The sequence below is a fragment of the Lotus japonicus genome, chromosome 3 (assembly GCF_012489685.1).
Source record: "Lotus japonicus ecotype B-129 chromosome 3, LjGifu_v1.2".
Lineage (NCBI taxonomy): Eukaryota > Viridiplantae > Streptophyta > Magnoliopsida > Fabales > Fabaceae > Lotus > Lotus japonicus.
In genome coordinates, this window is record NC_080043.1 from 24,121,115 (window position 1) to 24,186,656 (window position 65,542).

A 65,542-nucleotide genomic window follows, 5' to 3' on the forward strand; every position below is an offset into this window, starting at 1 on the left:
AAATGTTAGTAAATTAATTCTCCTCCGGATATAAATCCGGACCCTTCACCCTTCATCCCATACTACTTGAGCTATCATTCGGAACTATGCATCGCTATATTAAATGATACTTAAAAACTAAAAACAATTCTGGGGGTAATATCAGAATATATAATTTATTGAGATGCCAATTGTTTCTCTGATTATAATATTGAATGCTTCATCAACATGATTCATGTCTCTCTTAACTGCATTCCTTATTAATCACCAAACCCATGGTGAGGATCATGGTTATGAAAGAAAAAAAAAAACAAAGTATGACCAAGTCAAAAACAGTATAACCCCAAGCGAATGAATGATCAAGTGGATCATGATAATGTTAAGATTGTATGTTTGAACTTTCACTTATCCTATTAAATATAAACTTTTTTCATAAACAGTGTTAAAAAGGAAGAGGGTAGGTGGAGGCTAAACTTCTTTCCTAACTTTTTCCTTGTTTTCCATTTTTTTAAGGGTTAAATAAAGTTTTGGCCCTTCTATAATATATTAAGTAAGAAAATAATTCCTCCCCGGAGCAAAGTTTGAACTCAATCCCTACTGTCTGAGAAACTACTTAGTTTTAATCCCTATAAGTGCAAGGGGTAGAAATCTGGTGACCTTTTAATCCCTATAATTGTCACATAGCTTCACCAATCTTGTCGGAGTTATGTTAGTGAGTTAGTGACAAAGGTCACCAGACCGCCACTTCCATAAGGGCCAAAACTAGTAACTTCTCAAATAGTAGGGATTGAGTTCAAACTTTTCAGAAAGGAACAATTTTTAAACCTAAAATATTATACATGAACCAAAATCTTATTTAACCTTTTTTTATTCTAGTACTAACTGGCATAAACAGATTTTAAAAAGCCACACTACTGAAGTTTCTGCCTCAATCTTCCATTCTTTGATTTCTTTCCCTTCTAATATGATGCTTGCAAATTGCAGTTATTAATATTATTAATTATGATGTGTGAGAGAGAAAGGAGAGGATCATGTTAAATGGTAATGGTCCTGTCAGGAAACAAGGTTGTCTTCTCTTTCTCATTGAATTTCCTTTCTTCCTCTGTTTTCCCCTTTCACAAACCCAACAACACTTGAAAATTGAAATGCAGCCATAATCTCCATTGAACAAAACTCACCCATCACCCATCTTCTCCAAAACTTCAGATCTTCACAAAGAAATGAATGTTTCAGGCATGATTTCTTGTTTTAACGAAAACGCAGTGAATGTGTCACATTCTTCATGTTCTAGCTATTCAACTTCAAAAAACTCTTGCATATCTCCAATCCTTTCACCTTCAACTCAAATTTCAGTCTCCTCTGTCTACAGAACAATCCTCTCTAACCAGAAGCAGCTTCTGATCACAGTCACATGGTGCAAGAGCCACTCCAATCAAGGACTCACCATAAGCTTTGGTGAAAACAGAGATCCATTAGCAGCTGTTTTCAGACTCAACACAAATTCACGGTTTTTCAGGAAGAAGAAAGGAAGCAAGTTGATGGAATCTTCTGATGAAGAGTCAAGAGTTGAAGTCTTCTGGGATCTTTCAAATGCAAAATATGACACAGGACCTGAACCTGTTGATGGGTTTTTTATAGCAATTCTTGTAGATTCAGAACTTGGTCTTGTTCTGGGTGAGATTTCTGAAGAAACTGTGACTAAGAAGCTGAAAAATCGAACCATTTTGGGTAAATCTTCACTGTTATCACGGCGAGAGCATTGTTCAGGGAACACTACCCTTTACAATACCAAGGCTCAGTTCTGTGACTCTGGAACATGGCATGAAATTTCAATCAGATGCAGTGGTGAAAGTGAGGGTCTAAAATCCCCTGTTCTCTCTGTTTCTATTGATAAGAAGATGGTGATTCGTGTGAAGAGGTTGCAGTGGAATTTCAGGGGAAATCAAACGATTTTTGTTGATGGGTTGCTGGTGGATTTGCTTTGGGATGTTCATAACTGGTTTTTCAATGCTGATTCTGATGGGTATGCAGTTTTCATGTTCAGGACTAGGAGTGGGTTGGATAGCAGATTGTGGTTAGAGGAGAAATCTGCATTGAAAGATAAAGATGGAGATAAATTCTCCTTGTTGATCTATGCATGTAAGAGCACATAAGATAAGATAACTTGTTCATCTTAGTCTTTTTAACCCTCTTGTTATACTCTTGTTTTTCTTTTCTCATTGTTTTTTTTAATTCTTTATTAACCATAGGAAATGCACAGTAAATAATTTTGGGTTGCAGAAATTTGAGTAATAGCAGAATAGTTGGATGTAGTCTGAGTGTCCTTTTGTTTGTCTGAGTGAGACTGATACTTATTTGAGTTTTCAGTGTTCCTGGAATAAGGTCAAATTCTGGGTTTCTACCAAACATTGCAGTTTGATTAATAGTTGAGTACAATGGAAATTGACTTCAATTTCAATGTAAAGGAAAAGTTTCATTCATTTTTTGTCTTGAAAGTAACATCCATTTCCACTGGTATGATATCCAAACATAGCCATAGTGTGCGTTTGGTTCTGTGTTTAAGAGCTTTTAATCATTTTTTGTTGACAAAAATCACTTTTATGTGATTATATAAATGTTTATCAATCAACTTAAGAAAATTGGTTTTAGTCTAACTTCACTCCTAGGAAAAGCTAGATAGAGTAACTTCTGCGTTGGACATAATCAATTATGAGATTTTATGACTTCATTTTACAACATTATCTTATAAAAATCACTTTTTCTCATAAACCTTATTTCACTCTTAAGTTACTTTTTTGTATATTGGAAAGATAAATTGCATCATCCTGGAATTGATCCCTGACCTCCCTCACCCAACCCACATATTCCATAACTCTTACCACTTAAGCTATCATTCGGGCACACTCTTAAGTTACTTTTACTATAATTAGTTTTGCCAAAATTAATTATAAAAAATTCTGAAAACAATAGTGATTCAAACACTATGTAGTGATTTAATGGAAGAAGAAGAATACAAATGGCTTTAAGTGGTAAATATTTATTTATTTCTCTGTAAGCAATAGAGTGGCCAGAATGATTTGGGATTAAGACATGAATATAAGAGAAGATCTGCTAAAAGGTAAATTGAGATTCTGGTTGGTGTAATTGAATTGCTTTTAGCCTTTTGTAGGAGAATAAAGTTGAGAATCTTGTCAATGAACAATATTTTGACCAAATTATTCTCCTATGCACTTTACACTTTTGTTTGTTGCTGTTAATTGTAACGTTACTCAAAAGATATATGTGAAATAACTGTTAAACATCTACCAGACAAGCACAGATAGCTCACATTCACAATAGTATTGATGGCATGTTTTATCCCTAGCCAATAGCGCCATCTGATTGGTCGAGTGTTATTCTTATCAGATATTTTTATTTGTTTTTTTTTTCAGTTTTCAAAACTTTTAACCATTAAAAATGAAAATGATAAATAATTATAATTATAGAAAAAGTAACACATGTGTGACATGATGTCTACATTAATTTTTATATATTTATATTATAATTTTAGGAATTTATTACATTTTCTTATTTCTTCCCATCTGCTGATGGGTACAAGTACCTGATGAGGCCCCATTTGCCTCTCAAAGTAATTAAATGCCTTAAAGCCTACACAATTCAAAGGGCACTTAGCATGAACAGTTCTAGAAGGATAATAGTTGATGTTGGGTGGGCCATTTTACCATCAAAATCATTCTAAGAGTTAGGTGAGATGAATGGTGAATAGTTTAAAGTTCGAATTTTAATTAGAGATTAAGTTACCAACTAACATTTGCCTATTAAAAAAATCATTCTAACCAAGCTTCACCATTTTAATGGCATGATGGGAGCTTTCATTACCACGTTTGTTATATTCCTCTGTTCATATGTCGACCAATTGAACCGTGAAAGGATTGAGTGATCGGTCCATTTCAAGGAAAAAGATGGTAGGTTTCAGAACCAGTCACAAAGTTTGTGGAGTACTTATGCTAATTATTCTTTCAGATAAATGTAGAGAATTGTAGTTCACATGGGTCAAAAGTAAACCTTCCCACTTATGGGCTTGGCAAAAAAAATACAGAAGATAGCAAGTCTTACTACAAAAGAGACTTCGACACTTAAATGAATGTTGTTGAACTTGGGCCACCTTAGCCCGGACCGTGACTTGGGCTAGGAGTAGCTAAGTGGGTTGAATAGTTTAGAGCAGAGAGTCTGGCCCATAACACATAAAAAAAGGCAACTTCTATGACATTCAGAAAATGGTACTTAAAGACTGTAATGAACATTTTAAATAGGGTCAAAGGATTGTGTTGGTGCCTTGGTGGGGCTGTAATGAGCTTTGCACTTAATGCATGTTCTTGCTCTGTGCCCTGGTAGAGTAGCACTTCTGACTAGTGACTAGGCTTTTCTAGACAATGTAAGTGATGTTATTCTCTCACAAGTTAATGAAGGTCTATTTGTTGTCACTTGTAGCTCAGAACCGTTCACTTCTTTTTTTGTATGGTCAAGGAATTTTTCACTTGATCAATGTAAGATACCAAAAAGGGGAAGAAACACTTTTGAGTTTGATACACATCATTAGAAGGCAAAAGGCAAAAGGACTAGTTCATCTTTATCATTCACTACTCACAAGTCATAGTAGGAATTCAAACTGCATGAGAAGCGGTGGCAAAACAATCCATAACCAAAACTACAAATAGGGGGCACAAGCACATACATGATACATGCATACACCAAACAGATACAACTCTTAAAGTTGGAATCTTTATTGCTTAAAACATCTTCAGAATCATGCAGCTGCTGGCGGCTTGACAAGAGTGGATGGGAAATCCAGCACCACAATCTTCTCAATAGCTGATGAAAATGTTGCAGAGAACTCAACATGATTTGGGTGGCCCTGAAATGCAGCAAAGTCTTCTTTCTTGCTGAATGTCATCAAGAAAGCATGAGTGAAACCTTGCCTCAGGATATCTAGGCTTTCAATGTCCTGTCCCCTGTTCAAGACAAATGTAAGCATATGATATGAAAAATGGTATGATGGTAAGTAAATATGAAATATCCATAAATGAATGGGAATTCCCATGCTTCAAAGAAAGACCCAAGGATCATAAAATCTTTAACTGCTTGTGCTTATATTTAGTTATATTTAGTTTTTAAATTCTTCTACGATTCAATGCATGTTTGGATTAATGTTTGTCACAATTGATTTTGGTAGACTTGATTATACTAAAAGTGAGTTGAAAGTGAAGTAATTTTATGTTTAAAAAAAGTGAAATTTGTTGGGTAATATTGTGAAATTGAGCTATAAAATCTCACAATTTATTTTATAAGATCAATTTTACTTGGTTACAAGTTCAAAAATTCTACTTGGTTAAAATTAATTCTAACTGGTTGACATGATGTTTGGGTATACCAGTAAAGCATAATCAATTATAAAAAATCATTCTACTTGTAACAGTAAATAATTGCTTCTGCGTTTAACATAATCAATTATGAGATTTTATATATGAATTATATAACATTACCATCCAAAGCTCACTTTTTCATATAGGTATCCAAACATAAATTACTTTATTCTAACACACATTTACAATACTGGACTATGTAAGAACCAATTATACCATAACTAATTTCGCAAACCCAAACCTTGATCCAAACATACACTATGTGGAACGTAGAAACTATTATCTCTATCTTCTATCGAAATAGATTTTGAGTCGGAAACTAATTCTCCAAAACTCCTCCCAAACATCAATATTTTAATCTTGTATTGACTTTACTCTGCCATAATAGATTGATTATGAGGTTTCCCAACACGATATGAATTCTAAAGCCAAAATCAATTATAAACTGAAATTTTTATGAACAGCTTCCGCACTGATTATGAGAAAAGAGGTAAATGCAGAAAACGTACCATTCAAAGGACTTAACAGCATCAATTTCTGAGACCAGCTTCTCCATCGCTTTTGTCAGCTCTTCCACAACCACATCTTCCTTGAACTTAACAATTACAAAGTGCTTGAACTCCCCCATAGCCAAGTAGCTGTGAACCAAAGCTTGTAACTAGCAGCCTAATATATACTCACAATTTGCATGTCATACCTCAAGGTCTCATTTCAATCTGTCAAATTGTCAGAACCCCACGATTATTCATTTCACTGCCCTGTTGGCAGCAATCAATTACCAAAAAGTTGTAGGAGACAGCATCTTCAGCTCAACCTTAGGAAAAGGTACAAGTTTCTTTCATAAGTAGACCCACCAATGTTTCAACTTCTTCTTTCCAATTCAACAGTGAAAAATTGTCTGAGTGCCATTGTCCTGGCACATGAATGGGGTCCCCTTGGTGTCATTTCTTTACACAAGTTTTGAGTGAACCTTGGCCTGATTTTGAGAAAACATCATCATCATGATGCTAGGAAGAGGAAGGACCTTTTTTCTTTTGTGCTGTGTGGTGCAGAAAAAGGAGTGGTGGTCGCTGCACTTTTCTCCATGTCCTAACCACGTGCACCACCGCCAGGGTAAATTATTGGACTTGGATGGACATGTTGTGCAGCTATCGACATCGTTAAGGAATCTTTGCTTGAACTACGTACTAGGCTTCCAGGCTCTATCTTAGGGGAGGGAAGAACAACAATGACCTCCAAGTGACTTTCATCTTCTCGTACATACATAGCTCGTCTTGGCTTTCACAAATTCTAACATGATTTTCTGTTTTTCTACATTTGCATCAATAACTTTAACAAACTGAGTTAATTTTTCATGAGATTTGAATATTAAGTTTATATCAAGTCACGTTTTTTCCACTAACTAGACACGTTTAATCTGACTATAGTGAAATGATATCTCATCTATAAATTATTTTGGATGCTTTAACAAGACTAGTAGGTAATCTCTCTAATCACACCAATAATCGAACAAATTGCTTCAATAGTTTGATTTTATTGCATGGGGTCACTTTTATTATCTTGACTTGACGTCTTAAGATTTGCATCATTCCTTGATATTCCACATTTCTCCATATTTACCATTTTTTAGGGTACCATTCTTTTTATAGAATATGACCATCTATCATATTAATTTATATTCCAACCGGATCATGTTCTTATATTTCTTAGTTTGTTGCTCAATAAATATATATATATATATATATATATATGTGTGTGTGTTTGTGTGCGCTTTGCTCATAATTTTTTTTAAAGAATTTTTTTATTTATTAATTATAACATGTTCCGATAAAGGTTTCCAAAGGTATCGGAAGCATAAAAGACTATAAAATGTATGAAGTGTTATTTCAATGTATAGAAGATGATCAACATAGAAGGGGTGGTCTTCCTTTTATAGCAGGTCGACCTCCGAACCCTAATTGACGTATTTATTACAATTGACCAATCATGCCCGTTAATGAGGCGTAATCACTACCGTGTCGGATGACTTATGGATCAATCCCGTCCATCAAGGAAGCCCTTCATCACTTGGTCAGCTGACTTGGTGCCAGACTGTGTTGGTCAACAAGAGTCGTGACCTTTGACCAAGCACGTTATCAACGGTCGGTTTGCTTCCTCGTTGACGGTTGGATGTCCTCGTAGTGGAGTGAGCTTTTACATTAGTCTTCTAGCATGTAAGCCCATACTTCACCTGTCTAGTCCAATCTTCAGATGGCAGCCTAACCTTCTGATAGGGACTTGACCATCCAGTCCAAAGTCCATGACGGTACATAACACATGGACTTGGAGCTTGGTCTTAGGGTGTTTGATTCTCTACCGAGCTCTTGTTCTATGAAATTCTTTTCTGATAGTGCATCAACTATCTATTTTAGAGGCTTGTAGTTTGGGCTATTGAGCCCACCCCAATCATCGAATACATCTGTTTAAATTGTGAACTTAAAATTCAAAACGCGTTTAGTATTTTTAACTACTGAAAATTTGAATATGGTGTTATAAATTGTGCAATGACTTTCGAATTGTTTTTTTTTCGGGAATACCTTTTGGGGGAAAAAGATGAAGGGAAAAGGGAAAGTTGAGAATTTGATAGAGGAAGATGGTGGTGATTAAATGTTATAAATAAGTAAGAGGTATTTTTAGATTTTTGCAAAAAAGGGTGTGGTGTCTTTGGGGTTGTGAATGATGTAGGTAACAATTTTCTAAAATGAATTGCTCATCATCAAGCATTTGGTTGGCTTTCAAGAGTTCTTGGTCTTCCCAAAGATAAGTACTTGGTTTCTACCTCTTGGCTTTTCAAAATTGGTACTCTTTTTCCTTGCTAGGTTTTTTCAAGGGGGTTTTTTCCTAGCAAGGTTTTAATGAGGCCTGTTTTGTTAAGTCTATTTTCTTGGAAGTATTAGGTGGGGTAGTTTCGTCACTTTAGGGTCTTTGTTTTGTACATGTTAGTTCTTAGTCTGTCTCTTTTCTCTTATGTATTGGGTTGAAGTATCCCTTGTACTTCTATTCAATATAATTCATATTGCCTATCAAAAAAAAAAGTACTTGGTTTCTAGTCTAGCTCTGACCAAAAATGTTTGGTCGATCACCAAAGTGTATACTTAGAGAGAGAAAAAGAGAATAAAGAGAAATAAAGAATGTGATATATGTGATGTGATAAGGAGTAAAAAATAGAGAGAAAAAAAAAACTGAACATTAAGGTGCTTAGTGAGTGTTTATAGTGTTGGTGGTTTATGTACCGTAATTGAGCTCTAACTACTATATTTCTCTAGTGGGTTGCTAAATATATGGTGCTTTTGGGTAAACATGATTGCTTATCACATTAGTGCTTATTCATAAGTTAATTTGAGAAACTTATTGATATAAGCTCAAAAATAAGTTAAATGAAAATTAATCTAAACAACTTATGAAAATAAGTCCAAACCAACACAGGTAGGTGGTCATAACTCATAAGTACATAAGCTATGTCAAACATTTATGATATAAATAACATCAATAAGTTCTTTCAACAGCATCGTGCTTTTAGAGTTTTATGGTTATTGGGCCTTGCAGAATATATGTTATGGGATTATGTTTCATGTGACTGGGCTCGGCCCTTATGAGGAACGCATAACAAACAGAGCGAGATGAATCACTTTCTCTTGCCAAGTATTCAAACTTTAATTTCATTATGCATATAGAACTAATAGAACATCCTATGTTTTGTATCCACTTGAAAATTGATCTCAAATTTCTTGTACAGACTCCCAAAAGGATTTAAGTACAGTTTCTTTTCTTCTTCATCATCAAAAAACGGATTGTAGATGAAGATTGAAGACAAAGAGGGAAGAAAACATCAAGAAATATCTCAATAAATTCAAAGGAACTCAAAGAAATAAATCAATGTAAGTCATTGCTTCATTCTTATGATTACAATATGAAAGAATCGCGAAATCCAAGATTTTTTAGTTTTGTATGAAGTGGAACATATATAGTTCAAGACAAAAAGTGAACATAACTCTTTTTATAAATTGAGATGAAAATTCGTTCACGTTACACTCAACTGATATTCAAACGCACTTTAAGTGTTTGCATTAAAGTCAACTCTACATAGATCTTGCTTTCATGTTTTTCACCTTGAAAAGCCAAACCAATACATGAAAATGGAATTTAGAAGATAACCAAACAAATAAATCTACTTATATAAAAACTGAAAGAGAGCTTTTGTTGCAGTAATAATGTCTTATGCACACTTTTGTTGGACATTCTTCCCTAATTTAGTTAGTAAAATACATTGAAATCACAAATTATTCCACATTCAATGATACTGATTCTAGTTAACAACACACAGAACCCACAGGGCAACTTCCATTAGCATCTCAATGCAGGGTATCAATGTTTTTGCTTAGCTCATCCAGCTTCTTCATCCTCAACCTCTCACTTTCAGTCACCAGCTAATCCAAAGTTCAAATAATGAGGAGGGAAAAAGGCATGTTAATAATAAACCAAAATATGAAATTTTAATTTATAAACTTTCAAAACAATAAATAATTACTTACCTCCACTAACTTGGTTACAAGTTGAGCTTTTTCTCTGTTTTTGTCATTGAATGCCTCTAGTGCTTCATGGTATTCTCTCTCCTGTGACCACAAAAAAGTTTTGCAAACGAAGCTTCAGAGAACCATTTTCATCAATCTTGTTTTTTACTTCTTGGCATAATGATGAAAAAGAAAAGCATGCATGAGGAACAAGAATTTGACATCTTCCATTGAACATATTATGTGTTTGTTTGAATGCTAGTTGAATTGAGTGCTAATGTTCATTTGCATTTGTGCAAACGGATAACCAATCATATAATATGTTTTGATTAACTAGTTTTTCCTCACATGAGTAACTTCTCTGACAATTAGAAACTGATTCTCTATAAAATTGATTTTGATTTAATTGTTGTCTCAATCATTTTTCTACATGGAAATTTAAGCACAATTATCATGAATAGAGCTGTCAATATGGGTTCCAACCCGCGGGCCAACTCGACGGGTTGGCTAAATGAGCCGGGTTGGGTTGGTTAAATTCCAGCTCAAAAAGAACTTGTGTTAGTGCAACCCGGCTCGTTTAACCCGCGGGTTAGACAGGCCAACCTGCGGGTCAAGCGAGCCAACTCGTCGGGTCAGAGTTAGTTTTCATTAAAAAAATTATTTTATTTCTCTTTAATTCCTGGTTAGTTTTATGGATTAATTTTAGATAGAAAAATGGAAATTTTAATTTCTTTTAATTTGAGTCAATTTTTTATGTTTTATTTATTGTTATTATATTATTTATCTCATTTTAAATATGACAGTAAAATAAGTGTGTTCTTAAATCCTGTAAACTAAATTCTTTTTCTATATTTCAAATGTGAGATAAAAATAATTGCGTTGATAAAATTTTTTTTATGAGTTGATACCAATTTTTATAAGTATTTTTTTAAAATTATTTTTTATAACATTTTAAACAATTTCTAATCCAATTTCGCAATTTTTTATATTTATTTCACTCAACCCGCGAGTCAGCCCGCCAACCTGCGAGCTCGTAGCGAGCCGAGTTAAGTTCATATTTTCCTGACTCGTTAAGATCCCGGGTTGACACAACCCAACCCGTTTTCAACCCAACCCATACGGGCTGACCCATATGGGCCGGGCTGGCCTGTATTGACAACTCTAATCATGAATGACCACCTTAACAACTGAAATAATCATATCCACTTGCCTCAAGCTGATGAGGAAATATGGGACCAACTAAGCAAATGTGGTCAATTGACTAGATTCTACGCAATACTTAAGTGATTGTATCAAAAGCTGTGCAAGTTAAAAAAAAACACATTGGGATCCCTTTGTCTCCTAGAACAAATCCTATGTCTTGTTTGTAGTAAACATTTTACAAAGAAATGACAAAAGCAAACAAAAGCTAGTAAACAGTTAGAAAACCCTCACCTTTTTCTGGCATGTTTGGCCCAGTGGCTTCAACTCCTTGTTAACCATGTCTATCTTCTTTCGAACTATTCCAACTTCCTTCCTCATTGGATCTGTGAAACCCTCAAGCTCCTATGCAGTTTCTCAAGCAAAGCAAATATTATTAATTACTTATAATGGATGAAAAAATCTTGCATATAAAAATGTGAGTAATTAGCTAAGTACACTGCATACTGCAGAGTGCAGACCACAATTACATTGTCTTTTGTAGTTCTGCTTATCCTTAGTTCTTGCTAAGCATGAAGGCTAGTGAGAAAAACAAAGAAACACAACAGTTTAACAAGATATAACCTTCATGGTCATAAACCTAAGATCCTGTTTGGAAGAGTAATTCATTTGAGCTTATCTTACTTCGTAGAAGTTTATCTTATAGCTTATGATCTATTTATAAGTGACTTTGAGCTTATTTTCATTAATTACTCAGATTAACTTATGAATAAACGTTTATATCTACTTTTAACCTATTTTGAACTTATCTCAATAAGCTTCTTACATCATTTATGATTAAAACTGTTTACCGAAACGCAACGCAAATATAAAACATAGAATGAAAACCAGATAAACTTTGTTGCTGAAAAATCAGTATATATTGTTGGACTTACTTCTCGAATCTCAGCCAAGCGCTTTGTTTCAGTTTCAACTCGACCAAGATGAGCATGAACCTTGTCCCTGACCTCCATTTTTCTCCTCTCAATTTCTTCTTCCTTTGCTCGGAACATTGCTAGAGCTGATCTTGACATCTCCTCTTCCTTATCATCTATTCTTGGGCTCTGGTCGCTGCTAATCATTCCTGAGTTCTTCACTTGCTGCACATTTGGGTGTTGTTGCTGCTGAAGATCATATGAGTATGACCGTTTTGGTGTTGCCATTGCTGCTCCACAAATCCCACAAGACACTTTTCCTCTCCCTTACCAGTTCTCTCTTTTCTTTGGAATGATAACACTCTTTCCCCTTAGGTGCTTATAAAACAAGACTCGCTTTTAAGCCAAGTATCTTATTTTAATGCTCTCAATCAAATGTCTTATTTTATTTAACAAAATATAGAATTAATAAGCAAAAATTACAGAAAACCCTTTTAAAAAATTGAAGATTATATACTTAGAATGAGGGGAAGTCCCAGTGTAACGGTACAATGTAATTGTTATCATGTGGTTTTGCGGTCACATGTTCGACCGTGAAATCAGCCTCTTGTACATAAGGTAATGTTGTTGACATTAGATCCACAAAGGCTCTCCCTAGACCCCGCGCATAGTGAGAGTTTTGTAACACTAGATTTGCCTTTTATATACATAGGAATTAGTTTATCTTAACGCAACAAACATTGCCATTTGGTTTCACGTTTAAGTCTCCTATAATTATTTTTTCCCGTATAAGTTATTCCTATGACGCGTTTGTTTATGGCTTTCTGAGATAAAAAGTTCCATAACAATTGTGGGAAGAAATAGCTTTACAGTTACTGACTTACCGTGACTGGGCTGGGATCCTCTCCGGTGAAATCCTCTCAAGTTTTCTCCACTTGACATTTGTTGGGGTTTAGGACAGCCACAAAATGTTTCCGGCTGCCACAAAGTCTGTCAATTTTTTTCAGCAGCATTTTGTGGCAGCTGAAAAAATTTTGTGGCGGTTCAAAACCGCCACAAATGTCCACTGGAGAAAAATTGAGAGAATTTCACCGGAGAGGATCCGGACCCTACCTTAACTTACCGTGCTTTGAATTGTGTATCACCAATTCAAACATGTTATAAGTAAGTAGCTTCTTTGAGAATCATTTCTTCCCTTAACATGTAAATCAACCGAATTTTCAAACACGCACTATCAATTAAGGTTCTATATTACCTGCCTCTTTTTCTCAAAAGCAAACTTAAGTGTGAGCGTGACACATTTGATATTTTAAAGCATTTGTTTGGATAGTGTTGTAACTAGTGAGTACTATGTTTCTTTCATACACTTTTCCTATTGTTTATTTTCTGAACTTCGTTAAGAATAATGATGGGCCTGCTTTGGTTAGATCGCTATTTTCTTAGGTTGGTATATTGGCAAGTTCAGCTAACTATGGCTTCTCACCAGACCATCAATTGTTTATGAGCAACTTAATGAGCAGCCAAAACTCTTACAAATGACTTGTTCATAGTAATATATTAGCATTCCACTATAATCCACATAATTAGATCCTCCTCCTACAATTTATGAGACATTTCCGTAATTATATTTATAACATATTTGAATGAGTTTTTCTTTCCTAAGAAATTCAGAATCAATTCTGAAACTCAAAAGTTACACACAAATCTGCACCCTAAAATTTATTCTGATTTTAGAATCAATCTTAGAAAATTTACAAAATACACTTAGTTGGAATACTAATACATGTAAACTTGTTTTCAAGCTCCTAAGGAGTATTGGTAATAATTATATATTGTTCTTTATCTTGAAGATGGAAAGGTGCTTGGAGCAGACGTTTTGGTTAAGGGGCGGACAGAAGGGGCTCACCTACATATAGCATGAATGTGGGAGAGCCTTAGGGAACAAGACAGAGTAGGAGAACTGGCAGCAGCTAGGCTAGTTGCCTTTATGACAAATTATTCCCCCATATGGCTGACCATGCCAAAAAAGAAATTCTACAGCATAAAGAAAGTCAGGTACCTTCAGAGTTCAGAGCTTAGCGTTGTAAGAAAGAATTTCCAACTTATGTTCCAAAGTAATTGGTCTCTTGCATCACTTGGCCAAGCCCTATTGAGTTCCGCAAATAAATTAGCATCAAGATCTTCTATGTCCATATGTTATTCATATTTTCAACAAGCATAAATCAATTCAATTATGCAAACTAACTCATCAAGTAAGTCATTGAGCAGTGAACACTAGCCTAAGCCCCATAAAGCAAAGGCATAAGCCTCAAGGTTTAACAATGGTCAAAGCCTCACAAAACATTTGGCACAAGCCTCAGAAACAGTCAACATAAGCAAGTATACAACATGGTAAAGCATGTCAAATTCACAATCAAACTAAACATCTTCATCTCAAGCACAAGCAGTTCAATTAAAGCAGCCATGACTCAAAGACACTTCTATACTGAGTTACCATTACCTTTGAATTCTCCTTCAAAGCTCTATATCATAGTTCGATCCAAAAACAGTTCCTGAACTCAGCAAGTTCCTTGGGGCGTCCTCTTCCGTCGTGAAACCTCACAGCATACTTCAAAACCTCGTTCTTCAACTCAACTCGTTCCATACCTTAAGCAAAATATTATTTCTTAGTCACTAAGAAACAATACAATCTAATAACACTAATCAACACCGGAAAAAGCTTTTGAAGCTTCAGAGTTCAACATCTAGACACGAAAGCGCAGCAGGACTTTTGCTCTCCAAAAGGCGCATAACTCGGGCTACAAAACTCGGAATGACTTGAAACCGACAGGAAAATTTCGACAACTGAAAGAGCTACACTATAGCTCAGGCCATACGAACCTATAAATTATTTCATGCCTGTCTGAAAGCCCAAAAAGTCTCGGCCACAGCCAAAAATAGGGCTTCCCAAACTTTTTCTTCGATCTAATTTAATTCTTATCCATTCTTAGACGATATATAGGTTAAGGAAACACTCGGGACAATTATGGATGCTAAAACTAGAACAAGGGCTTTTTGGTCCACTTTAACAGCTCAAAAACTCAAAGTTGAAATTTTCAAAAAGTAAACCGATAGAGTTGTAAACAAGGCATTTACTAACAACAAATCCTACAGACTCTAATTAAGCAAGATTGAGACTTTAAGTGTCAAAAAACAACGGTTGAGTAGAAATGGGTTTATGACTCAAATTTCAGATCTACGACACCACAGCGAGAATCTAAGCGCATGGATCATGAATATGATGTGTATAGAAGATATTTGAAAGAAAAAATCAAATTAAACAGACCTTTTTACAAAAAGCTCAAAACTTTGAGCATAGAAAGACATGGAAAAATACATGAGAAAGAAGAAAAGGATGCAAGGGTTATGATCCTTACCTCCGTGCCTATCCAACGCAATTGAAATGAAGACGATCGGGCAAGAATTGGAAAAGCTTCTCTCTCTCTCTCTCTCTCTCTCTCTCTCTCTCTCTCTCTCTCTCTCTCTCTCTCTCTCTAATCTCATTTTATTCTCCTTTTATAGGAGAGAGAAAAATGCGAAAAAAAAAGGTTTCGCGGGGTCCGGGCATTTTGGTACTTTCATCTGCTGGTTTTGAGTAAGTATTCAACGACTGAATGCCAAAACTTAATTCGAGGCTCTTTTAATTGAAGAAAACGATTCAAACTCAGTATGGATCAAAATACACCGCAAAACTAGTTTTTGCGTTTGACGTCAGATGAAGAAAATTCCTTGTGAAAAAAGATCACAAACGTCGAAAGAAATGAGGTAACGAGGATGGAAACTTCGTTAGAAGCTCCAATAGAAAAACTCTTTATTCAGGGTCTTATTTAAAGTCCCTAAAGAGATAAAATCTAGCTTTATCGGGCTTCTGGGAAGCGGAACCTATCGTGCGTACAGTCTATAGTTTCAAAATGGAACACAGGTCAAGGTAAAAATACCCTAAGGTTCTTATTCTCTTGTCGATTTGAAATATAACCTAAACAATGCTCTAGAAGCGGAAATAGCCTTTTTCAGACACTTCGAATCATAGTCGGGTGCGAAAACGCCTCGTGCTATCATTCTAACTGACTATAGTGTCATAATCAAACGTATTCTGAAATTAATTATCATTTAAATAGTTTCCATGACTCGCAGTTAAAACCGAGTTAGGAGAATAACATAAAAATAATAGAATATAAACTCTTAATTTATTAATGCAACGAAAATAAATAAATATGCTAGTTATTTATTTCGGGGTCTTACATAGACGATAAGTGATATTTCTTGAAACACAAGTCACATGAAATTTTTTAACTATTACACTTATACCCTTGAAATTATTATCATTCAAAACATGATAAACGATATGAATCTATGTTTGAACTTAACATGGCTTTGTACGTTATGACACATATCTGGAGGCATGGTAGGAAATTTGTATGTTTAATGGACTCAAGTAAGAAGGAGCCTATCTGGAAGTAAAAAAAAAAACAAGTGCCAAATTTCTTGAGGTCATGGGCGGACCTTTCAGCAGGGAAAACTATCGAAGATGAATTTTGTGGTACAAAGGAGACTATGGAGACCAAAGAAGAGCATATGACAGGTTCAGCCAAATTCTCAGGAATGCAAAACTAATGTTATGTATAATATATAGATGCAATGGGAGAAGTTATGGATTCAAATATGTGCGTGTGCTACTATGTACAATGTTCGATTGATTGAAGGTGTGAGGGAATAGTTGCAGTTGCAAGGTTTTAGCTTCTTTAAAGTTAAGCTTATGGGGGCACGAGATATTCTTATGGAGTTTGAATCACCGAAGGAAATGAAGTTTATTCTGTTTGAAGCGGCAAGTGCGTTGGAGAAAGTGCTTGAATGGATCAAACCATGCGCAATGTCCATGGTGGGGAATTTTTTCTGGTATGGATCGGATGCGCGTTTGGAAGGTTCTCATGGGTGCTTACTGCTTAGAACACTTTTTTTTCTCGGTAATAGCTTCAAAATTGGGGAGCTTCGTATGTTTGGATGGGATAACTTCACGGAAGGAACATTTTGATTTTGCTCGAGTGCTAGTTAATGCACCAAATCCTTTGATTGAGCAGCAAGTGATGGATGTTAATGTGGATGGTAAGGTATATCGAGTCATGGTGGAGAATGAGCATTCTATTATCAGGATGGGTCAAGTTTGAAACAAGAGCATGTGGAGAAGCATGCGATTCATGTAGATTCGGAAGAGGAGGATGTCGATGTTTTTGACGATGAAATGAAGAGCTCTCAGATCAGGAGAAGGGGATTGGTGCATTCTCCTCTGGCGACGTGGTCGGAAACGCGAAGAAATAGGGAAACAGGGAGATGGATGGGTTGACTGAAACAACTCAAGATTTGTTAGATATTGGTTACACAATGGATGAGATATATGAGATGGGTGATTTTCAAAAGTTTGAAATGGTTATGCCTGTTTCAAATGCCATTACAGTACTAGCATCAGATGTGTCGAATACATTACAAACAATAGATGCTCATGTTTGAATAACTTTATGTCAAATGTCTTGGTTTGATACTGACTTTTATGGTACTAGTTATATTTGGTTTATGGGAGCCGTTTGCAAACATGGAAGAGCTTTGTTTCCATGAGCTATTTTTTTCAATAAATCAGTTGTTTTGCTGTAAAGAAAAGTATTATATGTTGTTTACATTTAAGAAAATCATTTAAATACGTGAAAGAAACATAAATAAATTATATATATATTATATATTGAGATGAAGGGTTTTTATATGAGAGTCAGAGGGATCAATATTATCCATTAGATCAAAATTAACAGCTGAGATTTAAATGTTGTTAAAAAAAGAATTAACTGACTTGAATTAGAACATATTTATTTTTTTATCTCGTGATCAACTAATTGACTTAAATTTATAAATTATTCTAATTTAAATATTTAATAATTATTTTAGTATTGATAAACGGAAAAAGTATATATTAAACAATGTTCTATCAAGTGACATAATATAGAGTCAACTCATACGATCAACGCTAAGTTAATAAATTGTGTATGTTGAAGCGTTAAGTGTGTACGTAGTGTGGGTAGATAGTCGGCAAAGCACAGCGTCGACCATCCTAATGACGTTAAACAGTTAGCTTCAGCCTTTAACTTGACTCACGAAATTGACAATAAGGTGACGCTAAATTGACTTAATACTCAGCTTCTGTCTTATTGGTGTCGGCTTACAGAAGATGTCAATCAGTCCTTTTCTTGTAGTGCTTTTACTTCATTATGTAATTATATCATCTATTTCCTAAAGGAAGATTTCTAATAAATTAAACAAAAACAAAACGTTATGAAGCAATAATTAAAATATAAATCGAATTGGGTGTTGTTTGTCTTTGGGGGGTTTTGGGAGGTTTTTGTGAGGTTTTTTGGGCTTCTTTTCCTGTAATGGTGAGTTTTTTTATTGGCTTTGGGTTTACCCTCTTTTGGTTGGGTTAGTTGTGTTCTTATTAATTTTTGATCCCTTTTGAGGAGGGTTTGTACATCACTTGACTATTTCCTCATCAATATTATTTTGCTTTCGAAAAAAAAAAATATAAATCGAATTTAGTTTCACTGCTATCAGTTATAGGAATGTCTTAGTTAACACTACAAATTATTAGTTGAATTAACCAAGAAAATAACATTATTATTTTTTATTGATATCATACCATCGCAAACAATAATAATCAAACACAAACCATTTCTAATCACTTGGATTCCATGGATAACAAGATTCGTTCGAATTTGAGATTAGACATGGTCCTGATTGTCGTACAACCCAATAGAGAGTCTTCTGACCATCATCTCTTTTTGCTATGTATGCATCAAAATGTTTTATGATATTTAACCATTGAAAGGAACAATAGAACTCTGTTGTACCCCAAAAGTTGGGTCTGAAACTCCATTGGTAGAATTGACCTTCATGGAGAAACTTCTCCCCTAGATCATCATCCTTAGATTTGCAATGAAGTTTTAAGTCTAAACCCCCATCCAAATGATTTGTGACTGTCACATGTGTTCGGTGCCAAAAAGCACCATAGACTACTGGCAGAAATAAGCAAAGTAAAATGACACTTTTATGAAATAGAGACATTGCACCTTGGATGATGCATTAGTTTATGTGAGTCATTGTTATATATATGCAACTATCTCAGAGTTCGGTTTCTCAAAAGTGAGTGACTTACTTTAGATAGTAAAACAAGCCATTACAACTATTGATTAAGTTACTTTATTGAGTTTTTACGTAATCACTATTAAAATTAATTAAAATATTAATTATCAATTATAAAAATTCCAAATATAAAAAAATAAAAATTATCAAACATAGTAAGTATCAAAAATAAAATGATTAAAAACACAATAAATACGCACTATATTAAGAACTATTTTAAAAAAATTTAATGATATTATATCTCATTCACTTTTAACTAATATTTTAGGTATGTTTTTGACATAAAATAAACATACAATAAATATATCTATATATATTAATTAGTAATATTATATTGAGGTTAATAAAAAATTAATTGACTTAAATTTGGAATTATTTAATGATGTTTTAAATTTTGAAATATTTAATGATGTTTTAACATCAATATCAATCAAGTAATTGATCAAATAATCATCATCATCAATCATCAATATCAATAAATATATATATATATATATTGATTCATAGCATTAAATACACAAAGCAATAATAACTTTTGTATTAAATACATTAAATAAAAATATTTAAAACTAAAAGAAAAACCACATCCACTTTATTATTCTTTATATTAATTATTAATTGCTAAACTTTTAAATTTCTCATATTTAAAATCGAATATTAAAAATTTTAAACTTCTCAATTCCCATATTTAAAATTAAATAGTTTAATTATATTAATTTTAATTACTAATTACAACTTGAGGTTAATTTTTAAATAATAATAATATTTAAATTGACTACCATTACATCAATAAAAATAATATATAGTTAATAATATTTTTTTATATATATTAATAATATTATAAATTTCTAATTTCTTATAGATTAAAATGAAAATTATTTTAAGTTTAATTATTGATCATAAGTTGAGGAGTTTTCAGAAAATATCAAATACAATTTTTTACTTATAAAAATATATTAAGTATTAAAGTTAAATATCATGTTAATAAGTCAAGCGTTATATATTTTTACATATGACATATTTGATTTTAACATTAGTGACAAGATTAATTATGTAGTTATTTATTGTTATTTTAATTATTATTTATACCTCAATTTTAAAACTTCTTATGCATATAACTAATATAAGATATGCATAATTGGAATCCTCTTGCTTGACTAATTGTAATCAAGGCCTATGAGATTTGATACAGGGAAAAGCAGAACAAGCTGAAGATCAATGAAATATTGTGATGCAGTATGCTTTTCTTCCTTGTCATATTTGATTTCTTTTCTTTCAGCAATGATATACTTTTCTGGGTATTCTTCCTCATGAGCTTGTGCATGAGTCCGAGTGCATGGAGAGGAGTTCACATGAGAATATGAGATATGTCTAACTCTCTGTCATTGCATGTTAGTTACATGAGATATGCCTAACTCTGCTCTTGGTTAATTTTATGCAATGTGCTCTCTATCTTTTCTTTTTCAATTTCAAAAAAAAAATAACTAATATAAAATATAAGAAGTAGTTAAGATATCAATTTTATTCATTTTTAAAACATATAAATTGTAAAAAGTATTATCTTTAATATTAAAAAACATGAAATTAGTCCAAACTCATTAAAGATAAAAACCTAGTGAAGGAAAAAGAGTACCCTCAATGTTAAGAGCCCTATTAATCAAAACTCCCCCCAAAATACATAACATATTCCCCCAGGGGTTGACTTACATTGGCTTGAGGGGGTTCAACTGAACCCCCTGAATAAAAAAATTTGCATTTACACCCCTATATAATATTTTTTTTGAACCCCCTGAAAATTTTAAACTATACTAGTAGATCAAGCTTTGCACCTATTTGCACCAAAGACTCACACTCACTTACTCCTCTCACTTTCTTTCACACACGCGCACTCAGCCACTCACCCTCTTTCTCTCGCTACCCTTAGTCTCACTCAACTGAGAAGTGAGAACTGCAATCAGGATCATCGTCTACACAATAGTTCAATCTCAAATTATGCTTCTTCCTTCGTTCAATTTTTCCGTTTCGAGTTAGTTACTTAGTTCTTGAAGACAATCGACTTATTCATTTTTATCTGATCTTTACTAAATTGGAAACGTTCAATGAGAATAGTATATGTTTCTGGTGTTTTCAGTTTAGATTTCTCATCTCTGCTGGTCAATTTAAACTAAGATATTTTACAAAATGCTATTTGGGATATGTGAAGTAATATGTGCTCAAATCACCATCATCACATGTAATCTCCACTGGATTTGTCAAACTTGGTAATTTCATTTGCAGGCAACCAATAGCATAAACAGAACGAAGGAGCATGAATTCAGTATAACACAATAGAATTTCAATTGCAGTCCCTAGAAGTCTAATAAATAATTATTGAATGTCAAAAGTGATACTAAAATGATAGATATTAATGAATCATACATACATATGCATGTGCATATATAGATAAATATCTGCATATAGAAATTCAAGTGACGGATACTTTTTCCTATATTTTTACTTATTTGCCTGCTATTTTTGTTAGCAAGTAAAATGATAAGAGAAAGTCGCTTTTATATTTTTCTGAAAGTTTTATGTAAGATTTAACTTTATTCAGTTTTGCCTCGATTGAGGGGAGAAAATGATCGCTAGTGTTAGTGTAAGTTTTCAACGATTTCAGAATATGAAATCACGTAGAGGAAAACTATGACTTGTATAATTTATGATATATGAACATATTGAAGTTGTTTTAAATTATATTTTTACCAATATGTTCATTTGAAAAATTTGAACCCCCTGACCCCGGGATCCTGGATCCGCCACTGATTCCCCCAACATACATAATTCAAAAAACCATGTTTCTAACAACACTAAAAACTAGTCTATCATATACCAGACATATTATTTGCAACCCAAAAACAGAAACAACAAGGGAGCCTCCACACATAGTCCATGAGCCAAAAGCCACCCAGTTCTGTCATGCCCCAAGATATCAAGATCACGGCCAAGTAGTCTACATGATCTTCCAAATTAATTCTCCAAATAGCTAACAACAAACACAAGGACCATGCCCACTATATAGCTCCACACACACACACACACACACACACACACACATATATATATATATATATATTTATCCCTGCTATCAAAACACACCGAATCCACCAAAGAGAACCAAAACAAAAATAATCATCACAAATCAATCAGAATGTTACATAATAAAAATAACTTCCCTGATCCCCTGCAACCGTAACAAACATTCTCCAGCAACATTCCCTTACCAAACAGCAACCTGATATACCTCCGATGCCCGATGAAAATTGACATAAAACACAAAAACTACCCACACACAGCCATGGTTAAGAATCAGCACCATACCAGCAAACACCAAATGAAATTACCACACAGAAACCACAACGCCAATTCTATTTACCCCAAAATGAATTCAAGGATAGTACTCCCACAACCGATTGTCCTGATCACAACCCGACTTTGCCAAAAAAATCTGCCATAGTATTTGCCTCACGAAAAATATGATTAATCCCCACACAACCCACTGCAATGCACAAGTGATCAATGATAGAATATAATATTAGGATAGAATATTAAAATATTTATTCTTTATTTATTATGATATAATTATGCATGTAATCTCGCTTAGATTTATTCCCTAGTTAACTATTAGCCTAGGACTTTTGTATATAAATACTCAGTTGTTTATCAATGAAAAGCACGGAATACAATTCCTTCATGGTATGAGAAGCTAGTTCTGATCCTATGACCTAACCTTTATTTTTATTTTATTTTTATTGTTATTTTATTTTTTTCTTTGGTCGCCGCCGTCCTCTACTTTAGGAGCGTCGTCGCCGCCGCTGCTCTCACGTGCGATCCTCGCCGTGATTGAGCCCCCCGCCACCGCACTCTACTCTTAGAGCGCAGCCGCCACCGCCGCCCTCTACTCTTAGAGAACCGCGACCTCTCGCTCTCATTTTTAATTCTCGTCGTGATTAAGCCTCTGCCGCCCTCTACTCGTAGAGCGTCGCCGCCTTATTTTTAAATTTTTGATTTTTCAGTTTGCTTTAAAAAAACAATCCTCCTTCCAGTCACGCACCACCGAACATCTCTTGAGTGTCGTCACCGTCGTTCATCTCTACAGTCGCCACGCTCCCCAACACGCTGTCGCACCACCCAACACGTGCTCTGCCGCCGTGTTGCTTGCTTGCCCAGACCCGCCACCGGTGGTTTTCTCTCACAAGCTTCTCCACGCCGTACTTCAGATCTATCGTGCCTGCGCCTTCTCCACTACCGTCTGCGACGCACCACTGTGCACCGCTCCTCCGGCCGCCGCTTCCAACGTCGCCGCCTTGCCCGCGTCGCCACATGCCGGCTGCATCACCGATCCTCCTCTCTCGGATCCAAGTCGCCCAACACACGTGCAAAAGATTCAAATCGCGCCCAGACTCGCCGCTGCTCACCGTTGTACAACCACGCTACTATTGGCCCGTGCGCGCCCACCACCGGCGCCGCGTGTCTGCCTCCTCTCTCCTGCCGCCTTTCCGTCGCTTCCTCTCTCCTGCAGCACCTGGATCCAACAGCTCAGACCCGCCACACAACAAAACCCGCGTGCCTGGCCCGCCTAGATCCGGGTTCTAAGCCTAACAACTTTTTTTTTCTTTCTTTTCTGGTGAACCGGACCGGTTCGCCCAACCAGTTGACCCGCTCCGGCCAGCAATCTAAAAAAAAATTTAACCACTGTTTTCCCTCGCCCAGTCCAAAAAAAACACATCCTACGGCAGATTGCACTCTGATCCCGGCTCTCCGACGTCAACGGTGGTTCTTACGCCAACCGTGGTTCCTCATATTCAGGTCACCAAGTTTTCCTCCGGCCGCTCCCGAGTTTGAAGGGTATTTTCTTCACTTGAAAGGCCTATCATGAGCTCCTTTTTAATGCTTTTTGTTCCAGTCTCAACATCGGTGAACCTCCAGCTTAGAATATTATATTAGAATAGAATATTAGAATATTTATTATTTATTTATTATGATGTAATTATGCATGTAATCTCACTTAGATGTATTCCCTAGTTAACTATTAGCCTATGACCTTTGTATATAAATACTCGGTTGTTTCTCAATGAAAAGCACGAAATACAAATTCCTTCAATTAATGACATGTAAATCAGGCAGAAGTTTCCAATGACAATGATCTGTTAACGATGCTCACCCCACCGCCAACGCCGAATCGCTCTCAATCAACACCTGTGTCACCCCAAACTCCAAACAGAACTCCAAAGCCATCCTAATCGCCTTAACCTCTGCCTGAAAATCTCACAACCCCCCAAAGCTACCGAAAAGAGTCCATAATATCCCCCTTATAATCCCGCAACACCCCCTAATACAACTCACCCCCGGAGCACATATTAGAAATTGGGAGGCCTAACTTAACTCAAAAGCTAGCTCAAGAGCTGAGGTTTGCACTACCATTTATAAGCACTTGATTGGCCACATCTCTAGCCAATGTGGAAATCTAACACCCCTTAACTGACCCATCAACATTGAATTTCACCACTCCTTCCATAGGACAGACCCAACTCACTAGCCTCGCCTTTTTCCCCTTCTTACGCAAACGAACCAGCTCAAATTTGTTCAAAAAATCATAAGCTGCAAAATCAACATCACCCCTAGCTGCCTTAATCTAGAAATAAATCCTTGACAGATGCATGTCCCAAACATTTTGAACAAATAACTCAATCCCTCGAAAAATTACAGAGTTACGTTCAAGCCATAATGACCAACTCAGCGAAAACGGGATGAGACTTCGTACTTCATAGCTCTCGATCAGTGGTGACTCTAAACGCATCCCATTCTCTTACCAACTCCGCAAAGCTCCCCGACATACACCAACTGACATGTTCCCGCTGCATAATCTTGTCCCAGAAATTAAACGCAACATCACAGTGGCATAACAAGTGTGCAACCGACTCCGTATCCAACCCACATAACACACAAACAACATTTGCCTCCACCATAACCCCTTGTCGTTGATAATTCTGAATCACAACAATCTTCTCTCCATATGCCTGACATAGGAACAACACAACCTTAGGCGGCGCCACCCTCCTTTTCCACCGTGGTACCAACCGGCCAGGCACACCATATAAATTTTGCTCTACCTCAAAACAAAAGCCTTTTATAGTAAACATGCCATTAGTATCACCAAGCCACAACAATTTATCCCCTCTTTTTTCGGCACCACCTTCGCCAATCTTGCTTCCAAAACGCTATGCACTTCCTTCTCCCACTCAAAAAATCGTCTTTTGTATTGCAAATTCCAAGACAATTTTTTGTCCTGGAAAACTCCAACTTCTGCCATTGTGCCCTCATTAGACGTAACCAACCCATATAGCCTAGGAATCAAGGCATACAAAGGCTTCACAGAAACCCAAGGATCTTTCAAAAATGCACCCTTTTGCCATCTCCCGCACAACAACAACACTAAGTCCTGAAATACTTTCCTTTCACTGAATCTTCCAGCACAACCCTTAAAATATCAGCAACATATATTGAGCAATGGGTGAGACGTCCACAAAGCCTGTGCAGCACCAGATAACTGGAATCAATATCATACTTCTCACAAAAAACATTCCTCCGCAATGCACCCGGCTCCACCCCAAAGCGCCACGCCCATTTAAACAGCATCGCCTTATTCCGCAAACCCAAAAATTTGACCCTCAACCCTCCTATTTGCACACTCTTGCACACCTGCATTCAAGTCACCCATGATATTCATCGACCTCCCCCCACCATACCCTATAAAAAGCCCTCATCATCTTCTCCATCTCCTTTCTCACCCACACCAGCGCCTTAAAAATAGCCATATGGTAAATCAGAATAGAACTAATAACTTCCCTTAGCATCACCACCCTACCACTCATAGAAAGAAATTTTGACCCCTAAGAAGCAAGCTTAACTCTCATATTTTCCAACACTGGCATCCAATAAGAATTATGCCTAGGATTATCCCCAAGCATAGAGCCCAAATAAGGTAAAGGTAACACTCCCACCTGCACCCCCGTTCGCAAAGCCAGACGATCAATCACATCCCTCTCCACATTACACCTTATAAGGACTGATTTTTCAAAATTAACCTTCAACCCCGAACCCCACAAAGAAGCCAACAAAACATCATACATCTCTTCCAGTTGTGCGGGATCCTCTTCACAAAAAACCAATGTATCATCCGCAAACTGCAAATGATTAGGGCAGACCTCAGGTCCAGACCGAAACCCACACGATTCTTCAACCCTAGCCAATCGATTCCACATAACCGACAAACCATGAACACATAGATTAAAAAGCAAAGGTGACAATGGGTATCCTTGCCTCAAACCCTTTTCTATCGCAAAGAACTCTGTAGGAGAACCATTAACAAGTACTATCAAAGTAGCCGTAGAAACATAGTTGGAAAACCACAACCTCCATCTTGACCCAAACCCAAGTTCTTGAAAGTCTGGTTCATGCTCAGGACATATGTCGAACACAATGTCCAGGACAACGCGTACAACATATGGCACACAGAAAGTTCAGTTCAGTAATAAAAACAACAAAACTATAAAGATTAACACAGAGAATTGGTAACCCAGTTCGGTGCAACATCACCTACATCTGGGGGTTTTCACCCGAGAAAGCAAATCCACTATTAGTAATATTGGTACACCCGATCTTAGATGTACTGTAAGACCCAAAATTTTAGAATTAAATAGATAAATGATTTCCAGCTCACGCATAGGATTCTGTGTAAGCGTGAGAGGAACTTGACTCGTGTTTAATGTTTGGATTAATATTAAGAAGAGGAAAGTTCAGGAAATGACTAAGAATAGTAACATAGTCGTTATAGGCTACGGCACGAGTTTCATTCATTTCTGCCTTAGGGCAAAACCGTTAGTAAACGACTAATTTGCACTTAAAGACACGATGGGAAACTAATTCCAAAAATCTTCAGAGAAATGTTAGAACTTCTCTTAATCCTTCCATAATAAGCGTTTCGATACGAAACCCTGGAATTTACGAACACTCATTTCCGATACCGGGAGGTTTGCCGAAACTGAATCCCTGGTTTTTCTAGAGCTATTAAATTAACCTACGATGAAGACTTTTTCTATTCGGAGCTTCAAACGAAGATTCCACACGCGTACGCCCACTCTAATCGACGTTCCAAATCTTTCTTCAGAAGGAAGTTTCTGCATCCGAGGTCAAAATCAAAAAATGCATAAAGTGCATTTTAAGCCGGTAAACATTAAAAAACAAGCCTCGAAAACCAAAAATCATACTGATATTTCTTTGAAGAATTAGAAGATTCAGCGGGAAGAATATCGTGTCTAAAATACGTTGGAATCAGTAGGAAAAATCGGAATCGCGAAATAATCATTTTCTCACGTTTTCAATTTCCTATAAATAGGACTTCAAAAAATGAAAAAAATCAAAAAAAAATCACACAACACACACACACACGGCCGTGAACTTCTTGGAGGAAAGGAAGAGATTTGATTTTTTCCGGTTCTTGCCTGATCGTCGCTCTGTTCGTTGCTACGCGTAGGCCTCAAGGTACTGATGTTATTTCTTTCTTCTGATCTTAAATTTTGTCGCTTTTCTCTATGTCTTTCTGTGCTCAAAGTTTTGAGCTTTTTGTAAAACTGTCCAAATAACTTGATTTTAGTGTCTAAACTTATTCCCTGCGTGCCCCTGAGCATGTTTAGCGGATTACATTTTGTCGAATGTCGCCGAAATGCCGCCGGAATTCATTTCTGTAGGAAATACCCATTTTTGGCTAAAGTTCCGTCCTTTGGGCTTAAAACTCTCGACTGAGCTTAGCGTTAGTAGGATTAGTCGTCATAATCGTCGTTGGTGTCGACCCCATCTAATTTGTTTTTCGAAATTTCAGTTTTGAATTTCTGAGCTAAAAATATTGACCAAAATACCCCTGCGACAGTTTTCGACCCGATAATTTTTCTGAGAGTTTCCCTGGCCTAGATATCGCCTAGGAATACCTAGGAATCGATTTAGACCGAAGAAAAAGTTCGGAAACCCTATTTTACATAGTGGCCGAAACCTATTGCTTAGGGTACCGTGTCCAAAAATAATTTTTGAGTCTCTATGACCTGAGCCATTGCGTAGCTCTTTTGATTGTCGAAATTTTGGCGCTGGTTTCATGTCATTCCGAGTTCTGTAGCTCGAGTGATGCTCGTTTTAGCGAACGAAGTTCCGTTGTCAATTCGTGCCTTAAGAGGAACTCTGAAGCTTTAAAAGCTTTCTTTCCGGTTTCGATTAGCGTTATTAGATAGTGTTACTTCTAGTAGGGCTTGTGTTGATGATTGTGTTTCCTTGTTCTAGGTTCACAACTTCCATGCCCAACTTCTACTCACGAAGGTAAGGGTAACTCGGTTTTAGAGTGTCTTTGAGTCTTGCCTGCTTTTATCGCACTGCCTGCGTTTGAGATGAAGATGTTTATATTGATTGGCATTGGATTATGATTATTATGCTTGCAATGTTGTATGCTTGCTTATATTGACTGTTTCTGAGGCTTGTGCCAAATGTTTTCTGAAGGCTTCGGCCGAGTAAACTTATTGAGACGTGTGTCTCCGTTTTCTGAGAGGCTTCGGCCGTTTACTGGTTTCTGTCATTGAACTGAGTTGGTATGCAATTGAATTGAGTTATGTTCGTTGATAATAGGAATAACATGTGGTTACTCCGAATTAATCATTGGTTTGGGGATTGTTGTTGACTGACTTGGCATATAGGCTTTGGTTCTTAAGTGGCGATGAGGTGGGTGTGGTCCCACGTGATTGTCCCGTCTTTCGAGGCGTTATAAAGTGGCAATGAGGTGGGTGTGGTCCCGCGGGATTGTCCCATCTTTCGAGATGTTCTAAAGTGGCGATGAGGTGGGTGTGGTCCCACGCGATTGTCCCGTCCGGAGTGGCGTAAAGTGGCAATGAGGTGGGTGTGGTCCCGCGTGATTGTCCCGTCTTGAGAGACGTTGCTGATCGATCCATTTTGGTAGAAGCATATAGTTGCATTATAGGGAACTAACACCTGACCCTATGTTGTTGGATTTTAGTTATTGGTTTATTGATATCTGAATTGATATTATACTGTTGAAGTTTTTGATATTTGAATTGATGTTATATGTTAGGTTGTCGATATCCGAATTGATGTTATATGATTAGGTTGTTGATATATGAGTTTAGTTATGTTGCTGGTTTATTTACCATGATAGGTAGTTAAATTTGAATAGCATGATTTTCTCTTTCATACATGATAATTGTATGGAGTTAACCCTTTTCTATTTGCTATTTGTTGTTTGGGCGCTTAACGCTATTAGGCGATGGTGAGCCTTCCGCTGAAGCTTAGCTGTTCGAGTCGGAGACCGTGATCGTGGGCGGTCGAGTAGAGGTGGATGAAGCAGTTGCTTCTCCCTTTTTGGTGGACTATGTTTGAGTTTCTTTTTCCTTATGAAAACTCTGTTGTTTAAACCTTATTTCGCCACTGTTAAAGTGTGCGTACTTATTTTGGAAACTTGTTCATGATGATGTAAGACACTATTATTATTATGTCGGGAACGGGTTGTTGAATAAAGTCTATGTTATATATTCAATTATGTTCAGTTGTTTCGAAAAGGGAAAAAATATATTGTGTTTTCTTAGGATTACGAAATAGTCCTTAGATTTTGTTAGGTAACTAATGTGACTCCTCAGTTGAGAAACCGGGGTGTTACATGTACAACCCCCTTGTTCAATGTTTTCCTACCTAATACTACCCAGTGATTTATACTTAGTCCCTCTACCTTAAGTATAAGACCCCTCTCACTTTCTCATTATCACTCTCACAATGATTGAGCTTACAAAAACAATACAGGTTTGAAAAGAGATTACAACTCAACTAAACAAACCAACTCTAAGCCTTATAATGATCAATGATGGCAGTAGAGTGGTGTAAAAATAACAACAAGGACTCACAAAAACACAACCCTAAAAACACCATAATTCGGTGCCCAACGCACACCCATCAACTAGGGTTAACACTCCTTAAATAGTCGTTCTTCTGCAAGCCTTGATCTTCAATGGGCTTGAAAAATTGTAGAGTCCAAACACACAAATATGGAAACATATTCTCTCCACAAAAACAAAAGCAACAACAAATCTCTCTGCAGAAGATTTGTTCACATAATAAAACAATCACCTCATACTGAATCTGGAACAAATCTTTTAAACTAGTAACAAATCTTATCACATAAGATTTGAACACAAAAAGATATAATCTTCTACACTTTAAACCAAATTAAATCTTCTTCAGCGTATTTGATTACACTTGATTTATTTTGCAGATATACACGCGGAAGCTTCTTCAACAACCCTAACTTGTTGATCACGCCAATCAATCCAAAGCTTCTAGAATAAATACGCAACACACAGCAGCCATGCAGGGGCAAATGTTGCACCAGATGCTCCAACATTTGGTCGCACATCTTGACAGATAAAACATCTTAGCTAAAGTGTAGACAACTAAAAAAACTGGAACAACAATTCTGATATCGGAAAAAATAACACAAGAAAAAAAGGGTTTGAATTGTGTTCCCTAAAAACCTTAGCTTTTTAAAAGATTATAAGTTTAGAAAGAGTTTTCACAATCGTTTGATGCATCGGATGAATAGAAAGATAGTAAAGATAAATGACAATAAGTACATTGCAATATATCCTGGTTCACCCACAAACGTTGGGGCTACGTCCAGTCCTTGAAAGCACCAAAATTTCCACTAACAAGTATCAAGGACTTCTCCTATAACAAGTATTCTACAGGACTTCTCCCAACAAGTATTCTCCAGGATTTCTCCCAACAAGTATTCTGAGGACTTCTCCGAACAAGTATTCTAAGGACTTCTCCTAACAAGTATTCCGAGTACTTCTCCTAACAAGTATTCTACAAGACTTCTCCCAACAACAAGTATTATGCAGGACTTCTCCTAAGATCTTTTTCAAGATCGTTTCGTTCTACGGATTTCTCTTCTTACAAGAGTGATTTCAGACTTTTACAGTGTTGAAGAACTACAAAGTGTTTGAGAAGGATTTGACTCTTAAGTATACTTTGAGTTCTAGGTCTAGAGAGATTGGATAGAGGATTTGACTCTTTAGTGTTTCTCTCAAACAATAAGGATTTGACGCTTGAGCTTGTTGAAGAAAATAATCCAGATGAAAAGTTTTTGATTATTTTCTTGAGTCTGAACATCTTCAATTTGTCCTTTTATACTTCAAGTGCTGCTTGGATAGGTTGAGAGCCGTTGGAGCGTGTAGAGCATCTTGATAACTAGTCGTTGGATCAAACGATCTTCTTGTCAGGTGCATTTAATCTCTTGTACTTCTTCGATGGAGACTTGTTGCTACAATGTGTATATGTGTCAGCGATTGGTAGCGTCTTGAGTCTTTTTCCATTCCTTGTATGAGAGAAAGATGACTCTATTTAGCTGTCAAACAACCTAGAAATTACTGTGATTTAGTTTATAAACTGGCTAAATTAACTGTGACATGGTACTTTGCTAGCGGATTAGCTAGCATGTTAACTGCAAATCTAGTTATATATTAGTTGTGAAATTGGATGCGAGTTAGCTGCCGAGTTAATTTATGAGTTAGCTACAAATTTGATGTGGATCTAGCTTTGGAATAGATGAATTTACTATCAAATTACTGCGCGTTTGGCTATCAATCAGCTATCAATTGGATGTCATTTTGCTGCTAACTAGTTGGGGTCCTAGAAAATTGGTTGTGAAATTGTTTCACCTGCAACCGCCGCAACGATTTCATATTTTCAGATGCAGTTTTCACCTCGCATCATAACAAGTTGGCTGCGACAACATTATCGGTGCCTGTGATAGCATTTTTCGGTTCCAGTAGACTAGCTCATTGCTCTCTGCGTTCAATCCTTGCATGTCGATTTCGTTCGCGAACCGTCACACAACAACAATCTTTGCATATATATATATATTATCTTATGGGTTGTGATTTATTCACATATTCTCACATAATATCATCTTTCTCATGAGAAACACCCCACATATATATTTAACAATAATTTCAAATTCAAAAAAGAAAACAATAATTTCAAATAAGTTATGTATGCACTTTTATTATGATTAAAATGCAGAACTTATATGTTGATATTTTTAATTTTTTTGTGATGTTTTGTTGTTGTAAAATCTTTTTTGTTGATTGCTTAATTAGATATTTGTGTGACGGTAATGAATTTTTTTTTATAATTGTGACGACAATGATTTTTAAGATAAAGTATGAAGCTCATTTTTTAAAAAAAAAAATTAAAGTATGAAGCTAATAATTAATGCTATCTAGTATTATAAATTTTTAAACTTTTGTAACACTAGTATTCAAACCTGTGCGTTGCACGGATGAATAATATGGAAAAAGAAAATAAAGTTAAGAGCAATAAATAAATTTTTTTATATGGTTTTTTGTTTTAACTGAATCGAGTTACATTCAGGTATGTTATGGTTATGTTTCATATTTAATTTGATTTTAGAGAGGACACTGTCATAGAATCATGTGCAGATTATATTCATAAAAATTACAGTTCTTCCACCAGTTGATCACCATGAGTTAAAAATAAATTAATAAAATATAAGATAAATTTTATCCAAATTGACATACCGTAGAAAACTGAAATGACCTATATCTAAATAGTGTTTTAATTAGAGATACAATGAACCAAATTACATAACAAATAGATTTGGAAAGATCTTAAAAATGTGAAAACAACTTGAATTGGGAAATTTATTACAAATTAAATAATAGCAAAGTAAAAATGCCTTTGATGAAGTGACATTTTGTCCTTTAATTTCTTTTTCATAAGTAAAGTTTCTATCTGCAAAGAATGAGACACCATAAAAATTGCATCACTTACTGGTTAGGACTAAAACTATTTATTCAAGAGCAAAAAATATACATTACTAAAGTAATAACATATTTCTGCGTTAGACGATAAATAAGTGCATATTTAAATAGCTTAAGATTTCATGTATGTAGTGATAGACCAATTATTCCCAGCACGTAATTGCTTAAGCATCATATGAACCTATATTATCATAACATTTGATGATTAATATGCTTCCAAAATAAGATGAATACAATGCACTTCAAACAATTTACCACAATCAATAGTAGAAATCATCTAACAGTTTTTAAGTAAAATTATTATTACCAACACAGTTATCAGCCAAGGCTGAAAGACTCCAAGGTTATTTTGCAACACAATATCTCTTGCAACCTTCAATCACAATATTCAACAAAAAAAATGGAATCACGCAATTGAATTGAAAGCTCATCATTCAAGTACCAAATAGAAATAGCAACATATTATAAGATATATGGAAAATACAAAGTGATTTCAATTAACTAAAAATATTAGACAAAGAACAAATCTCAAATATTTTCAAAGACCTCTCTGTAGGATAACATTTGTTTTTTAAGTGGTAACTTTTTCTTCATCATCCAGTCTTAGGATTCTTAATCCTTTTCTACTTTTGACTCTTGATACTGCTACGTAGAACTGACCAGGAGTGAATACCGGTCTAGGAAGGTATAATCCAACATGGCTCAAAGATTGCCCTTGACTCTTGTTTATGGTCATAGCCAAACAAACAGTCATGGAAACTGTCGTCTTTCAAATTTGAATGGAAGACCAGAGTCTTGGGGAATCAAACTCATCCTACTAATGTAAACTTTTTTTCCGGAATTTGTTCCAGTCACAACAGTCGCACCGATCACATTTGTGCACAAATCACCTATTTAAAGTCTAGTTCCATTATATAATCCAGATGATTGATCTAAGTTTCTTAGAAGCATGACAGACACCCCTTTCTTCAACACCAATTTGTGATTTGGAATTCCAGATCATTTTACTTCAGGTAGAAACTCTGGTGTTAACCATGCAGCTTCAACATTGTTGTCCTCATCAGACTTGCAAGCAGAATCACGACTCAAAATCTTTTTTTCTTCCCTTTCAATGCAAGATAAAATATATTGATTGACTTTTTCAACTGATTCTAATGTAGGGACTAATATAGCTCTTTCTTGATAAAAGGTTGGATCTGTAAGATGAGAAACCATATCTGGATAAACAAACTATATAAGTTGGAGCAACGGTTCAGATGGATCAGTAATTAACTTGTGTTTGGTTTGAGACACAAGGAGGAGAAATGAAGGAAAACACACAAAATAAAATCCTTCCATTATCTACTTCTATAATTGAACGTGTTGGAAAGAAACAACTTCATAGAACCCACTTGAAAAAATGTTCCTCTCTCCACTGGAGATAAAATAGAGGGATATGCTGCATTTTGAGCTAAAAGGACTATGACACCCAGTTGTCAAATTTACATTCAGACGTAAATCAACTAAAATTAATACCGATGATATGTGGGTTTAATCGATGTACACATAAACAAATTATGACACATAAGACTTAACGATTACATTCCTTTTTATTATTAATTAAATAAATATAAATTTTTGACGTGGCAGAAATTAATTGAACGTCAGTGTGAAAAAAACTTTACATTAACAGTACATCAACCATTTGTCTTGATATAATGTTGCTTCATTTGCTTTCATGTTGATTTCATTTGGCTTATTTTACTTGTAATAATAATAATAACTAATTTTTGAATAACCAAAAAATAACTATTTGTTGAAAGATATATACAATATCTATTAAAATGAAAAATTTAAATATCATATGACCATTTTAATTTTAGTGTAATATATGGTAATTACAAATTAAAATAATGCAGATATTTTGTTAACCAAACAACCTAAAAAAATTATTACAGTTTTCTTTTTTCTTTATTTCCTTTCTCTATCTTTCACTCTTCATTTATTTCCCCTCACTTTATCTTCCATCCAAACATACCCTAACAAACTGATTTAAAAATCTGCATACAACCTGCAAAATTTGAAAACTAATAGAAGGTTAGTTCTAAACGGATTTAAACATAATCTGACTAACATCCTAACAAATTTCATAAGTATATCTTAATAAGACTCATTCAAATTTAAATAAAAAAGGCTTATTAGCACTTTTGGTCCCCCACGTTTCCAAAATGTGTAAAAAGAGTCCCCCACGTTTAAAAATAGCATAATGGTACCTCGACGTTAATCTCCGTTAGCAGTTTTAGTCCCCCGTCAATTTTCCATCCAAAAACTAAAATTAACAATTTAAATTTGAAATTGATCAATTAACTATTAAGAAAAAAATCTCACACTCACTAATCTCATCTTTTATACTCACATCTTCTTCCATACTCTTGCATTTGTTTGACTTACTATTTCCAAACGTCAAATGGTAATTTAGAGGTATATTAGCAAATTAAATTGAAATCATAATACAAAGTTAAAATAATTATAAAATATATAAGAGAGAAATGAATGCTTGAACAAAATCATACTCATGGATCCATGTGAAATGTTTTCATTATGAATTCATCAGATCCTTTGCCATGATTCTCACTACCCCTAACAAATGAAAAGCTTAAAACTGCCCGTAAATTCATAGAAAAGACATAAGACAACAGATATACAAATTGGTAGAACAAAAAAAACTGATTGCAGTTGATAAAAGTCGACAATATGTATTGTCAAAATAAGAATTTGTATTACAAAGGAAGAATCATGAATGGTTTCTTCACTGCTTTCAAAATGAAATCAACCTTCAATACAACAAAAACGGAAAGAATTCAATAGAAAGAAAGAAAGATTACCTAATATCTTCATTAGGAATTTATGATAAAGGAAAATCAACCTTCAAATAAGCTCTTGTCTTCGTCCAGTACCCCTACAAAAAAGTGCAGATAAACGTTGAAATCACATAATAATAGAAAAATGAAATAAAAGTGATGTCTATCCATCAAGATTTTTTTATCAACAAACACAACAGTACATGAACATTACAAAACAATAATGAAACAGAGAAGAGGATTGTAGCTAAAAAAATTAAACAAAGAGAAACAGATTGCAAAGGATAATGAATAAAATATGCTGATCTCATGAACGAAAAGTTCAACGTGACGTAAATTCTGCTTTTATAACACCTTTAAAGAATCATTGGAGCTTGCTGAAGCAGATTTATGTTCAAAGTTGAAGAAAAAGGACTACCAAGGATATGAGGAAATGATATGTCTTTGAGTTATAAAAATTTATAATTGATAAAGGCATAAAGCAAAGCATTGTTGACATACATGGAAGAAAAAAAAGGAGAAGAGAGTATGATCTCACATGGTTGATAGGAAGAAGGGAGAAATTACTTTGAGTTAGGAGTACATGGCATCTCAAATGTGATGGTGATCAATTTTTAATAACAAATTTAACCCCCTTTTTTTGTTGAAAGGAATAACAAATTTAACCCTTGAAATTTGACTGTTGGCGCATTTGATTTTTTAAAAAAAATAATGATGTTTTAAATTCAAAATTGACAGATCAAAAGAATTTCTCTCCCACATTCCATATATCAAAATCAGATTTTGTTTATAAAAATCTTTTAAATTGTGACCAGATTTATATAGAACCTAAATAAAATCCACTAAAATTATGATGAGCGGATATTTCAATTTTTTTTCACGTTGGTATATATTCTAGATGCATTGAATATATATTGTTTTCCAAAACTTTTGACCATCTACACAAGTTCAAAAAAGCTGCCACGTTTTTAAAAAAGTTGTTAGGTATTCTTTTTTTTAATTACTTTCTATGTATTTTTTAAAAAAATCCATTCTTTGAGTTCAATATTTAAATTAGTCAGTTTTAAAAAAATATTTAAATTAGTCTTCGAAAGTTTATGAAAATTTTGAATTTTAAATTTGGCTCCCTTTTCTTGGGTTAAAGATGAACTCATGTATGACCAGGTACATTATTATAGGAAATTTTAAAATTTACCTCTCAAAATATGTGCTATTATGAATTTGTATTTTTTTTTGAACTTGAATTTGTATATTATATTATTATATTATAACGTGACTAACAAATTCCTAAAATAGAGGTGCGTGAGAAATAATTTGTGGTTATTTTTAGCTTTAGTTTTTTACTTTAGTTTTTTTTTTTTTTAACTGTTTTCTACTTTAGTTATTTATGTGAAATGGTATATTATTATAGGTTAAGTCATAGTTTAAATCATATTGAAAATTTCTCAAATTTTAGATGCTTGACACATGTACCTAAAATTGTGGAAGCTCTAGTTTTTTGACACCTAAGCTTTTGATGACTTTCAAACTATATAATATTATATTAGATACACCAAAGCAATTGAATTGGTGACTCATTGTTATAAACATTGACCGACAAAACCCCAATTTTATGAAGAAAAACTGGGGGGAAGGGTTAGCTCACTGGGTGAGCTAAGGGAATGAAGGGATTTGTATGGTGAAAGGTCAGGTTTCAAATCATGACAAATGAACTAATTTACTAACAATTAACCACTAACATTGGTCTATAAAAAAAAGGGAAAAATATGTAAATGGTCCCTAAACTTTGGTCACCGGACGTTTTTGGTCCCTCCCCGGAGGAACTTTCGGAAATAGTCCCTCCGGTGACTCTAACCACCGTGCCTGAGAAACTTCCCGGCCACCGTGCAGACTTGGACATGCCACGTCAATTATTGAGCTGACGTGGCATTTTATTTTTTTTAATTTTTAATTTTTTTCTGTAATTAAAAAACATTTTAAAAAAAATAAATCCCTAATTAACTAAATCCCTAATAACCCTAAAACCTATTCCATTTCCAATACAATAAGATCTGAAACTAAGATCCCCAATTCATGAGTTTAGGGTTCTTGAGTTTCCCCCAAATTCAACCTTCCTCCTCAAATTCGAGTTCATCCCCAAATTTGACCTTCCTCTTCATCATCTCTCATCTCTCTCTGTTAGTAATCGAGTTCGACGAGGTCTGCCTTGCATCATCTTCATCTTCACATCATATTCATCGGGCTTCATGGCAAGGACGACGTCTTGCAGTTCTTCGTCTCTGTCACTTGGTCGATCCACTGCTACTGTCGTCCTGCGTCGAGGCTTCTGTGACTGTGGAGAAAGGATCTTGTACCTGACCTCCCACAGTGATGCCAATCCTGGAAGGAAGTTCTGGAGGTGCAAAAATTGGAAGGTATGCATCCTCATCCTTATTATGGTTCCTCTTCCTTATTATGCATCATTATTCTGCATTGTCATCGTTTTTTTGAATCTCCATTTTAATTTGCAGTCACCAACAGAGTGTGGCTTCTTCTTGTGGGACGATGAAACTGTGTTTGACGCAGCACATAGAAGAACTGTAATTGAACTCACCAAAACACTACATGAGCTGGGTGAGATGAAGAAGAAAGTGGATGATAGCAAGAAGGACTTGGACGAGATGAAGATTAAAGCAGAAGAATTGAAGATGAAGAATGATAAGGTTCATAGGAAGCTTGAGAAAGAAATTTGGAAGAAGAATATGGCCATTGTGTGTCTTGTTTTGTCTTAGTTTTGGTTTGTGGTTATGTCAGGAAAAGTAAATGTTTCTGTGTAAGGTAGATGAAAGGGGTATTGTTGTGTATGTAGATGAAAGGGATATGGATGAAATATTGATGGAGATTAAGTGTGGTTGTTGGATTGTACCTAAATGTATGACTGGTTTTCCCTTTAATTAATGTAGGTGGGTTATGAATTCATTTGTTTATCATTCTTTCCCTGCCTTTCTTGCTTCCAATGAAATACAGAAAGTGACATATAACAGATAACATAACATAATGAGAATCTCAACTATTCATGCACTGACAAAATGGGATAACTTGTTGGGACTATTGTCAACAACAACACATGACTAATCCAATGAGAATCTCAGATTTTTTCTTACATTCAACCCTGCACCTAACACCATCATTCTTCTCATACCTAATTTGCCTTCCATTACGAATAGCATGATCCCTCACAGCTACTTTAAACTGATTCAAAGATTTGAACTCCATCCCTATTTTGAACTTAAAATCCTCCCTCATGTCTTCTTTGTGATATTGTGGGAATTTTTTCCTCTTAATAGGTAGTTCCTCATCATCACTTCCAGAAACACTGTCCAGCTCATCAGTCTCCTACTCATACTCCATGTCATGGTCACTGTGTAAAAAACTTCCACCTTCTTCATCACCAAGAACCACAGAAGGCTCACCACCAGCAATTTCATATACCCCTTCATGCATCTTCTGCACCTGCTCATTCAACAAAGCCTCAGCCACCCCAATGTTGTTACTTTGAAACCCATCATTATCATCTGCTTTCCTTTCTTCTTCAGAGTCACTAAAGTGAATATCATCAACAGAATCCTTCTCTGAATCATCAACAGAATCCTGATCTGATTCATCTCCATCATGATCAACATCAGCAATGTTTTGAGTAGCTTCTTCACGAGCTACCATCTTCTCAAGAACTCTATCAAAGGCTTCATCAAATTCTCTTCTCATGTTTTCTTCATGTGCATCACCTTGTAAGGTAGTTAAGGTAAGGGTATTAAGTAAGGCACATATTACCTAACATATAAGTAAGCTAGTTAATTAAGGGAAATAACTTCTTAAATTTACCTTGTTGCTGGACCCCTTTCCCTTTGTCATGTACTCCACCTTCATCAAAAAGGTTTTCATTGTGTGGAATGTCCTCATGTACATCACCTTGCATCCTCACTGGAACTGTATCACCACCTAGCAGTTCAAAATACATTAAGCTAACATATATATAGGATTTGAAAATAAATTAAGGTCACATTAAGGATATTTACCTTGCTGCTGGAACACTTCGACATGTGGTCCATTTTCATCAATAACTTGACTCTTAAGAACCACTTGAGTATCACCAAGCACTTGATTTTGAGTCTCACCATCCAGTTGACCTTCACCATCAAAAGCAAAATTGGCAGCAAAGTGTGGATTTTCATGCCCACCTCCTCCAACAACTTCTTCATCATCACTAGACAAGATTAATAGTTCAGGCTGGCTATTGTTCCTTTTTGTTCTAGACTGCTGCCATTGGACCCTAACTGATCTTCTAGGAGGCTGTGTGGAAGTAGCATGTCTTTTGCCAGCAGTATTTGACTTCTTTGGAGGAGCAGTAGGTTGAGCAACCTTCTTTGGTGGAGCAGTAGGCTTTGTTGTGTTATTGGTTGACAAAGTAACATGTTTGGGTCTTGTTGTGCCATCCATGAAACGGAGAAGACCAAGTGGAGAAATAGGCAACTCATCTGCTTCATGTTCCACAAAAAAATGCACCAACCCTCGATTATCAACAGCATATGTGCCAAGCACCATGGCATCATTGTCAGTCAAAACAGGGCGAAACTTCTGAGCAATGGCATCCTCTTGGGTCCTCCACCATAGTTTGAACTTGCCTGCCCTATACCCCATATCTTTAACAAGATCAACACATTCAGGGTAGCTCCACCGGTCCAGATCAACATCAGTAAAGGTTGTGACTTTTCCGTCCCTGTAATGAGGATGTGGTTCCAAAGCAAAGATCCCATAATGGTGCACAACCAGTGTGAACGGCATATCCCTAAACTCGTATTCTCCTCGTCGACGAGAGCGATAGCAGATGCAAGGCAGACCTCGTCGAACTCGATTACTAACAGAGAGAGATGAGAGATGATGAAGAGGAGGGTCAAATTTGGGGATGAACTCGAATTTGAGGAGGAAGGTTGAATTTGGGGGAAACTCAAGAACCCTAACTCATGAATTGGGGATCTTAGTTTCAGATCTTATTGTATTGGAAATGGAATAGGTTTTAGGGTTATTAGGGATTTAGGGTTATTAGGGATTTAGTTAATTAGGGATTTTTTTTTTACAGAAAAAATTAAATATTAAATAAAATAAAATGCCACGTCAGCTCAATAATTGACGTGGCATGTCCAAGTCTACACGGTGGCCGGGAAGTTTCTCAGGCACGGTGGTTAGAGTCACCGGAGGGACTATTTCCGGAAGTTCCTCCGGGGAGGGACCAAAAACGTCCGGTGACCAAAGTTTAGGGACCATTTACATATTTTTCCCTAAAAAAAATGAAGAAAAACCCAGCTTCAACGGCGTAAACTTCACCTAACCCATTCGGCTTCTTCCTCTGCTCCAACTGAAGCATCTCACAACAAAAAGAGAATGACTCTGAATCTCTCTTCGAGGGCACTCTCTAAGGCATCAACACACCCAGTTCTCAGAACCTTCAATCCCATTACCCCTTTGAAGGACCATGATCCTCGCATTGCTCACCACATGTTCGACCAAAGTCCTCTTAGAGATATCAAAGAGTATAATCAAATGCTCTTCTATTACTCTCGCAATGACCAACCCCGAGAAGCCCTCAAGTTATTTGTGTCGCTTTGCCGCTCTGGTATACCCCCTGATGAGTCCACCATGTCCTGCTTTTTGAAAGTTTCTGCTGGTTTGTTTGATGATGGGTTTGTGGGTAGGCAAGTGCATTGTCAGTGTGTCAAGTATGGACTAGTTCAGCAGCATGTTGGTGTAGGAACCTCTCTTGTGGATATGTATATGAAAACTGGGGCGGTTAGAGATGGAAGGAAAGTTTTTGATGAAATGGGGGAGAGAAATGTGGTGACTTGGACTTCCTTGCTTGGGGGGTATTCGTGGAACGGGATTAATGATCATGTGTGGGAGTTGTTCTGTGGGATGCAAGCTCACGGTTACTTGCCTAACCCGTATACTGTTTCGACTGTTATTACTGCTTTGGCCAATGAGGGTGTGGTTGCTGCAGGAATGCAGATTCATACCTTTGTTGTAAAGCATGGTTTCGAGGCAGTGACAACCGTGTGCAATTCTTTGATTAATATGTATTCGCGGTGTGGGATGCTAGGAGATGCTAGAGCTTTTTTTGATAGTATGGAGAGCAAGGATTCGGTTTCTTGGAATAGCATGATTGCAGGACATGTAGCGAACGGACAGGATTGGAAAGCTGTTGAAACATTTAATGACATGCTAGTTGCAGCGGTCAACCCTACGTACGCGACATTGGGTACTGTTATTAAGTCATGCACCCGTCTTAAAGAATTGAGGTTAGTGAGACTGCTTCACGGTAGGGCTTTGAAGAGTGGGTTTTTCACACACCCTAATGTCCATACTGCACTCATGGTGGCATTGATCAAGTGCAAGGAAATGGACGGTGCCTTTCGTCTATTCTCCTTGATGCCCGAGGGTCAAAGCGTGGTGTCATGGACTGCCATGATCAGTGGATACGTGCAGAATGGTGACATTGATCAGGCTATGAACTTGTTTTCCCAAATGAGGAGGGGATATGTGAAACCAAACCATTTCACATACTCTACGATTCTAACTGTTCAAAATGCTGTTTTCATTTCTGAAATACATGCGGAAGTTATCAAAACTAATTATGAGAAATCATCTTCAGTAGGAACTGCACTTTTAGATGCTTATGTTAAGTTAAGAAATATGAATGATGCTATTAAGGTTTTTGAGCTAATTGAAGTGAAGGACATAATAGCCTGGTCAGCAATGCTGGTGGGATATGCACAAACTGGAGAAACCGAAGAAGCTGCGAAATTTTTCTGCCGATTGACGAAGGAGGGGATCGAACCAAATGAATTTACCCTCTCCAGCATCATTAATGCATGTGCTGCTCCTACAGCAGCAGTGGAACAAGGTAGACAATTCCATGCCTGTGCAATTAAAATGAGATTAAATAATGCTTTATGTGTGAGTAGTGCTCTTGTCACCATGTATGCAAAGAGAGGCAATATTGATAGTGCATATGATGTTTTCAAAAGGCAAGATGAGAGGGACTTGGTTTCTTGGAACTCAATGATCTCTGGGTATGCACAAAATGGCCAGGCTAAGAAAGCATTAGATGTATTTGAGGAGATGCAAAATCTGAACTTGGACATTGATGCTGTAACATTCATCGGTGTTATTACTGCCTGCACTCATGCTGGCCTAGTGGACCAAGGCCAATATTACTTCAATGTCATGATCAATGATCATCAGATTATGCCAACAATGGAGCTCTACTCTTGCATGATTGATCTATATAGTCGTGCAGGGATGCTGGAAAAAGCCATGGATATCCTAAATGGGATGTCATTTCCCCCAGGTGCAACTGTGTGGCGCACTCTCTTGGCAGCTTCTCGAGTGCACCGCAATATAGAGCTTGGAAAACTTGCTGCTGAAAAACTTATTTCACTTCAGCCACAAGACTCGGCTGCATATGTCCTCTTATCCAATATGTATGCTGCGTCAGGAAATTGGCAAGAGAAAACCAATGTGAGAAAACTAATGGATAAGAGAAAGGTGAAAAAGGAACCTGGGTATAGCTGGATAGAGGTTAAAAATAAGACATACAAATTCTTAGCCGGTGATTTTTCACATCCTTTCTCAGACCATATTTACTCAAAACTTTCAGAGTTAAATAACCGGTTGAAGGATGCAGGTTATCAACCTGATACGAACTATGTTTTTCATGATATTGAAGATGAACAAAAAGAAACTATTCTGTCTCATCATAGTGAAAGGCTGGCCATTGCCTTTGGGTTAATATCTACACATCCTGGAATTCCAATCCACATTGGGAAGAATCTTCGAGTCTGTGGAGATTGTCATAACTTCATAAAGTTAGTATCACAGGTTGAACAGAGATATATTGTTGTTAGAGATACAAACCGGTTTCACCACTTTAAAGGTGGTGTGTGCTCATGTGGAGACTACTGGTGATGTTTGGGCTATCATATGTTTGCTGAATTTAAAATTTACTCAGAGGATCAAACAGATCATATACATTTAGATACAGATTACATACAATGTAGATGAATTGTGTGGTGTCATTTTGGTAAGCTACTCTTATTCTTAATACAACACCATGTGACTAGTTGTACATAACCTTATTTCTTACTATTTTATGTACATTTTTACTCTTTATTCCTCTTAATAAGTATTATTGTTAAAAATTAAGTTAATCATAATTTTTGTAACAGTGAATGCCAAAACTTTTCAAACCTATAAATTTCACATTTGAAGTTAGTGAATTTAAATTTTGATAAACCATATATATGAAATTAATAAATACAGTTAGCGGTGTTTTTCGATTCACAATTTGTTTAACGATTTAAAAGGTCCTATATTCGTTATTTACGCATATCTTTATTGTCAGAAGTAATATGAAACCATTCATGTGTCCTTACCCAATAGCTTAAGCTTTTGGAATAATTGGTTGTTTGACATGGTATCAAAGCCTCTATGACTAAGTGGTCTAGAGTCCGAATCTTATTGCCCCCATTATTCTAATAAAAAGTTGAATTTCAATACATGGTAGGTGAGTCTGTGCATTATCCACACTTCAAACCCAAGTGGGCTCTTGCGTGAGGGGGCGTGTTAGAAATAATATAAAACCTTTCATGTGTCATTTACCCAACAGCTTAAGGTTTTGGGATTGATTCTTGACATTTATATATAGAAGTTCAAGTAATTTATTATTCCCCTAAATTTATGTAAGCATTTTGTAAGGAAATTTCACTAATGAAATGCATGTTTTGATGATTTAATTATCATTTTCATTTGTTTATTGATGGAAGCTATGCCTTTTGTTGAAAACTAATTAGAAATTAGAATATTTACTTTACTAAGAACTAACTATGAATGGGGACCTTACGAATGTTGTGAAGTGAGCAATGTAAGATTTTTTGGCTGGTTATATGTGTAAATTACTTTTTTCTTTCTCTTGGTCAAGCTATATTATCAGTATATTCTAAAGGGAAAGAAGGAATATCTTATGTTGTGTAGGAAGCTGGAAACGGAGGAAAGTGGTTGGCTGGAAGGCCTTTTTGCTTCGCAATGGAATGGCAAGATTGAAAAGGGAGTAGATTTTACTTGACTGGAATGAACTTGCTGAAAATATGGCAAGTTTCTTCTCGCTTCAACATTTTTTCTTTAGTATTTCCATTCCTTTTTTATACCAGTGGTTTTAGTGAGGGGAAAAGGCTTGTTTGTTGTTGTATAGTTGACAATATAGTTCCTGATGCAGGGCAGCCCACGTTGGAAGTTGGAACATGTAGAGTTTGATATGATCACAACTACCTTGCATACACAGTTGATAATTTTGGGGGTGAAAGGCTCTCTTTATATTCACATAATGTCAGAGGTTTTAACTCATCTGCTTGGTTTTCTCCATTTTTTCCAGTTCTATTCAGTGAGTCACGAAGCTGTAGCTTTTAGTTTTTCAAGTCTGAGTTGGTCCACAGTTTACTCGACGTCCAGTTTGTCGGCCTTTCCGCCATTACAACCACTTCCATGAGAAGGATATGTACTTTCATTTTATCCATTTTGAATTTTTACACTTTCTCATCTCTTTGATGTCGATACGTTGTGTGTTTTAGTCTAATTGCAGAGATATAGAAGATTTGCACTGACATCCGGTGTGGTGCTCAGGAGGCACACGATATCTATGATTCTATCATGAGGATCTCACATGTGGTAGTGGTTGGCGCTGCAAATGAAAGTCCTTGGAGCATGAAGTAGATACCAGAAGAGGGTTGCTGACATTATTTCCAAAATGAATGGTGAGTGTGTTTGTTACATTACTCTGCCTTGATCATGTAAAGTTACCCTTTGATCATGTAAGCCACACATGAGTGTGAAATTGTTGATTGGTCTTGAAGCTTTAGAAGAGAATCTTTTCTTACCAGTTACAAGCCGGATACCCTCTACCCTGTTTGCTTCGCAGTAAAAGGTTAGAGATGATAGTGATCAGAGAAGGAGAGTGCAGAGATCCTTTTTTTTGTCACCGCTTTAGAATTGCGTGGGACGTGTTTTGGCTGGAAGTTAGGAGAACATAGTTAATTATAACCAAATGATTAAAGCATCGATCTTGCACTTATGTGATAGTGTAGAACTGTTTCCGACTGATCACAACATTGAGAGCAAGTATGAGCAACAGCCATTTCTCTTATGCTTTTAAACTGATTAGTGCTCAAATCATCATGACGATTAGATATCTTTAAATAAGTAGGATATCATTTATTTATGGTTACTAGGTAATCTAATCATGTAATTAGGGAAGTAATCATGTAAATAGGGAAATAAAATATCTCTAGGATATTTTGGATTTATTGTGCCTATTATCAATAATGGTCCCCGTTGTGTAGTTTAGACACGGTTTAAATCTAATATTGTCTCTCGGTTTCTCCTAATTTTACATGGTAAATTATCCAAGTAAAGAAAAAGTATTGTAGACAGCTTTTAGTTTCCAAATCCAAATCTAGGAATGGATGATGAGATTGTTCCTGCTGGAAACCATCTCTTAGATAAGTTTTGAGTCATAACAGTTGTTGGTTGCACAATCTTTTATGCAATTTAGTTTCATGTTGGTTCTAGATTGCTAGTCAGCTAGAGTATTCACAGTTGGACAAATCATGAACCAAGTATGTATTTATTACTTTACCAAATATATTTAACTGTTTTAAACTTGTTTAAAATACCACTTTTCTCTTTAAACTGTTTTTTAAAGGTCAAAACCAGTTCAGGAAAGAAAACCAAGTTAAAACCAGTTTGGAGCTTAGAAATAGGTCAAAAATCAGTTTTAAACTGTTTTAAAATCAGTTACTACTTTAACTGCTTTGTTTCATTATTGATAATGTCACTTGTTTTGTCAATGGTTACTGAAAATGAGTCAATCTACTGGTGAACACAATATGACATTAATTTGTTAGCCCTTTCATGAAAGATGACACCGGGAAATTGAACCATTTTGGTGATTTTATGCATTGTTCCAAGTTTAGTTAGCATGATGAATCTGAGGATATCTTTGATTAAGAATTGTTTAGAACACCCGTAACTGTGGTTAGTATATCTGTGTCGCAGGAATTGTGACCATCAACTCACAGCTGAGGGCTCATATAGTTGATTGAAACTTCTGGAAATGCAAGTGACGATGATAACTATTAGAACTTAAGTTACATTCAGATCACCACAAAACCTTGACACTTAAGGCAATGGGTGTGTGTCCTTTAACTTACATACCATTGTACACTTGTCCTTTTTCATCTGTTTCAAATATTTTGGTTTTGGACCTTCCTTATACTTGTGTTCTTTATGACATTCTCAATCTGATATTATTTTGTGGATACAGCAGGAAAATGAGGTTGAAGAGGGTGGTGAGGGTGCCAATATGGGTGATAATGTGATATATTCCATCAGATGGTTATTCTTGGAGGAAGTATGGAAAAAAAACCTATTAAAGGATCCCCTCATCCAAGGAAAAAACCTATTGGTGTGAATTATCCCAAAGGCAAAAGAAATGTGCACTTATCGGGAAGTTTTCCTAATTGGATCTATAAAGATATTGTTTTGTTAATCATTCTTTGCAAAGGGTGCTGATTATTTACTCATCTATCCGCTATTTGCTGCTATTTTTCCGCTTTAAGGGCTTGACATAGTGGATTTTTGGCTTTCCACATTAACAACATTGTTGTATGTTATCTGTAAGAGTTCTCAATATAGGTACGCTTAAATGGTGTTGCCACCTTCATTGGTATTACTGGACTCTCAGTGGCTGTCATTGTTTTGATTGTGTTACTGGCTAGGTTGCCATCTGTTTCTTTGTATGATTAAATAATCTTTTCTAATGTTAAATTGCAAATCTTCAACTGTGATCCTCTACCCAAAAGCAGAACACCTTCAATTCAATGCGCTTTGCTTATTGAAGGTGTTGCACAGAACACTAATGGAAGTGTTTTTGTACATGCTAGATCTATTTTTATTTACTCTGTCCCCCTAACTACAATCACCTACCGAGTGTTTCTGGATCACCAATATAAAAAAGCAATTTTAGATTGCGGAATTCAGGTCTGTTTTGAAACTTTATCTCATGTTATACGGGTGGATCATGTATACCAAACTTTTCTTATTTGCCCTTTTTTCTACGCCAAAGACATGAGAAAATCATGTTCAAAATGTCACTGATGACACGCAAGTTATTGCTAGAAATGGTGATCAAACGTTAAAGCAATTGACTAAAGCTATATCACGTCAAAAAATATTTACTAAAGCTATATATCTTTGATTAAACATTGGATGAAACTGTAACAAAACGAAAGAAAAAACATTAGTTGCAACATTCCATAGAATTCACTTTCAAAAAAAAAACATTCCATAGAATTAAATCTAAACCACACTAATAATCAGTAGACAATGGAGTTCATGCACTACAAAGGGTATTAAATCATAATTAAGATTGTAATGTGGATTCTCATATCTTTGATCAAACAAAAGAATGCCAATCTCCATGCAATTCCACTGGTCTTTCTATCGTGCCAAAGGACCAATCAAAATGTTCAGCAATGAAAGGAAAAAATGTGGACCAATTAAAGTATAAGGGCATATCCATTCATCACACAACAAGCATGAAATCACCTATCAGTTACATCATACAAACAAAGAGCCATATACATTCACGTCTAAACCTCCATTGGTGATCAAAGTCTGTAACTAAGCAAATTTAATAAGGCACCAAACATAACATTAAAGAAAATCTTTGGTACATATTGAAGTTCTGTGAAGTCTGCTGCTAAACACCCAGTTCCTCAAACAGAAACTCCCAAGTCATTCTTTCTTGCCAATTCCATGTGACATGTTATAGATCCCTCGTCCCTGAACAAAAGGCATAAACAATGTTAATTCAAAAAGACAGAGGTAATTCAGTTCATATGACGAGACGATTCCTGATTACAAGCAGACTTACAATCATAAACAACGAAGTCGCTGCCAAAGCAAGTGGTATTGCTACAGATGTAATCTTATCATATCGCCCTTTCAAGTATGTGTGCTTGGGGATACTCTGGAAATGCTTTTGCTTCTCAACAAGCTTCTCTCGTGGTCTAAAGGGTGGTTCTGACATCCTGAATAATGTAGTTAACAATTTTCTCATAAATGCACTTCCCCCATTGTGAAGAAGGAAACTATATAAGAGATACGCATGAAAAATAAACAAAATTGTACCCTTTTAAAAGAGAAATGCTCAGTAACTCACAAACATAAGGAAATGAAAAATATTCTTGATGAAGCCAAATCAGGCACGATACAAGTGAAGAAACAACAGAGATGAACAGGTACAATACAAAAAACATACAAATGCATCTCCATACTACTGAACTTTCTCATAAATGCATTTCCCCTATTACAAAGAAGAGGAAGACAGAAGACTGTAAAACAGTTACTGCAAGAAAAAAAAAACAAAATTGTACCCTTTTAAATGAGAAATGTTCTATAACTCACAAACATAGAATTGGAAAACATGCTTGATGAAGCCCAAATCAGGCACGAAAAAAGTGAAGAAACAACATAGATGATAAGGCACAAAACAAAAAACATACAAATGAAGCTCCACACTACTGAACTTTCAATTACCCGACCATAATTTTTAACACTCAGTTCCACTAATTTTGTAATACTAAACCAAAAGGTCCTAAAGCTAAAATTTCACATACAAATCTAGCATAAGCATTAAAACATAATGAGATAAAATTTGCATCCTCTAAAGTGAAGATACACTTCAAAATGTTCAAAATGTAAAGTGAGAGTTAAAATCATGTAATTGTTAAAGTACACTCCTTGCTTTTCCAATCAACTGTCATAACTCTGCAATTTACCTATCTTTTAGAAATATGATATAAAACCATTCACATGTCTTAGGATAGTTGGTTCGTGACATGCTATAAGAGCCTTCATAACCCATTATTGTAATTAAAAGTTTTGTTTAAGCACAAGGTAGGTGAATCTATACATTCTCCATGCAAGAGCTGATTGGGCACATCTGGTGACCAAGCTTTCAACATAGCTATCCAATCAGCTCTTGCATGAAGGTATTGTGTCAAAAATATCACATTAAACCGTTATGCTTCTTACTAAGCAGGTTTCCACATTATAACAATCTATTTGGTTAATTTATTTATATAAATCCTTATCTGAAGCTAATTGATTATTCAGATGTCCTTATCGGGTTTCGCTACATTCAAACCCATTATCTATTACATCCAATTTCCGCTCATTTCTCTTCCAATTTCTCTCTTATTTTTCAATCACGTCACAAATCATATGAGCTATGATTTATTCACATCAAAACATTTTCCACTTCACTTTCTATCTGTCTTCTCTTTCAATCACACCATAAGTCACATCTCTTACTTTCTCTCTCTTTTGAGAAACCTTGTTCACCTAGGGTTCTAGTGTTAGATTTATTTATAATTAATTATCTCTTTTGTTATGTAGATTAACATTATCAATTAATTAGAATATATTTTGTTTAGTCATTAATATCAATTATGTGAATTATTAATTTAATTCAATTACATGTATTATGATGGATGGTAGATTAGGCTTTTGTTATTAACTGTCCTATGATGGGTTAGGTCAGTTAACTCTGCCTAATGAGGGGACCCTGGTCTCAACTGGTAATATATAAACTGCTGCCCCATTAGACAGTTTATCCCGAGAACGTATTAGCAGGTGCTGAGAGCAGTTCCACTCCTCTGGGTCCTTTTCACTTTCATTATCTAGTCAAACAACAAACTCATGGATTCTTCAATGCTTCCAGGTGCACAATTCATTTACACTATTGAATCACAACATGCTATAATCTGTATCTATGTTTATATGATCTATTTGGAGTCAATTAAATTTCAGCATCTAGTTCTAGGGAGGGAATACAATACCAAACACACCACTGATAGAACAACCAACCCTAAAAATTTAAACAAAAAAAATCTTAATTTCTGGTTAACGGTACTGTGCGATCATATAAGAAAGAAAAATCGCAGTCGCGCTAGCACTGTGTAGAGAGGGGGAAGCTTACTTGAAGTGAAGACCAAGGAAGGAGTGTTAAAGAGAAAATGGAGGAGCACGCGCGCTACACGCCTAGGGTCGTCGATTGATGAAGATGATGATTGTGGATTCTTCGAGTGATATACTAATATTCCCCTTTTTGTGCCTCAATAATTTTATTTTTATTTTAAACTCACTATTTTTTTTTTGAAAGTATTTTAAACTCACTATCAGTCATCACTTGTATAAAACTACAAATAATGCTTCAATGTGTGAAATCTTTTTTTTAACTTGATTTTATACATTTCTCAAATTAGGGGTTAAGGTCTAGTTCAATACTGTCTCACCATGGTAGTAAGTATTGTCTGATACACCGATACGATACGTGATACGATACGTTATTTTAGGTAAATGATACGTATCGTACTTGTGTATCGAATTGTCCTTGTATCGCGTTCGTATCAACTGTATCATATCATGTATCGTTGTATCACGATACGAAGTTGTATCGCACGATACAGAAACTGGGCAAACCGGGTCGGATATTTATTTTTTTTAGCATTTTTTTACAGGTTTTTTTTATGGGCCAAAGTGGGTCGACCCACTTGACCCAATCCATTTAGGGATTGAAATTACCTTAAATCCCCACTTTCAACTCTTGACAAGGGTTCAATTTCAACTCTTTATTCAGTTGTAGCCTTGTAGGATCAAAGCATAATTTAGCAAGTATGGAAGTGTTTTGCATTTGTCATGCTATTTATGATTTTGAAGGAGAGGAAGACTTGCATTTGTCATATCTTGATTAATTATATTACATATATCATATATTTTTCATTTATGACTTATTTTTGTTTGTGTTTGTATCGTACGATACATAATACAATACACGATACGAAAAATAGATCTTTCGATACACGATACGGTACACGGTTCAACTACCATGTGTCTCACACAAACCAACATTTTTTGTTGATTTAATTGCATTTTTTGTTCTGGTAGTTTGGACTATATTTGATTTGATTTTGGTCCCTTAATTGATTTCTAGCTAATCAAATCCTTTTTAATGTTAAGCAAATATGACCATTCTCTCAATTTTCATATGCACTAAATCATTTTTTTTTCCAGGGACAGGCTAGGCCCCAAGAGAAAACACTAAAATGAAACTACCACACCAAGGTGAGAAACTACAGACTTCTATCTATGACACTCCTCAAACGGTGAATCAAACCGGTGCGTCTCAAAAGGAAACTTCAAGTCAATCTTGGCCAAGTAATTCGCCACTGAATTGGCTTCCCTAAGTGTATGCTAAAATAACAAAGATCCATGGGCATCTCTTAGTCGAATAATCTCTTGAGTAATATGCTCATATTGTTGACTCCTAACATCTCCAGACTCTAACAAATGGACTGTCTCCAAAGAGTCAGTGCTTGTTTGATTTTCAGTTAGGAAGTCCGTTTAAAGCATTGGAATTTGAGATCACGATTTTCAATGCGCATTCAGCCAACAGAATGCACTTGTTGGGTTGAGTGAGTGCGCTTTCACATTCATCCAACTGAAAACCAAACAGGCACTCACTCTACATAATCACTTGAGGAAGCTCCAATCTAATCACCAGATCGACTACTCTGTTTTCTTTTAAAATATTTTAGGGTTTATGATACATTGAATATATGATACAACTTTTAAAAGTAAAAAAAAAAAAAAGTGAATTTTGTAGAATATAAGATTACAGTTCAAAGAGGCGAAAATTGGATTTTTTATTTTTAGTTGGAATGTAATTGTTTATGGGAAGAACGTTCAACTAATTAAATTTATTAAATTTGTGAAGATTTTTGTTAAAAATAATAGTTATTGAGGGTCTTGATTGTAATAATAAAAAAAATTGAGGCTTGAGAGAGTGAATCTACTTACAAGTTAATGAGGGACTAAAATCACATATAGTGAAAGGTATAGGATCAGAAGTCCAAATAACCTTTTCAATTTGTCATTAAAATATTTAGTTAAAGAATTTCATAGTAACTTTTCCTTTTAAATAAGGTTCACTTATTTTTTTTCAATATACTTTCTAATAATGCACATCTCTTTCACCATCGTTGACTATCTGATAACGTAGGAAGCCAATTTCTATCAAAATATAAAATGAAGCATTTGTCAATTTTTTTGGATAGTTCTCATTCAATAGATTTTGTATCTAACCATAGTTCCCTATAATACTTTAGAACTTGCGAGCTAATAAGTAATATATTTTTTTTTTGTCAATAGCTAATAAGTAATACTATAAGTAATAACAGACTACAGTTAAAAAGTAAAATTTATAAAACTAGAATTATTAAAAAAAAGTTGTAAGTGACCCAATAGCTAGCAGCCCGGCCAGTAGAAGTGGAACAGCCCAATAGAAGTGAACAAGCTTCTTTCGACCAAAAAAAAAACTTTCAATTTCTCCAACAGCAACAATTCATTGTTTCACTCACACATGCCAACTACAGAAGCAGAGGGAGGGGACACATTGATACAACGGCCTTTCCTAGTTTTTCAATTTCATTTTCTTACACGTGATCCATATTATGTGAGCTGCCGAAATAATTGTAAACATGTCATATTCTTTTACTTTGTCCTTCTTTAATTTTAATCTCCTTAATCTTAAATTTCTGTCTTCGCCACGGCATGCATGATACTGTTGGCCCAATATTTTGGCCCAAACAAGTAAAAAGCACATCCAGCCCAAAACACACGAGGCAGTCGAATTTAGACTAAGGAAAGGAAAGGAAAAAGGCACCAAGTTAAAAAGGCAGTCGAACTCGACAACGGGAGCCATTGCTACAAGCATGGGCACGTTTAACATGTGCAGCATTGACCAAGTCAGATCCTCACTACGTTGGTGAAACACGTGGCCAAGAAGCGGTTGAAGCAGTTGAGGTCCACGACCTCCACCACTGCATAAAGAACTCCCGGAACCAACTGCAGATCGTGGGAAAAAGGGGTTAGACCCACTAACCCATCCAAAAAGAAGGAAAAACCGCCAAATACACGCTCTATAAATGGAAGAATTCAAGTCAGGAGGAAGAGGGGTTCCCAACTCAACTCTGAAAAATTCACTAAAAAGCTCTAATGTCCGCATCAATGAGACTCGAAGAGCAAGACGTGATGATGAAGGAGTATGTTGCAGAACCACATGTTTATCTTTACTACGTTTAAGCTCGTCGTGTTATTTGTTAATTTCCTAGGATTCACCAGTTCTGTTCTTTAATTTCTTGTCGAAATTTATATTCCTTGCAGTTTCTTTGTCGCTTTGTCACACTTTGATCTTTATGTAATTGATCCTTGCGAAATGAAATCCAGTTTCTTTTGAATCGTTGATCGTTGTCGAAAAACGCTCACTCGCACACAACACTTTGGCAAGACGTTTTCCCAAAATGACCCTGAATCTAAACTTCCTTTAGTCAAACTAAGAGGATATTTGTTTACCAAAAATCAGCGTAAACAGATACATAATAGAAATTTCATAAAGTTATTTCATAAAGTTTTCATTTCAATCAATCCTCCTTCAAAACATTTTTATAAATCCTTTTATTTGCTAACCTCAATGTTTGGCCATAGACCAAGTCGATGTCGATATTTTGGATTGGCTGAATTCCCCTGTACTCATACCCTATCCCCTCCATTCCCCATATAGCATTTAATTATTCAGAGAGTTAGATACCTAAATGTGTGACAACATCACGCGGGTTTCATTTGCTTGAGCGCTATTGATTACTCCCTCCGGTCCTATTTATAAACAACAACAAAAAAATTCACATAGTTTAAGAAATGTAGTTAAACTAGATAAAATGCATTAAATTTTTCTTAAATTAAAATAAACTTCCAAAATTATCCTTTGTTATTAGTGTTGGAAAGTGGGAAAGAGAGAGAATAATTAATGAGATACATTTTACAAGTTAGAATTAATAAGGGTATCATTGGAAAAAATTAATTAATATAGCTCAAACTTTTATTTGGTTCTTATAAAAAGGACCAAGATTTTTCTTCTCTTTCATGCTTATAAATAGGACCGGAGGGAGTATCTTGTTAGTACCGGAAAGTGATGGTTTATTATCTTCATATAACAAACTCTAAATTATTGAAGGAATTGACCGTCAAAACATACCAAACAAATCAACAAAACAAATTAAGAGAGAAGATTGTGGAACAATTGGCAGTTTCTTTCTTGTGTTTCTCTACATGAAAGAACTTAACAAGGAAACAGCCACACGAACTCAAACAAAAAGTGAGATTCATTAGCTGATTTTAATTGTTATCAACTCCTAAGCTAATAATTTAAGTTTACTAAAATTATAATTACAATTAGCACGATACTAATGGTGAGGCCCTTGTGGACACCTTTAATTTTAGTGTGCATGGGCCAGGATTTTAATTAATTTGGACTCGAGCAAGCGGTTTTAAGTGGTTGTCTTTTATGGTGATGACTTGTTTATGTGTTAAGTTGTCAAATGTCTTTAAAAGTTTCCAAGTGACATGAAAAGAGAAGGGGTCTTGAATTTAATTAGACACGACAAATGATGACACATAGCTTTAGGGAATCTGACATGAATAAATTTGAGGATAATATTGGACTTAAATGGATTTTGGTTCCCTGTAAATCGGTGGGCTTATATTTTTCATCAAAATCAAATGATAGAAATATCTTATAAATTACGGCTTAAATTTATTGACTGCATAAACTTCGAAATTATCCAGCAGCAGACAATCCAAACTCGTTTTAAATAATTTCTTTAAGTGTTAAAGTATCTACATCCATCATACTCACTAAAATATTTACACTTCATTTTGTACAATTCTTCATAATGCCACATCATCTGCACCACTTTACCAACTTTTTACTCCAACCCAGAAACTCTTAAAAGTTCATATAGTGGATCACACCATCAATATCACATTTGTATATTTTATTATTTATATACAATTATATTAATTGTAAGTGTGCTTAAAATAAATACAAGCTCACTTTTCAAGTCGAGTGTAGAGTATCTATTCTCACATACTCAGCTTTGTCATGTTTGAATTGAATATGTACTCCAATGGTAATAAATACTCATATGAATATATATTTAACATTAGATACTATCATTGGAGATGCTCTAAAACACAAAACTTAAATGCAGTTTTATACACTCAATTTTTACTTTTGTCCAATCATATGACACATGAGTAAAAAAATGAAAAATATTACATCAATAAGTTAAAAAAGTGAGTGGTTTAATTTTTTATTGGACAACGACATGAAAAGTATTTCCTCCATTCTAAAATGCTTGTTCTAAAATGCTTGTTGATTAAAAAAATGCACATAGTTTAAGAACTCATTAATTGATATAAAATTTACCTAAAACATGCATATTTAAAATTTTGTTTTATTAAAGAGAGATAATGATAGTTATTGGTTAAGTGATTAATGAGAATTGAAAGTAGCAGGCGAGAGATATAATATTAAATGATAATATATATGAAAGGATATGAGATAAATAATCTTAAATTTTTAAAACAACAACTATTTTGAAAAATATGTAAAAAAACTAAAACAACAACCATTCTGGAACGGACTAAATAACACCACATAAATTTTTCCTTTATAGAAAAGTTCACTAAAAAATATTACATATGTTCCTATATAATTGTTCAAAGAGAGAAGAAACACATATTAACGAGTTGTTAATTTTGTTAATTTTCATGAAAGTATTATTGTTTTTATATTTCACTCTTTAAAATGCATTTTATATTTCCTCATTTATTGTTTCTGCAAAGACATTTCTTGGAAAACATCATTTAATGTTTTCTTGAAACTCTAAGTGGAAAGATATATAGAAACAATTTTTTTTCTTCAAAAGAGACAGTTAATAAGGAACAGATGTAGTAATTATTATATAAAAAATATAATATTTATTTGAGTAATATTTTTGTTATAGTAGTGTGAATATTTTCTACGAGAGACAATCATATTAAATCACATGAACATTATTTAAGGAGAATCGGTCGCATGTACTAGATCACCCACCCCCCATTGAAATATTAGAAACATCACTACCAGAAATTCGCTGTTTAGTGACTGATTTAGTGACCGAATTAATTCGGTCACAGTTGTGACCGATATTGTGATCGAATTAAGGTTTTTTTTTCACTACCTCCAAATATGAACGGTCAGTGACCGATTTTGTAACGGAAAAGTTGGTGACGGACTATTTCGTTGCTATTTTAAGTAATTCATCAATTGATATTTCGTCGCTATTTTTGTGACCAACTTTTCCGTCACAAGTTCACGTTAAAATTCTTTGAAAAATTAGTACATAATACAAAAGTCTCTCAATTGGGGATTCGATCCTTGGCCTCCTTTGAATAGGTGTACTAACCTTGCTTCCACTTGCCAACTGGACTGAAATCTCTTCTAATCTGTGAAATGCGTTTGTTTTCATTAAGTGTTTTATAAAACACTAGAAACAAAATCCTCAATCTTACTAAACACTCGAACCCTAATAGTTTCTTTCTCAATACATCTTCGACTCTTTCTCTCAAACTCAACGCCGCCGCTCCTTTGATCTCCGTCGCGGCTGCACCGTGCTCCGTCGAATGGAGGAGGGGAGATGGTTTGGATCTGGGTGGCTCGCTGGAGGTTCTGTGTTCGTGGGGTTGTTCTGGAAGGGTTCTAGTGCCGAGGAAGGAAGGATCGTGGTGGTTCGTGGCTGGTTGGGTTTGGTTGTTAGTTAGGTGGTACGGTGGTGTGGTGGGTAGTCTTTCTTCCCGTTCACAACTCTGCATCTGAGTTATGGAACCAGTTGCAGCAAAATGTCTCTAAGAATTCCTTTGATACCCCTCTTTACAGAGTAACCGACTACCTCATCTTCTTCTTCTTCAATTCACTTCTTTTATTGATTCACAATTTCACATCGATTTCGCAGTTCAACATCCCAAATCTTCGGGTCGGAACCCTAGACTCTCTCAGTGATGATCTCACCGAGGTAAGTCCCCCTTTTCCCCCTTCTCGATTTCGTCGGAACCCCACCATGTCTCCGTTGAAGGAGATCGTGGATGGAATACAAAAATCTCATGGTTTTTAATTTGTTTTCCACCCTTGAATCTAGTTAGATTTAGGAGATGTGTAGTTAGTTAGTTTTGAGCATAGTATAAGTTTTGAGCATAGCATGGTCTGCGTAGTGATAAATCATTGCTTTATAGTGATATAGCAGCTCTATCACCCAGCTATATGTGATTTGATTAAGTGATGCAGAGTTGAATACTCAGTTTGTGGAGTTTTTATGTTTATTTAGTTTAATGGGTTTGGGGGAGGAGAAGAATGAGGCTTAGTGGAGATTATAAAATTGAGAATAATTTTTTTTCCCTTAACCCACTGAATTGATTATAGTCAAATTTCACGTATTTATGTCACCTGCAATGGTTCTTTTGCTGCTCTCCCCCCTTTGTGTCTCCTTTCTTCACTAACAGATCAATAGACCTTTCTTTCCGGCAGGGGGAGGGGGGCAGGGGGTTGTTAAAAGATCTTATGTGTAATTTTAGGAAGGTCTTACAAGTTAAAATGGTTTCCCCTTATCCCTGATTATATATTTTGCTCTTTTCTGAGGAATATAGTAAATAATAACATCTCTACTTTTTTGTATGATATGGATTGAATTTTCTGTTTAACCCTTAAAATACCAGCAAGTTGTTGGGAGGGAGTGTATCTAAATCAGTCCCCAAAAACCTTGTTTCTTCTTATTTCATTTATGATTTTTGTAGCCATCGTGCTTTCTATCCTAAAACTCTTCTCTCTTTGTCTACTTGTAGGCTTACCAAATATTGCAGTATGTGGAATCATATCAGAAAGAAAATAGGTTCAAATCCATGTCTATTGTACTCTGGGTGAGTTTATTGTTTCAATTTCTAGTCATATTTGAATTTCTACTGGAATCAGATGTCCTTATAGTTTGAACTCCATGTTTCAATATAATGCAGTGACTGGAATGGAAGCAAGCTTGGACGTGTTTACAAGTTTCTTAGGTCTCAGAGGTTTGGTTCATCCTATGATATTGCTAATAAATACATTGATAGTTATGCAGATGCTCACAAGGTAAATTATCTCACATTCTCACTAGTAGATAAAATTGTACGTATGCTTTGCTTTCAAATTATTAAAAGCACAAGGTTAACTGATTTTTATTTTCCATGAATTTTTATTTTCCTAAATCTGCAGTAGGTTAGTCATCGAAATCCTAGAGGAAATATCTGTGGTGTTGACTTCATTTGTATTTTCAATCCTAACCAAGCACTCAAACCCTTGAAGACAAGCTGGGCTGAAGCTGTTTTAACAGTAATAAAGGTGAGTGTTTTTTGTTGTCTTATACCTCTAGAAATAGGTAATTAAAGCTGTTGTAAAACTGTTTGAAGTAAATTATTTCATCCAAAGCAAGCAACGTTTTCTAGTTAAAGATTATAATAGGTATGGATGCTGTTGGAAACTAACGTTTTCTAGTTAAAGATTATAATAGGTCTTGGTTTGGTTTGCTTTTGATATAGATGTACTGCAGGGGTGATCATGGAGCTTGGCATTTGGAGCATACCAGTTAGGTTTCTAGCTATATTTTGTAGATTAATTTAGTTCTATCACATACTTTCTACAAGACTTAATTTCATGAGATAGTAATAATAGGAAAGATTGGTTTGAGTTTGATGCTTGAAAGGTATTATACTATTATGTGTAGGTGCTTAGATAATTCATGAATTGATCATGTCTATGTGCTTAGATAAGTTGTTGGACCTAAAATGACAGTGTGTATTAGATTTGATATCATCAATGCTACTGAACTAGCCAGCTAATACTAGACTGCATGCCATGTTGGAAACAACAAAAAAATTATATCTATTACGACAGTTTTATGTGCAACCGTGGTAGTAGAGGATGAAACAAATTCGGTCACTAAATCAGTCACTAAATCGGTCACTAAATCGATTACTAATTCAGTCACTAATTCGGTCACTAAAACGGTTGCAAAATCAGTCGCAAAATTCGGTCACTAAATCAGTCGCTAATTCGGTCACTAAATCGGTCGCTAAATTCAGTCACTAATTCGGTCACTATTTCAGTCACTGACCGTAGCGACCAACGTTTTAACCACTGATATAATTTGGTTACTAAATCGGTCACTAAATATTTTAGTGACCGATTTTATCCATTTAGTGACCGATTTTGCGGTCACTACAGGACTGTTTTCTTGTAGTGCATATTCTCTTATTGATGCATGTCAACACACTCATTGTGATAGTCAACACATATTTTTTAAGAATAATGAAAGGGTGTGTTAACTTTTCAAAATTAAATAAATTACAATAAGTATGTTTATAAAAAGTGTATTCTCCCCGAATGATAGTTTTAAGTGGTAAGAGGTTAAGTGGTAAAATCTAGGGGACATGTAGGTTGGGGAAGGTACATGGATCAATCCCTGACAGGTGCAATTTATCTTTCCGATGTACCAAAAATAAAAAAAGAGTATTGAACACTCAAACCTAATAGGGAATGCTCACCCAATGCATTAATATTAAGAAAGAAACTTATAGACCAAGTTCCTAATTACATCATTTTTATTAAAAAATTTAATTTTCATTCATTCAAATAATGACAAATATATTTTGTTTCTAAAAATAAATGGTATATATTTTAGCATTTATTGTTAAATTAAAAAAAAAGTATGCATGTGTTATGATATATTGATGAACTTGACAAAATGAAGTCTTCCTGTCCCATTTATAAATCATTTTTGCATAATTTTCTACAATTAAAGAAAAATTGTTACTAACAAAAAAAATTAAGTATATAGTACTCTCTCCGTTCCTATTTAACTGTCCACTTTGAGTGCAGACACACATATTAAGGGTGTGATTAATTTTGTTGATTTTTTAAAAAAGTGAGATTATTTTTCTATTTTACCCTTTAAAATATGTGTTATCTCTCCTCATTTATTGTACTGTCAAGGGCATTTGTTGTAAAAACATCATTTAATGCTCTCTTGAAATGCTAAGTGCACAATTAAATAGGAAAAAAATTCTTCAAAGTGGACAGTTAAATATGAATGGAAGGAGTATAAGTTTTTGCCATAATATTAATTCCAAGTAGAAGCTTCGGTTAGTGGGTACGTATAACGGCCTGCCATAATGCAAGTAGCTAGTGACCTTGAGTCCTTGATTACATAATGATATTCGGTCCACCTACCAATAATAAATAGCATAATGAAAAGAAAAAAAAACTACTCTATTTTGGGGAGAAATCTATTTTGTACAAGGCGTGCCTTATTTTTACCAAAAATAGTTTTTTTTCTCTCAAACTTTATTAGATTGAATAGGTATTATGGGAATAACAAAAAAAATAGGTATTATATATGGGCGGTATTTAAGGATCTCAACATTAGAGCAGGAACTTCAAGTGGTCATGGATCAGATGCTGAGGGAAGGTGTTACTGGCTCTTTAAGAATAAAGCGAATGAAAATTCTTGATGATTTGTGGACCACCTTCAGAAAGGAGGAGAGTCGTTGGCGCCAGAAATCAAGGAGTAGATGGGCAAAAGATGGCGATCGAAATTCTGCATTTTTTCATCGCACTTGCAAGGTGAAAATTGCTAAGCAAAACATATCCAAACTCCAGGTACAGAATGTGATTTTGGAAGATGAACCTGAGATAAAAAAAGCCATTTTTGAACATTTTAAGTCCTTTTTTACCAAGGAGCCCAAGGTGAGGCCAAGGCTGGTGTGTCCCAATCTTCCAAAACTAACTCGGCATGAGCAGTTAGAGCTTGAGGAGCCTTTTTCAGAAGAGGAGATTTGGTCTACAGTGAAAGCAATCGATGGTAACAAAGCACCCGGGCCTGACGGGTTTAATATCAAATTTTTTCAGGAGTACTGGCATTTGGTTAAGGAAGATGTGGTAAATCTGTTTGATACCTTTCACAAAACTGGTAAAATCACAAGGGGTATGAATGCTGCATTCATAACTTTGGTACCCAAAAATGATAATGCTCTTTCTATCTCTCAGTACAGACCCATAAGTTTGATAGGAAGTACCTATAAACTTATTGCAAAAGTACTTGCCTCTCGTCTCCAGAATTTGATGCCTAGACTCATTGCTCAAAACCAGTTTGCCTTTACTCGTGGTAGACAGATTTCTGAATGTATCCTAGCTGCCAATGAAATTGCTGATTTTCTGTCGAAAAAAAGAGAGGGTGGCTTCTTGATCAAAGTTGACTTAGCCAAGGCTTACGATCAAGTTGACTGGGATTTTCTTATACAGCTCTTGCAAGAGATGAATTTTGGCTCTACATGGGTAACCTGGATGAAAAATTGCATATCTACAGCATCCCTATCTGTTCTGGTAAATGGATCCCCTACTGATTTTTTCTCAATTGAGAAGGGATTACGTCAGGGGGATCCAATTTCCCCCCTTCTCTTTAATTTGTGTGTTAATGGTTTATCTTGCCTGCTAAATCAATTTCTGAGAGATGATAACTTGTGTGGTGTTAGAATAAGCAGGAACCTGTCTATCAACCATTTATTGTTTGCAGACGACACACTCTTGTTCTGTGAGAACAGTGAGATGCAACTAGAGAATCTTTGTAATCTGCTGGTGTCTTTCTTATACGCTTCAGGACTAAAAATCAATTACCAGAAATCAGAACTCTACGGATACAATGTCCAGCCGGATGAGGTGTCACGTCTTGCGAATTTATTTGGTTGGAAAGTGGGCGTCCTCCCCATTCAGTATCTCGGAGCTCCGCTTGGTGGCAATCCCCGTCGTGTTGCATTCTGGAATCCAATGCTCAATAAATTGAATTGTAAGGCCCGTTCATGGAATTCCAAATTTTTATCTCTTAGTGGTCGGCTGGTTCTGATCAAATCTACGCTCTGCTCAATCCCCCTGTTTTTGATGACTATCTTTAAAGCACCAAAAGGAGTGGTGGGGGAAGTGGAGAGAGTTCTTCGTGCTTTCCTTTGGGGAAGAGAGCATGGTCTGAATAAAATTAGCTGGATCGCATGGGAACAAGTCTGTTTGAATAAAAATGCTGGCGGTTTAGGACTTGGTTTTTTGGAATGGAGAAATCGAGCCCTATTGTTAAAATGGGCTTGGAAATTTGGTAAAGAGAATGGCAGCTTGTGGAAAAATATTCTAGTGGAGAAATATAACCTTGATCCCAACTCTTTTTTCCTTCATAAAGAACCTGTGAGCGCGGTGTCTTGGTCCTTCTTGTTGGGTGATATCATGAAAGTACTCTTGGACAATAATGTGATGTCTATTGGCTTTAAAGAACATCTGGGCATTGCTATAGGTAATGGAAGCAGAACTCAATTCTGGTATGATCCCTGGGCTAGTGAAATTCCACTCTGTGATTTATTTCCTCGAATGTTTTCTGTTTGTGAAAATAAGGCTGCGAAGGTGAGGGATGTTGGAGTGTTTGTAGCTGGTAAATGGCAGTGGTCTCTTTCATTCCGCAGAAGTTTCTTTGCTTGGGAAGAGGAGCTCTATACACAATTCCATGCTTTAATCAATTCTTGCATTCCAGCTCCTAACCGGGAGGATGAAATTATCTGGAGGATCAATCAAAATGGTTTCTATTCTGTGAAAGATATGTGTAAGTGGTATGAAGAGCAGACTGTATTGCAGCATGGTTGGCAGGTCCCAAAGGCACTCTCGAAATTTCTCCCCCCAAAAACTGCCCTGTTCTTCTGGCAAGCCATGAGAAATAAAATTGCAACCAAGTCTAACCTTCAAGTTAGAGGTGTGTACTACCAGACTCAGATAAGTGCATGTTTTGTAATTTATTTAGTGAATGCACGTCCCACTTATTCATTCACTGCTGCCATTCCTGGAGTTTGTGGGCCTCTGTTATTTCTCGAGAAGGTCTCTCTTGGTCTATGCCACAATCACTGGCTGGTATCATGGCAGAGTGGGATTACCTTCGGATATCTTCTGATAGGATTCTTTGGAAGCTAATTCCATACGCTTTAGTACGGTCCATTTGGCTCTCGCGTAATGATGCTTGCTTCAACCAAAAACAATTTGTTTTCTCAGAAGTGTGGGATGCACATCTTCTTCGAATTGGATGGTGGGTTTTACCACTTTTACAGAAAAGTTCTTACTCTGTTGATCAACTGGCCAGAAATTTTGAGCTGATCCGTTTCCCTGCAACTACTCAGAAAGTGCGTATTGTCAAGTGGAGTCCACCGGAAGCGGGGCTAATTAAAATAAATGTTGACAGAACTGCTAGAGGTTGCCCAGGAACTTGTGGTATTGGAGGTATTTTTAGAAATTCCAAGAATGAAATCTTAGGATTTTTCTCCTCAAATATAGGGGAGGGGTATGCTTTTGAAGCTGAGGTTAAAGCCATTCATGAGGCATTGCGTCTTTGTTTGATTAGAAATTGGAGAAACTTGATTCTTGAAAGCGATTCTCTACTAGCAATTGGATGGGTGAATAATCACAACAACAGACCGTGGAAACTTCTCAATTACTTGAACCAAATTGATTCATGGGGTGCTGAATTGAATTGCTTGAAGTTTTCCCATGTCTATCGCGAAGCTAACTCAGAAGCTGATAACTTAGCCAAACGTGGTGCTGCTTTTGCCTCGGACTTGGTCTATTTCCACTCCTCTTTAGCAGTGTAATTTTGCCCAGTTGAGGGGGTTTGTCCTCTTCGTTCTCTTTTTATATAACAAATCAGTTTGGTCTCAAAAAAAAAAAATATATGGGCGGTATTGTAATGATCATCGTATTACCTATTTGTCCTTATTTAAAAAATATACATCTTAAATGCATGGAACATATGGACCAAAAAGTATTTCCTTACTTCAAATGTGTTTTGTGATCACATCTAATGCAAAGACAGGTTGCATTAGTGCTTTACAATTATTGGGGTCGTCGGGAAGGTGGTCTTTCTCACTTGGAGACAGTAGTTAATGATTGTCGTTTATTGCTTTGTCATTTTGATGTTTTTGAGTTTTGTAACACCCCGATTTCGGTGGCGTCACTTTAGTAACCAAAAAAAAACAAAAGAAAATACTTTAAGCGGAAAAACGTGAATTATTTTTTTTCGACAATATAACTGAAGACAGAAAGCAATAAAACTCCCCAACAAAAGATAAAAGGAACTACTATACAACTATATATACATGCCTCGTGTCGGGTGACAGAAAAAGTAGCGCCCGAAGGCAATATGTACAGTCCAAAATAAAGATGCTGTGTCCGCAACACTAACCTACAAAAACTGAGAGCAAGTTGGCCCAGCGGCCTAAGAAAAGACCCCCTAAATCCAACCAGCTCTCTGTGATCTCCATAGGAAACCACACAAAAGCTACCGGTAGGAAAACTACCCGGTCCCCAAAAACGGAAGCATGACGGTCAGAGCATCGACACAACTCCTACACTATCCCTAC

The 65,542-nt window shown here is 35.6% G+C and overlaps 6 protein-coding genes and 2 long non-coding RNA genes across 9 annotated transcripts; 5 read left to right on the forward strand and 3 right to left on the reverse strand.

Moving 5' to 3' along the window:
- The first annotated feature begins 896 nt into the window (after window positions 1-896).
- Window positions 897-2,459, forward strand: LOC130749570 (uncharacterized). The gene has a single exon (XM_057602948.1). It carries the CDS (start codon window positions 1,200-1,202, stop codon window positions 2,130-2,132), a length of 933 nt encoding a protein of 310 aa, XP_057458931.1. The 5' UTR covers window positions 897-1,199; the 3' UTR covers window positions 2,133-2,459.
- Window positions 2,460-4,575: 2,116 nt separating this feature from the next.
- Window positions 4,576-6,134, reverse strand: LOC130749495 (stress-response A/B barrel domain-containing protein At5g22580). Its single transcript, XM_057602860.1, has 2 exons — window positions 5,912-6,134; window positions 4,576-4,991 (listed from the first exon to the last, which is right to left on the reverse strand). The coding sequence occupies exons 1-2, from the start codon at window positions 6,028-6,030 to the stop codon at window positions 4,787-4,789; spliced, it is 324 nt and encodes a 107-aa protein (XP_057458843.1). The 5' UTR covers window positions 6,031-6,134; the 3' UTR covers window positions 4,576-4,786.
- A 3,333-nt stretch (window positions 6,135-9,467) lies between these two features.
- On the reverse strand, window positions 9,468-12,372 carry LOC130748110 (uncharacterized). Its single transcript, XM_057601256.1, has 4 exons — window positions 12,028-12,372; window positions 11,387-11,497; window positions 9,974-10,054; window positions 9,468-9,868 (listed from the first exon to the last, which is right to left on the reverse strand). The coding sequence occupies exons 1-4, from the start codon at window positions 12,292-12,294 to the stop codon at window positions 9,794-9,796; spliced, it is 534 nt and encodes a 177-aa protein (XP_057457239.1). The 5' UTR covers window positions 12,295-12,372; the 3' UTR covers window positions 9,468-9,793.
- Window positions 12,373-27,361: 14,989 nt separating this feature from the next.
- On the forward strand, window positions 27,362-29,851 carry LOC130748633 (uncharacterized). Its single transcript, XR_009022752.1, has 2 exons — window positions 27,362-27,804; window positions 29,579-29,851. It is a non-coding gene; the product is annotated as an uncharacterized LOC130748633 (long non-coding RNA).
- Window positions 29,852-38,238: 8,387 nt separating this feature from the next.
- On the forward strand, window positions 38,239-38,763 carry LOC130743801 (uncharacterized protein At4g04775-like). The gene is made up of 2 exons (XM_057596026.1): window positions 38,239-38,406; window positions 38,503-38,763. Exons 1-2 carry the CDS (start codon window positions 38,239-38,241, stop codon window positions 38,761-38,763), a joined length of 429 nt encoding a protein of 142 aa, XP_057452009.1.
- A 2,559-nt stretch (window positions 38,764-41,322) lies between these two features.
- Window positions 41,323-45,173, forward strand: LOC130748984 (pentatricopeptide repeat-containing protein At2g27610). The gene is made up of 2 exons (XM_057602235.1): window positions 41,323-44,105; window positions 45,056-45,173. Exon 1 carries the CDS (start codon window positions 41,411-41,413, stop codon window positions 43,988-43,990), a length of 2,580 nt encoding a protein of 859 aa, XP_057458218.1. The 5' UTR covers window positions 41,323-41,410; the 3' UTR covers window positions 43,991-44,105; window positions 45,056-45,173.
- A 122-nt stretch (window positions 45,174-45,295) lies between these two features.
- LOC130748985 (uncharacterized) lies at window positions 45,296-47,807 on the forward strand. Of its 2 annotated transcripts, XR_009022817.1 has the most exons (4): window positions 45,296-45,323; window positions 45,453-45,831; window positions 47,132-47,266; window positions 47,400-47,807. It is a non-coding gene; the product is annotated as an uncharacterized LOC130748985 (long non-coding RNA). The 2 variants fall into 2 exon arrangements; XR_009022816.1 differs by having other exon boundaries at window positions 45,298-45,831.
- An 826-nt stretch (window positions 47,808-48,633) lies between these two features.
- LOC130749359 (uncharacterized) lies at window positions 48,634-51,277 on the reverse strand. Its single transcript, XM_057602698.1, has 3 exons — window positions 51,120-51,277; window positions 49,011-49,167; window positions 48,634-48,919 (listed from the first exon to the last, which is right to left on the reverse strand). The coding sequence occupies exons 2-3, from the start codon at window positions 49,164-49,166 to the stop codon at window positions 48,872-48,874; spliced, it is 204 nt and encodes a 67-aa protein (XP_057458681.1). The 5' UTR covers window position 49,167; window positions 51,120-51,277; the 3' UTR covers window positions 48,634-48,871.
- Between the last annotated feature and the right edge of the window lie 14,265 nt (window positions 51,278-65,542).

Bases quoted from the DNA above. Each gene is read 5' to 3' on its own strand.
- LOC130749570 (XM_057602948.1), top strand. From the start codon at position 1,200: ATGAATGTTTCAGGCATGATTTCTTGTTTTAACGAAAACGCAGTGAAT.
- LOC130749495 (XM_057602860.1), bottom strand. From the start codon at position 6,030: ATGGGGGAGTTCAAGCACTTTGTAATTGTTAAGTTCAAGGAAGATGTG. The intron at 4,992-5,911 runs GTACGTTTTCTG...TGTCTTGAACAG, and splicing joins GCTGTTAAGTCCTTTGAATG to GGGACAGGACATTGAAAGCC.
- LOC130748110 (XM_057601256.1), bottom strand. From the start codon at position 12,294: ATGGCAACACCAAAACGGTCATACTCATATGATCTTCAGCAGCAACAA. The intron at 11,498-12,027 runs GTAAGTCCAACA...GAAACTGCATAG, and splicing joins GCTTGGCTGAGATTCGAGAA to GAGCTTGAGGGTTTCACAGA. The intron at 9,869-9,973 runs GTAAGTAATTAT...ACTTTGGATTAG, and splicing joins TTGTAACCAAGTTAGTGGAG to CTGGTGACTGAAAGTGAGAG.
- LOC130743801 (XM_057596026.1), top strand. From the start codon at position 38,239: ATGGCAAGGACGACGTCTTGCAGTTCTTCGTCTCTGTCACTTGGTCGA. The intron at 38,407-38,502 runs GTATGCATCCTC...TTTAATTTGCAG, and splicing joins GGAGGTGCAAAAATTGGAAG to TCACCAACAGAGTGTGGCTT.
- LOC130748984 (XM_057602235.1), top strand. From the start codon at position 41,411: ATGACTCTGAATCTCTCTTCGAGGGCACTCTCTAAGGCATCAACACAC.
- LOC130749359 (XM_057602698.1), bottom strand. From the start codon at position 49,166: ATGTCAGAACCACCCTTTAGACCACGAGAGAAGCTTGTTGAGAAGCAA. The intron at 48,920-49,010 runs GTAAGTCTGCTT...CCTTTTGTTCAG, and splicing joins CGACTTCGTTGTTTATGATT to GGACGAGGGATCTATAACAT.